Consider the following 72,089-nt stretch of genomic DNA (forward strand, 5'->3'; position numbering starts at 1 on the left):
ATAGAACATTAGCGGAATAGATCTATGCCGGTTTTGAGGCGGAATCGATCTATGCCGGTTTTGAGACAAATAATACAATTTGGCACAGATTGACAACGAACGAGTGAAATTCAGCGTTCAATGTGGTCCCAACGGACGTATAATAGCTCAAAAGTAACAAATATGCAGAATAGAACATTAGCGGAATAGATCTATGCCGGTTTTGAGGCGGAATCGATCTATGCCGGTTTTGAGACGAAATAATACAATTTGGCACAGATTGACCACGAACGAGTGAAATCAAGCGACCAAAGTAGTCCCAACACAGGTATAATAGCTCAAAAGTATCAAATATGCAGACTAGAACATTAGCGGAATATTTCTATGCCGGTTTTAAGACGAAATAATACAATTTGGCACAAATTGACCACAAACGAGCCAAATTCAGCGTCCAATGTGTTCCCAACAGACGTAGAATAGCTCAAAAGTATCAAATATGCAGACTAGAACATTTGCGGAATAGATCTATGCCGGTTTTGAGGCGGAATCGATCTATGCCGGTTTCGAGACGAAATAATACAATTTCGCACAGATTGACCACGAACGAGTGAAGTCCAGCGACCAAAGTAGTCCCAACAGACGTAGAATAGCTCAAAAGTATCAAATATGCAGACTAGAACATTAGCGGAATAGATCTATGCCGGTTTTGAGACGAAAGAATACAATTTGGCACAGATTGACAACGAACTAGTGAAATCCAGCGACCAATGAAGTCCCAACAGACGTATAATAGCTCAAAAGTATCAAATATGCAGACTAGAACATTAGCGGAATAGATCTATGCCGGTTTTGAGACAAATAATACAATTTGGCACAGATTGACAACGAACGAGTGAAATTCGGCGTCCAATGTGTTCCCAACAGACGTAGAATAGCTCAAAAGTATCAAATATGCAGACTAGAACATTTGCGGAATAGATCTATGCCGGTTTTGAGGCGGAATCGATCTATGCCGGTTTTGAGACAAATAATACAATTTGGCACAGATTGACAACGAACGAGTGAAATTCGGCGTTCAATGTGGTCCCAACGGACGTATAATAGCTCAAAAGTAACAAATATGCAGAATAGAACATTAGCGGAATAGATCTATGCCGGTTTTGACGCGGAATCGGTCTATGCCGGTTTTGAGACGAAATAATACAATTTGGCACAAATTGACCACAAAGGAGCCAAATTCAGCGTCCAATGTGTTCCCAACAGACGTATAATAGCTCAAAAGTAACAAATATGCAGACTAGAACGTTAGCGGAATAGATCTATGCCGGTTTTAAGACGAAATAATTCAATTTGGCACAAATTGACCACAAACGAGCCAAATTCAGCGTCCAATGTGTTCCCAACAAACGTATATTAGCTCAAAAGTAACAAATATGCAAACTAGAACATTAGCGGAATAGATCTATGCCAGTTTTGAGACAAAATAATACAATTTGGCACAGATTGAACACGAACGAGTGATATCCAGCGACCAATGTAGTCCCAACAGACGTAGAATAGCTCAAAAGTAACAAATATGCAGACTAGAATATTAGCGGAATAGAACTATGCCGGTTTTGAGGCGGAATCGATCTATGCCGGTTTTGAGACGAAATAATACAATTTGGCACAGATTGACAACGAACGAGTGAAATTAAGCGTTCAATGTGGTCCCAACAGACGTATAATAGCTCAAAAGTAACAAATATGCAGAATAGAACATTAGCGGAACAGATCTATGCCGGTTTTGAGGCGGAATCGATCTATGCCAGTTTTGAGACGAAATAATACAATTTGGCACAGATTGAACACGAACGAGTGATATCCAGCGACCAATGTAGTCCCAACAGACATATAATAGCTCAAAAGTAACAAATATGCAGACTAGAACATTAGCGGAATAGATCTATGCCGGTTTTGAGGCGGAATCGATCTATGCCGGTTTTGAGACGAAATAATACAATTTGGCACAGATTGACAACGAACGAGTGAAATTAAGCGTTCAATGTGGTCCCAACAGACGTATAATAGCTCAAAAGTAACAAATATGCAGAATAGAACATTAGCGGAATAGATCTATGCCGGTTTTGAGGCGGAATCGATCTATGCCAGTTTTGAGACGAAATAATACAATTTGGCACAGATTGAACACGAACGAGTGATATCCAGCGACCAATGTAGTCCCAACAGACGTATAATAGCTCAAAAGTAACAAATATGCAGAATAGAACATTAGCGGAATAGATCTATGCCGGTTTTGAGGCGGAATCGATCAACGCCGGTTTTGAGACAAATAATACAATTTGGCACAGATTGACAACGAACGAGTGAAATTCAGCGTTCAATGTGGTCCCAACGGACGTATAATAGCTCAAAAGTAACAAATATGCAGAATAGAACATTAGCGGAATAGATCTATGCCGGTTTTGAGGCGGAATCGATCTATGCCGGTTTTGAGACGAAATAATACAATTTGGCACAGATTGACCACGAACGAGTGAAATCAAGCGACCAAAGTAGTCCCAACACAGGTATAATAGCTCAAAAGTATCAAATATGCAGACTAGAACATTAGCGGAATATTTCTATGCCGGTTTTAAGACGAAATAATACAATTTGGCACAAATTGACCACAAACGAGCCAAATTCAGCGTCCAATGTGTTCCCAACAGACGTAGAATAGCTCAAAAGTATCAAATATGCAGACTAGAACATTTGCGGAATAGATCTATGCCGGTTTTGAGGCGGAATCGATCTATGCCGGTTTTGAGACAAATAATACAATTTGGCACAGATTGACAACGAACGAGTGAAATTCGGCGTTCAATGTGGTCCCAACGGACGTATAATAGCTCAAAAGTAACAAATATGCAGAATAGAACATTAGCGGAATAGATCTATGCCGGTTTTGACGCGGAATCGGTCTATGCCGGTTTTGAGACGAAATAATACAATTTGGCACAAATTGACCACAAAGGAGCCAAATTCAGCGTCCAATGTGTTCCCAACAGACGTATAATAGCTCAAAAGTAACAAATATGCAGACTAGAACGTTAGCGGAATAGATCTATGCCGGTTTTAAGACGAAATAATTCAATTTGGCACAAATTGACCACAAACGAGCCAAATTCAGCGTCCAATGTGTTCCCAACAAACGTATATTAGCTCAAAAGTAACAAATATGCAAACTAGAACATTAGCGGAATAGATCTATGCCAGTTTTGAGACAAAATAATACAATTTGGCACAGATTGAACACGAACGAGTGATATCCAGCGACCAATGTAGTCCCAACAGACGTAGAATAGCTCAAAAGTAACAAATATGCAGACTAGAATATTAGCGGAATAGAACTATGCCGGTTTTGAGGCGGAATCGATCTATGCCGGTTTTGAGACGAAATAATACAATTTGGCACAGATTGACAACGAACGAGTGAAATTAAGCGTTCAATGTGGTCCCAACAGACGTATAATAGCTCAAAAGTAACAAATATGCAGAATAGAACATTAGCGGAACAGATCTATGCCGGTTTTGAGGCGGAATCGATCTATGCCAGTTTTGAGACGAAATAATACAATTTGGCACAGATTGAACACGAACGAGTGATATCCAGCGACCAATGTAGTCCCAACAGACGTATAATAGCTCAAAAGTAACAAATATGCAGACTAGAACATTAGCGGAATAGATCTATGCCGGTTTTGAGGCGGAATCGATCTATGCCGGTTTTGAGACGAAATAATACAAATTGGAACAGATTGACAACGAACGAGTGAAATTAAGCGTTCAATGTGGTCCCAACAGACGTAGAATAGCTCAAAAGTAACAAATATGCAGACTAGAATATTAGCGGAATAGAACTATGCCGGTTTTGAGGCGGAATCGATCTATGCCAGTTTTGAGACGAAATAATACAATTTGGCACAGATTGAACACGAACGAGTGAAATCCAGCGACCAATGTAGTCCCAACCGACGTAGAATAGCTCAGCAGTATCAAATATGCAGACTAGAACATCAGCGGAATCGATCTATGCCGGTTTTGAGACGAAATAATACAATTTGGCACAGATTGACCACGAACGAGTAAAATCCAGCGACCAATGTAGTCCCAACCGACGTAGAATAGCTTAAAAGTATCAAATATGCAGACTAGAACATTAGCGGAATAGATCTATGCCGGTTTTGAGGCGAAATCGATCTATGCCGGTTTTGAGACGAAATAATACAATTTGGCACAGATTGACAACAAACGAGTGAAACCCAGCTACCAAAGTGGTCCCAACAGACGTAGAATAGCTCAGCAGTATCAAATATGCAGACTAGAACATCAGCGGAATCGATCTATGCCGGTTTTGAGACGAAATAATACAATTTGGCACAGATTGACCACGAACGAGTGAAATCCAGCGACCAATGTAGTCCCAACCGACGTAGAATAGCTCAGCAGTATCAAATATGCAGACTAGAACATCAGCGGAATCGATCTATGCCGGTTTTGAGACGAAATAATACAATTTGGCACAGATTGACCACGAACGAGTGAAATCCAGCGACCAATGTAGTCCCAACCGACGTAGAATAGCTCAGCAGTATCAAATATGCAGACTAGAACATCAGCGGAATCGATCTATGCCGGTTTTGAGACGAAATAATACAATTTGGCACAGATTGACCACGAACGAGTAAAATCCAGCGACCAATGTAGTCCCAACCGACGTAGAATAGCTTAAAAGTATCAAATATGCAGACTAGAACATTAGCGGAATAGATCTATGCCGGTTTTGAGGCGAAATCGATCTATGCCGGTTTTGAGACGAAATAATACAATTTGGCACAGATTGACCACGAACGAGTAAAATCCAGCGACCAATGTAGTCCCAACCGACGTAGAATAGCTTAAAAGTATCAAATATGCAGACTAGAACATCAGCGGAATCGATCTATGCCGGTTTTGAGACGAAATAATACAATTTGGCACAGATTGACAACAAACGAGTGAAACCCAGCTACCAAAGTGGTCCCAACAGACGTAGAATAGCTCAGCAGTATCAAATATGCAGACTAGAACATTAGCGGAATAGATCTATACCGGTATTGAGGCGAAATCGATCTATGCCGGTTTTGAGACGAAATAATACAATTTGGCACAGATTGACAACAAACGAGTGAAACCCAGCTACCAAAGTGGTCCCAACCGACGTAGAATAGCTCAGCAGTATCAAATATGCAGACTAGAACATTAGCGGAATAGATCTATGCCGTTTTTGAGGCGCAATCGATCTATGCCGGTTTTGAGACGAAATCGATCTATGCCGGTTTTGAGACGAAATAATACCATTTGGCACAGATTGACCACGAACGAGTAAAATCCAGCCACCAATGTAGTCCCAACCGACGTAGAATAGCTCAAAAGTATCAAATATGCAGACTAGAACATTAGCGGAATAGATCTATGCCGGTTTTGAGGCGAAATCGATCTATGCCGGTTTTGAGACGAAATAATACCATTTGGCACAGATTGACCACGAACGAGTAAAATCCAGCTACCAATGTATTCCCAACAGACGTAGAATAGCTCAAAAGTATCAAATATGCAGACTAGAACATTAGCGGAATCGATCTATGCTGTTTTTGAGGCGAAATCGATCTATGCCGGTTTTGAGACGAAATCGATCTATGCCGGTTTTGAGACGAAATAATACCATTTGGCACAGATTGACCGCGAACGAGTAATATCCAGCGACCAATGTAGTCCCAACCGACGTAGAATAGCTCAAAAGTATCAAATATGCAGACTAGAACATTAGCGGAATAGATCTATGCCGGTTTTGAGGCGGAATCGATCTATGCCAGTTTTGAGATGAAATAATACAATTTGGCACAGATTGACTACGAACGACTGAAATCCAGCGACCAATGTAGTCGGTACCAAAATAGTCCGAACCGACGTAGAATTGCTCAGCAGTATCAAATATGCAGACTAGAACATCAGCGGAATCGATCTATGCCGGTTTTGAGACGAAATCGATCTATGCCGGTTTTGAGACGAAATAATACCATTTGACACAGATTGACCACGAACGAGTGAAATCCAGCGACCAAAGTGGTCCCAACAGACGTAGAATAGCTCAGCAGTATCAAATATGCAGACTAGAACCTCAGCGGAATCGATCTATACCGGTATTAAGGCGAAATCGATCTATGCCGGTTTTGAGACGAAATAATACAATTTGGCACAGATTGACCACGAACGAGTAAAATCCAGCGACCAATGTAGTCCGAACCGACGTAGAATAGCTCAAAAGTATCAAATATGCAGACTAGAACATTAGCGGAATCGATCTATGCCGGTTTTGAGGCGGAATCGATCTATGCTGGTTTTGAGGCGAAATCGATTTATGCCGGTTTTGAGACGAAATAATACCATTTGGCACAGATTGACCACGAACGAGTGAAATCCAGCGACCAAAGTGGTCCCAACGGACGTAGAATAGCTCAAAAGTATCAAATATGCAGACTAGAACATTAGCGGAATAGATCTATACCGGTATTGAGGCGAAATCGATCTATGCCGGTTTTGAGACGAAATCGATCTATGCCGGTTTTGAGACGAAATAATACCATTTGACACAGATTGACCACGAACGAGTGAAATCCAGCCACCAATGTAGTCCCAACCGACGTAGAATAGCTCAAAAGTATCAAATATGCACACTAGAACATTAGCGGAATAGATCTATGCCGGATTTGAGGCGGAATCGATCTATGCCGGTTCTGAGACGAAATAATACCATTTGGCACAGATTGACCACGAACGAGTAAAATCCAGCTACCAAAGTGGTCCCAACCGACGTAGAATAGCTCAGCAGTATCAAATATGCAGACTAGAACATCAGCGGAATCGATCTATGCCGGTTTTGAGACGAAATAATACAATTTGGCACAGATTGACTACGAACGAGTAAAATCCAGCGACCATTGTAGTCCGAACAGACGTAGAATAGCTCAAAAGTATCAAATATGCAGACTAGAACATCAGCGGAATCGATCTATGCCGGTTTTGAGATGAAATAATACAATTTGGCACAGATTGACTACGAACGACTGAAATCCAGCGACCAATGTAGTCCGTACCAAAATAGTCCCAACCGACGTAGAATAGCTCAAAAGTATCAAATATGCAGACTAGAACATTAGCGGAATCGATCTATGCCGTTTTTGAGGCGCAATCGATCTATGCCGGTTTTGAGACGAAATCGATCTATGCCGGTTTTGAGACGAAATAATACCATTTGGCACAGATTGACCACGAACGAGTAAAATCCAGCCACCAATGTAGTCCCAACCGACGTAGAATAGCTCAAAAGTATCAAATATGCAGACTAGAACATTAGCGGAATAGATCTATGCCGGTTTTGAGGCGGAATCGATCTATGCCAGTTTTGAGATGAAATAATACAATTTGGCACAGATTGACTACGAACGACTGAAATCCAGCTACCAAAGTGGTCCCAACCGACGTAGAATAGCTCAGCAGTATCAAATATGCAGACTAGAACATCAGCTTAATCGATCTATGCCGGTTTTGAGGCGGAATCGATCTATGCCGGTTTTGAGGCGAAATCGATCTATGCCGGTTTTGAGACGAAATAATACCATTTGGCACAGATTGACCACGAACGAGTGAAATCCAGCCACCAATGTAGTCCCAACCGACGTAGAATAGCTCAAAAGTATCAAATATGCAGACTAGAACATTAGCGGAATAGATCTATGCCGGTTTTGAGGCGGAATCGATCTATGCCGGTTTTGAGACGAAATCGATCTATGCCGGTTTTGAGACGAAATAATACCATTTGGCACAGATTGACCACGAACGAGTAAAATCCAGCCACCAATGTAGTCCCAACCGACGTAGAATAGCTCAGCAGTATCAAATATGCAGACTAGAACATCAGCGGAATCGATCTATGCCGGTTTTGCCACGAAATAATACAATTTGGCACAGATTGACCACAAACGAGTAAAATCCAGCGACCAATGTAGTCCCAACGGACGTAGAATAGCTCAAAAGTATCAAATATGCAGACTAGAACATTAGCGGAATAGATCTATACCGGTATTGAGGCGAAATCGATCTATGCCGGTTTTGAGACGAAATAATACAATTTGGCACAGATTGACAACAAACGAGTGAAACCCAGCTACCAAAGTGGTCCCAACCGACGTAGAATAGCTCAGCAGTATCAAATATGCAGACTAGAACATCAGCTTAATCGATCTATGCCGGTTTTGAGGCAAAATCGATCTATGCCGGTTTTGAGACGAAATAATACAATTTGGCACAGATTGACCACGAACGAGTAAAATCCAGCGACCAATGTAGTCCGAACCGACGTAGAATAGCTCAAAAGTATGAAATATGCAGACTAGAACATTAGCGGAATAGATCTATGCCGGTTTTGAGGCGAAATCGATCTATGCCGGTTTTGTGACGAAATAATACAATTTGGCACAGATTGACCACGAACGAGTAAAATCCAGCGACCATTGTAGTCCGAACCGACGTAGAATAGCTCAAAAGTATCAAATATGCAGACTAGAACATTAGCGGAATCGATCTATGCCGGTTTTGAGGCGAAATCGATCTATGCCGGTTTTGAGACGAAATAATACAATTTGGCACAGATTGACCACGAACGAGTAAAATCCAGCGACCATTGTAGTCCGAACCGACGTAGAATAGCTCAAAAGTATCAAATATGCAGACTAGAACATCAGCGGAAACGATCTATGCCAGTTTTGAGACGAAATAATACAATTTGGCACAGATTGACCACGAACGAGTAAAATCCAGCGACCATTGTAGTCCGAACCGACGTAGAATAGCTCAAAAGTATCAAATATGCAGACTAGAACATCAGCGGAATCGATCTATGCCAGTTTTGAGACGAAATAATACAATTTGGCACGGATTGACCACGAACGAGTAAAATCCAGCGACCATTGTAGTCCGAACCGACGTAGAATAGCTCAAAAGTATCAAATATGCAGACTAGAACATTAGCGGAATCGATCTATGCCGGTTTTGAGGCGAAATCGATCTATGCCGGTTTTGAGACGAAATAATACAATTTGGCACAGATTGACCACGAACGAGTAAAATCCAGCGACCATTGTAGTCCGAACCGACGTAGAATAGCTCAAAAGTATCAAATATGCAGACTAGAACATCAGCGGAAACGATCTATGCCGGTTTTGAGGCGGAATCGATCTATACTGGTATTGAGGCGAAATCGATCTATGCCGGTTTTGAGACGAAATAATACAATTTGGCACAGATTGACAACAAACGAGTGAAACCCAGCTACCAAAGTGGTCCCAACAGACGTAGAATAGCTCAGCAGTATCAAATATGCAGACTAGAACATCAGCGGAATCGATCTATGCCGGTTTTGAGACGAAATAATACAATTTGGCACAGATTGACAACAAACGAGTGAAATCCAGCGACCAAAGTGGTCCCAACGTAGAATAGCTCAACAGTATCAAATATGCAGACTAGAACATCAGCGGAATCGATCTATGCCGGTTTTGAGACGAAATAATACAATTTGGCACAGATTGACTACGAACGAGTAAAATCCAGCGACCATTGTAGTCCGAACCGACGTAGAATAGCTCAGCAGTATCAAATATGCAGACTAGAACATCAGCGGAATCGATCTATGCCGGTTTTGAGACGAAATAATACAATTTGGCACAGATTGACCACGAACGAGTGAAATCAAGCGACCAAAGTAGTCCCAACACAGGTATAATAGCTCAAAAGTATCAAATATGCAGAGTAGAACATTAGCGGAATATTTCTATGCCGGTTTTAAGACGAAATAATACAATTTGGCACAAATTGACCACAAACGAGCCAAATTCAGCGTCCAATGTGTTCCCAACAGACGTATAATAGCCCAAAAGTAACAAATATGCAGACTAGAACATTAGCGGAATAGATCTATGCCGGTTTTGAGGCGGAATCGATCTATGCCAGTTTTGAGACGAAATAATACAATTAGGTACAGATTGACCACAAACGAGTGAAACCCAGCGACCAAAGTAGTCCCAACAGGCGTAGGATAGCTCAAAAGTATCAAATATGAAGACTAGAACATCAGCGGAATCGATCTATGCCGGTTTTGAGACGAAAGAATACAATTTGGCACAGATTGACAACGAACTAGTGAAATCCAGCGACCAATGTAGTCCCAACAGACGTATAATAGCTCAAAAGTAACAAATAGATCTATGTCGGTTTTGAGGCGGAATCGATCTATGCCGGTTTTGAGACAAAATAATACAAATTGGCACAGACCACAAACGAGCCAAATTCAGCGTCCAATGTGTTCCCAACAGACGTATAATAGCTCAAAAGTAACAAAAATGCAGACTAGAACATCAGCAGAATCGATCTATGCCGGTTTTGAGACGAAATAATACAATTTGGCACAGATTGACCACGAACGAGTAAAATCCAGCGACCAATGTAGTCCGAACCGACGTAGAATAGCTCAAAAGTATGAAATATGCAGACTAGAACATTAGCGGAATAGATCTATGCCGGTTTTGAGGCGAAATCGATCTATGCCGGTTTTGTGACGAAATAATACAATTTGGCACAGATTGACCACGAACGAGTAAAATCCAGCGACCATTGTAGTCCGAACCGACGTAGAATAGCTCAAAAGTATCAAATATGCAGACTAGAACATTAGCGGAATCGATCTATGCCGGTTTTGAGGCGAAATCGATCTATGCCGGTTTTGAGACGAAATAATACAATTTGGCACAGATTGACCACGAACGAGTAAAATCCAGCGACCATTGTAGTCCGAACCGACGTAGAATAGCTCAAAAGTATCAAATATGCAGACTAGAACATCAGCGGAAACGATCTATGCCAGTTTTGAGACGAAATAATACAATTTGGCACAGATTGACCACGAACGAGTAAAATCCAGCGACCATTGTAGTCCGAACCGACGTAGAATAGCTCAAAAGTATCAAATATGCAGACTAGAACATCAGCGGAATCGATCTATGCCAGTTTTGAGACGAAATAATACAATTTGGCACGGATTGACCACGAACGAGTAAAATCCAGCGACCATTGTAGTCCGAACCGACGTAGAATAGCTCAAAAGTATCAAATATGCAGACTAGAACATTAGCGGAATCGATCTATGCCGGTTTTGAGACGAAATAATACAATTTGGCACAGATTGACTACGAACGAGTAAAATCCAGCGACCATTGTAGTCCGAACCGACGTAGAATAGCTCAGCAGTATCAAATATGCAGACTAGAACATCAGCGGAATCGATCTATGCCGGTTTTGAGACGAAATAATACAATTTGGCACAGATTGACCACGAACGAGTGAAATCAAGCGACCAAAGTAGTCCCAACACAGGTATAATAGCTCAAAAGTATCAAATATGCAGACTAGAACATTAGCGGAATATTTCTATGCCGGTTTTAAGACGAAATAATACAATTTGGCACAAATTGACCACAAACGAGCCAAATTCAGCGTCCAATGTGTTCCCAACAGACGTATAATAGCCCAAAAGTAACAAATATGCAGACTAGAACATTAGCGGAATAGATCTATGCCGGTTTTGAGGCGGAATCGATCTATGCCAGTTTTGAGACGAAATAATACAATTAGGTACAGATTGACCACAAACGAGTGAAACCCAGCGACCAAAGTAGTCCCAACAGGCGTAGGATAGCTCAAAAGTATCAAATATGAAGACTAGAACATCAGCGGAATCGATCTATGCCGGTTTTGAGACGAAAGAATACAATTTGGCACAGATTGACAACGAACTAGTGAAATCCAGCGACCAATGTAGTCCCAACAGACGTATAATAGCTCAAAAGTAACAAATAGATCTATGTCGGTTTTGAGGCGGAATCGATCTATGCCGGTTTTGAGACAAAATAATACAAATTGGCACAGACCACAAACGAGCCAAATTCAGCGTCCAATGTGTTCCCAACAGACGTATAATAGCTCAAAAGTAACAAAAATGCAGACTAGAACATCAGCAGAATCGACCTATGCCGGTTTTGAGACGAAATAATACAATGTGGCACAGATTGACCACGAACGAGTGAAATCCAGCGACCATTGTAGTCCGAACCGACGTAGAATAGCTCAAAAGTATCAAATATGCAGACTAGAACATCAGCGGAATCGATCTATGCCAGTTTTGAGACGAAATAATACAATTTGGCACAGATTGACCACGAACGAGTGAAATCCAGCGACCATTGTAGTCCGAACCGACGTAGAATAGCTCAAAAGTATCAAATATGCAGACTAGAACATCAGCGGAATCGATCTATGCCAGTTTTGAGACGAAATAATACAATTTGGCACAGATTGACCACGAACGAGTAAAATCCAGCGACCATTGTAGTCCGAACCGACGTAGAATAGCTCAAAAGTATCAAATATGCAGACTAGAACATTAGCGGAATCGATCTATGCCGGTTTTGAGGCGAAATCGATCTATGCCGGTTTTGAGACGAAATAATACAATTTGGCACAGATTGACCACGAACGAGTAAAATCCAGCGACCATTGTAGTCCGAACCGACGTAGAATAGCTCAAAAGTATCAAATATGCAGACTAGAACATCAGCGGAATCGATCTATGCCGGTTTTGAGACGAAATAATACAATTTGGCACAGATTGACAACAAACGAGTGAAACCCAGCTACCAAAGTGGTCCCAACAGACGTAGAATAGCTCAGCAGTATCAAATATGCAGACTAGAACATCAGCGGAATCGATCTATGCCGGTTTTGAGACGAAATAATACAATTTGGCACAGATTGACCACGAACGAGTGAAATCCAGCGACCAATGTAGTCCCAACCGACGTAGAATAGCTCAACAGTATCAAATATGCAGACTAGAACATCAGCGGAATCGATCTATGCCGGTTTTGAGACGAAATAATACAATTTGGCACAGATTGACTACGAACGAGTAAAATCCAGCGACCATTGTAGTCCGAACCGACGTAGAATAGCTCAGCAGTATCAAATATGCAGACTAGAACATCAGCGGAATCGATCTATGCCGGTTTTGAGACGAAATAATACAATTTGGCACAGATTGACCACGAACGAGTGAAATCAAGCGACCAAAGTAGTCCCAACACAGGTATAATAGCTCAAAAGTATCAAATATGCAGACTAGAACATTAGCGGAATATTTCTATGCCGGTTTTAAGACGAAATAATACAATTTGGCACAAATTGACCACAAACGAGCCAAATTCAGCGTCCAATGTGTTCCCAACAGACGTATAATAGCCCAAAAGTAACAAATATGCAGACTAGAACATTAGCGGAAAAGATCTATGCCGGTTTTGAGGCGGAATCGATCTATGCCAGTTTTGAGACGAAATAATACAATTAGGTACAGATTGACCACAAACGAGTGAAACCCAGCGACCAAAGTAGTCCCAACAGGCGTAGGATAGCTCAAAAGTATCAAATATGAAGACTAGAACATCAGCGGAATCGATCTATGCCGGTTTTGAGACGAAAGAATACAATTTGGCACAGATTGACAACGAACTAGTGAAATCCAGCGACCAATGTAGTCCCAACAGACGTATAATAGCTCAAAATTAACAAATAGATCTATGTCGGTTTTGAGGCGGAATCGATCTATGCCGGTTTTGAGACAAAATAATACAAATTGGCACAGACCACAAACGAGCCAAATTCAGCGTCCAATGTGTTCCCAACAGACGTATAATAGCTCAAAAGTAACAAATATGCAGACTAGAACATCAGCAGAATCGACCTATGCCGGTTTTGAGACGAAATAATACAATGTGGCACAGATTGACCACGAACGAGTGAAATCCAGCGACCAATGTAGTCCCAACAGACGTATAATAGCTCAAAAGTAATATGCAGACTAGAACATTAGCGGAATAGATCTATGCCGGTTTTGACGCGGATTCGGTCTATGCCGGTTTTGAGACGAAATAATACAATTTGGCACAGATTGACAACGAACTAGTGAAATCCAGCGACCAATGTAGTCCGAACCGACGTAGAATAGCTCAAAAGTATCAAATATGCAGACTAGAACATTAGCGGAATCGATCTATGCCGGTTTTGAGGCGGAATCGATCTATGCTGGTTTTGAGGCGAAATCGATTTATGCCGGTTTTGAGACGAAATAATACCATTTGGCACAGATTGACCACGAACGAGTGAAATCCAGCGACCAAAGTGGTCCCAACGGACGTAGAATAGCTCAAAAGTATCAAATATGCAGACTAGAACATTAGCGGAATAGATCTATACCGGTATTGAGGCGAAATCGATCTATGCCGGTTTTGAGACGAAATCGATCTATGCCGGTTTTGAGACGAAATAATACCATTTGACACAGATTGACCACGAACGAGTGAAATCCAGCCACCAATGTAGTCCCAACCGACGTAGAATAGCTCAAAAGTATCAAATATGCACACTAGAACATTAGCGGAATAGATCTATGCCGGATTTGAGGCGGAATCGATCTATGCCGGTTCTGAGACGAAATAATACCATTTGGCACAGATTGACCACGAACGAGTAAAATCCAGCTACCAAAGTGGTCCCAACCGACGTAGAATAGCTCAGCAGTATCAAATATGCAGACTAGAACATCAGCGGAATCGATCTATGCCGGTTTTGAGACGAAATAATACAATTTGGCACAGATTGACTACGAACGAGTAAAATCCAGCGACCATTGTAGTCCGAACCGACGTAGAATAGCTCAAAAGTATCAAATATGCAGACTAGAACATCAGCGGAATCGATCTATGCCGGTTTTGAGATGAAATAATACAATTTGGCACAGATTGACTACGAACGACTGAAATCCAGCGACCAATGTAGTCCGTACCAAAATAGTCCCAACCGACGTAGAATAGCTCAAAAGTATCAAATATGCAGACTAGAACATTAGCGGAATCGATCTATGCCGTTTTTGAGGCGCAATCGATCTATGCCGGTTTTGAGACGAAATCGATCTATGCCGGTTTTGAGACGAAATAATACCATTTGGCACAGATTGACCACGAACGAGTAAAATCCAGCCACCAATGTAGTCCCAACCGACGTAGAATAGCTCAAAAGTATCAAATATGCAGACTAGAACATTAGCGGAATAGATCTATGCCGGTTTTGAGGCGGAATCGATCTATGCCAGTTTTGAGATGAAATAATACAATTTGGCACAGATTGACTACGAACGACTGAAATCCAGCTACCAAAGTGGTCCCAACCGACGTAGAATAGCTCAGCAGTATCAAATATGCAGACTAGAACATCAGCTTAATCGATCTATGCCGGTTTTGAGGCGGAATCGATCTATGCCGGTTTTGAGGCGAAATCGATCTATGCCGGTTTTGAGACGAAATAATACCATTTGGCACAGATTGACCACGAACGAGTGAAATCCAGCCACCAATGTAGTCCCAACCGACGTAGAATAGCTCAAAAGTATCAAATATGCAGACTAGAACATTAGCGGAATAGATCTATGCCGGTTTTGAGGCGGAATCGATCTATGCCGGTTTTGAGACGAAATCGATCTATGCCGGTTTTGAGACGAAATAATACCATTTGGCACAGATTGACCACGAACGAGTAAAATCCAGCCACCAATGTAGTCCCAACCGACGTAGAATAGCTCAGCAGTATCAAATATGCAGACTAGAACATCAGCGGAATCGATCTATGCCGGTTTTGCCACGAAATAATACAATTTGGCACAGATTGACCACAAACGAGTAAAATCCAGCGACCAATGTAGTCCCAACGGACGTAGAATAGCTCAAAAGTATCAAATATGCAGACTAGAACATTAGCGGAATAGATCTATACCGGTATTGAGGCGAAATCGATCTATGCCGGTTTTGAGACGAAATAATACAATTTGGCACAGATTGACAACAAACGAGTGAAACCCAGCTACCAAAGTGGTCCCAACCGACGTAGAATAGCTCAGCAGTATCAAATATGCAGACTAGAACATCAGCTTAATCGATCTATGCCGGTTTTGAGGCGAAATCGATCTATGCCGGTTTTGAGACGAAATAATACAATTTGGCACAGATTGACCACGAACGAGTAAAATCCAGCGACCAATGTAGTCCGAACCGACGTAGAATAGCTCAAAAGTATGAAATATGCAGACTAGAACATTAGCGGAATAGATCTATGCCGGTTTTGAGGCGAAATCGATCTATGCCGGTTTTGTGACGAAATAATACAATTTGGCACAGATTGACCACGAACGAGTAAAATCCAGCGACCATTGTAGTCCGAACCGACGTAGAATAGCTCAAAAGTATCAAATATGCAGACTAGAACATCAGCGGAATCGATCTATGCCAGTTTTGAGACGAAATAATACAATTTGGCACGGATTGACCACGAACGAGTAAAATCCAGCGACCATTGTAGTCCGAACCGACGTAGAATAGCTCAAAAGTATCAAATATGCAGACTAGAACATTAGCGGAATCGATCTATGCCGGTTTTGAGGCGAAATCGATCTATGCCGGTTTTGAGACGAAATAATACAATTTGGCACAGATTGACAACAAACGAGTGAAACCCAGCTACCAAAGTGGTCCCAACAGACGTAGAATAGCTCAGCAGTATCAAATATGCAGACTAGAACATCAGCGGAATCGATCTATGCCGGTTTTGAGACGAAATAATACAATTTGGCACAGATTGACCACGAACGAGTGAAATCCAGCGACCAATGTAGTCCCAACCGACGTAGAATAGCTCAACAGTATCAAATATGCAGACTAGAACATCAGCGGAATCGATCTATGCCGGTTTTGAGACGAAATAATACAATTTGGCACAGATTGACTACGAACGAGTAAAATCCAGCGACCATTGTAGTCCGAACCGACGTAGAATAGCTCAGCAGTATCAAATATGCAGACTAGAACATCAGCGGAATCGATCTATGCCGGTTTTGAGACGAAATAATACAATTTGGCACAGATTGACCACGAACGAGTGAAATCAAGCGACCAAAGTAGTCCCAACACAGGTATAATAGCTCAAAAGTATCAAATATGCAGACTAGAACATTAGCGGAATATTTCTATGCCGGTTTTAAGACGAAATAATACAATTTGGCACAAATTGACCACAAACGAGCCAAATTCAGCGTCCAATGTGTTCCCAACAGACGTATAATAGCCCAAAAGTAACAAATATGCAGACTAGAACATTAGCGGAAAAGATCTATGCCGGTTTTGAGGCGGAATCGATCTATGCCAGTTTTGAGACGAAATAATACAATTAGGTACAGATTGACCACAAACGAGTGAAACCCAGCGACCAAAGTAGTCCCAACAGGCGTAGGATAGCTCAAAAGTATCAAATATGAAGACTAGAACATCAGCGGAATCGATCTATGCCGGTTTTGAGACGAAAGAATACAATTTGGCACAGATTGACAACGAACTAGTGAAATCCAGCGACCAATGTAGTCCCAACAGACGTATAATAGCTCAAAATTAACAAATAGATCTATGTCGGTTTTGAGGCGGAATCGATCTATGCCGGTTTTGAGACAAAATAATACAAATTGGCACAGACCACAAACGAGCCAAATTCAGCGTCCAATGTGTTCCCAACAGACGTATAATAGCTCAAAAGTAACAAATATGCAGACTAGAACATCAGCAGAATCGACCTATGCCGGTTTTGAGACGAAATAATACAATGTGGCACAGATTGACCACGAACGAGTGAAATCCAGCGACCAATGTAGTCCCAACAGACGTATAATAGCTCAAAAGTAATATGCAGACTAGAACATTAGCGGAATAGATCTATGCCGGTTTTGACGCGGATTCGGTCTATGCCGGTTTTGAGACGAAATAATACAATTTGGCACAGATTGACAACGAACTAGTGAAATCCAGCGACCAATGTAGTCCGAACCGACGTAGAATAGCTCAAAAGTATCAAATATGCAGACTAGAACATTAGCGGAATCGATCTATGCCGGTTTTGAGGCGGAATCGATCTATGCTGGTTTTGAGGCGAAATCGATTTATGCCGGTTTTGAGACGAAATAATACCATTTGGCACAGATTGACCACGAACGAGTGAAATCCAGCGACCAAAGTGGTCCCAACGGACGTAGAATAGCTCAAAAGTATCAAATATGCAGACTAGAACATTAGCGGAATAGATCTATACCGGTATTGAGGCGAAATCGATCTATGCCGGTTTTGAGACGAAATCGATCTATGCCGGTTTTGAGACGAAATAATACCATTTGACACAGATTGACCACGAACGAGTGAAATCCAGCCACCAATGTAGTCCCAACCGACGTAGAATAGCTCAAAAGTATCAAATATGCACACTAGAACATTAGCGGAATAGATCTATGCCGGATTTGAGGCGGAATCGATCTATGCCGGTTCTGAGACGAAATAATACCATTTGGCACAGATTGACCACGAACGAGTAAAATCCAGCTACCAAAGTGGTCCCAACCGACGTAGAATAGCTCAGCAGTATCAAATATGCAGACTAGAACATCAGCGGAATCGATCTATGCCGGTTTTGAGACGAAATAATACAATTTGGCACAGATTGACTACGAACGAGTAAAATCCAGCGACCATTGTAGTCCGAACCGACGTAGAATAGCTCAAAAGTATCAAATATGCAGACTAGAACATCAGCGGAATCGATCTATGCCGGTTTTGAGATGAAATAATACAATTTGGCACAGATTGACTACGAACGACTGAAATCCAGCGACCAATGTAGTCCGTACCAAAATAGTCCCAACCGACGTAGAATAGCTCAAAAGTATCAAATATGCAGACTAGAACATTAGCGGAATCGATCTATGCCGTTTTTGAGGCGCAATCGATCTATGCCGGTTTTGAGACGAAATCGATCTATGCCGGTTTTGAGACGAAATAATACCATTTGGCACAGATTGACCACGAACGAGTAAAATCCAGCCACCAATGTAGTCCCAACCGACGTAGAATAGCTCAAAAGTATCAAATATGCAGACTAGAACATTAGCGGAATAGATCTATGCCGGTTTTGAGGCGGAATCGATCTATGCCAGTTTTGAGATGAAATAATACAATTTGGCACAGATTGACTACGAACGACTGAAATCCAGCTACCAAAGTGGTCCCAACCGACGTAGAATAGCTCAGCAGTATCAAATATGCAGACTAGAACATCAGCTTAATCGATCTATGCCGGTTTTGAGGCGGAATCGATCTATGCCGGTTTTGAGGCGAAATCGATCTATGCCGGTTTTGAGACGAAATAATACCATTTGGCACAGATTGACCACGAACGAGTGAAATCCAGCCACCAATGTAGTCCCAACCGACGTAGAATAGCTCAAAAGTATCAAATATGCAGACTAGAACATTAGCGGAATAGATCTATGCCGGTTTTGAGGCGGAATCGATCTATGCCGGTTTTGAGACGAAATCGATCTATGCCGGTTTTGAGACGAAATAATACCATTTGGCACAGATTGACCACGAACGAGTAAAATCCAGCCACCAATGTAGTCCCAACCGACGTAGAATAGCTCAGCAGTATCAAATATGCAGACTAGAACATCAGCGGAATCGATCTATGCCGGTTTTGCCACGAAATAATACAATTTGGCACAGATTGACCACAAACGAGTAAAATCCAGCGACCAATGTAGTCCCAACGGACGTAGAATAGCTCAAAAGTATCAAATATGCAGACTAGAACATTAGCGGAATAGATCTATACCGGTATTGAGGCGAAATCGATCTATGCCGGTTTTGAGACGAAATAATACAATTTGGCACAGATTGACAACAAACGAGTGAAACCCAGCTACCAAAGTGGTCCCAACCGACGTAGAATAGCTCAGCAGTATCAAATATGCAGACTAGAACATCAGCTTAATCGATCTATGCCGGTTTTGAGGCGAAATCGATCTATGCCGGTTTTGAGACGAAATAATACAATTTGGCACAGATTGACCACGAACGAGTAAAATCCAGCGACCAATGTAGTCCGAACCGACGTAGAATAGCTCAAAAGTATGAAATATGCAGACTAGAACATTAGCGGAATAGATCTATGCCGGTTTTGAGGCGAAATCGATCTATGCCGGTTTTGTGACGAAATAATACAATTTGGCACAGATTGACCACGAACGAGTAAAATCCAGCGACCATTGTAGTCCGAACCGACGTAGAATAGCTCAAAAGTATCAAATATGCAGACTAGAACATCAGCGGAATCGATCTATGCCAGTTTTGAGACGAAATAATACAATTTGGCACGGATTGACCACGAACGAGTAAAATCCAGCGACCATTGTAGTCCGAACCGACGTAGAATAGCTCAAAAGTATCAAATATGCAGACTAGAACATTAGCGGAATCGATCTATGCCGGTTTTGAGGCGAAATCGATCTATGCCGGTTTTGAGACGAAATAATACAATTTGGCACAGATTGACCACGAACGAGTAAAATCCAGCGACCAAAGTGGTCCCAACAGACGTAGAATAGCTCAGCAGTATCAAATATGCAGACTAGAACATCAGCGGAAACGATCTATGCCGGTTTTGAGGCGGAATCGATCTATACTGGTATTGAGGCGAAATCGATCTATGCCGGTTTTGAGACGAAATAATACAATTTGGCACAGATTGACAACAAACGAGTGAAACCCAGCTACCAAAGTGGTCCCAACAGACGTAGAATAGCTCAGCAGTATCAAATATGCAGACTAGAACATCAGCGGAATCGATCTATGCCGGTTTTGAGACGAAATAATACAATTTGGCACAGATTGACCACGAACGAGTGAAATCCAGCGACCAATGTAGTCCCAACCGACGTAGAATAGCTCAGCAGTATCAAATATGCAGACTAGAACATCAGCGGAATCGATCTATGCCGGTTTTGAGACGAAATAATACAATTTGGCACAGATTGACAACAAACGAGTGAAATCCAGCGACCAAAGTGGTCCCAACGTAGAATAGCTCAACAGTATCAAATATGCAGACTAGAACATCAGCGGAATCGATCTATGCCGGTTTTGAGACGAAATAATACAATTTGGCACAGATTGACTACGAACGAGTAAAATCCAGCGACCATTGTAGTCCGAACCGACGTAGAATAGCTCAGCAGTATCAAATATGCAGACTAGAACATCAGCGGAATCGATCTATGCCGGTTTTGAGACGAAATAATACAATTTGGCACAGATTGACCACGAACGAGTGAAATCAAGCGACCAAAGTAGTCCCAACACAGGTATAATAGCTCAAAAGTATCAAATATGCAGACTAGAACATTAGCGGAATATTTCTATGCCGGTTTTAAGACGAAATAATACAATTTGGCACAAATTGACCACAAACGAGCCAAATTCAGCGTCCAATGTGTTCCCAACAGACGTATAATAGCCCAAAAGTAACAAATATGCAGACTAGAACATTAGCGGAATAGATCTATGCCGGTTTTGAGGCGGAATCGATCTATGCCAGTTTTGAGACGAAATAATACAATTAGGTACAGATTGACCACAAACGAGTGAAACCCAGCGACCAAAGTAGTCCCAACAGGCGTAGGATAGCTCAAAAGTATCAAATATGAAGACTAGAACATCAGCGGAATCGATCTATGCCGGTTTTGAGACGAAAGAATACAATTTGGCACAGATTGACAACGAACTAGTGAAATCCAGCGACCAATGTAGTCCCAACAGACGTATAATAGCTCAAAAGTAACAAATAGATCTATGTCGGTTTTGAGGCGGAATCGATCTATGCCGGTTTTGAGACAAAATAATACAAATTGGCACAGACCACAAACGAGCCAAATTCAGCGTCCAATGTGTTCCCAACAGACGTATAATAGCTCAAAAGTAACAAAAATGCAGACTAGAACATCAGCAGAATCGACCTATGCCGGTTTTGAGACGAAATAATACAATGTGGCACAGATTGACCACGAACGAGTGAAATCCAGCGACCATTGTAGTCCGAACCGACGTAGAATAGCTCAAAAGTATCAAATATGCAGACTAGAACATCAGCGGAATCGATCTATGCCAGTTTTGAGACGAAATAATACAATTTGGCACAGATTGACCACGAACGAGTGAAATCCAGCGACCATTGTAGTCCGAACCGACGTAGAATAGCTCAAAAGTATCAAATATGCAGACTAGAACATCAGCGGAATCGATCTATGCCAGTTTTGAGACGAAATAATACAATTTGGCACAGATTGACCACGAACGAGTAAAATCCAGCGACCATTGTAGTCCGAACCGACGTAGAATAGCTCAAAAGTATCAAATATGCAGACTAGAACATTAGCGGAATCGATCTATGCCGGTTTTGAGACGAAATAATACAATTTGGCACAAATTGACCACAAACGAGCCAAATTCAGCGTCCAATGTGTTCCCAACAGACGTATAATAGCCCAAAAGTAACAAATATGCAGACTAGAACATTAGCGGAATAGATCTATGCCGGTTTTGAGGCGGAATCGATCTATGCCAGTTTTGAGACGAAATAATACAATTTGGCACAAATTGACCACAAACGAGCCAAATTCAGCGTCCAATGTGTTCCCAACAGACGTATAATAGCCCAAAAGTAACAAATATGCAGACTAGAACATTAGCGGAATAGATCTATGCCGGTTTTGAGACGAAATCGATCTATGCCGGTTTTAAGACGAAATAATACAATTTGGCACAAATTGACCACAAACGAGCCAAATTCAGCGTCCAATGTGTTCCCAACAGACGTATAATAGCCCAAAAGTAACAAATATGCAGACTAGAACATTAGCGGAATAGATCTATGCCGGTTTTGAGGCGGAATCGATCTATGCCAGTTTTGAGACGAAATAATACAATTAGGTACAGATTGACCACAAACGAGTGAAACCCAGCGACCAAAGTAGTCCCAACAGGCGTAGGATAGCTCAAAAGTATCAAATATGAAGACTAGAACATCAGCGGAATCGATCTATGCCGGTTTTGAGACGAAAGAATACAATTTGGCACAGATTGACAACGAACTAGTGAAATCCAGCGACCAATGTAGTCCCAACAGACGTATAATAGCTCAAAAGTAACAAATAGATCTATGTCGGTTTTGAGGCGGAATCGATCTATGCCGGTTTTGAGACAAAATAATACAAATTGGCACAGACCACAAACGAGCCAAATTCAGCGTCCAATGTGTTCCCAACAGACGTATAATAGCTCAAAAGTAACAAAAATGCAGACTAGAACATCAGCAGAATCGACCTATGCCGGTTTTGAGACGAAATAATACAATGTGGCACAGATTGACCACGAACGAGTGAAATCCAGCGACCATTGTAGTCCGAACCGACGTAGAATAGCTCAAAAGTATCAAATATGCAGACTAGAACATCAGCGGAATCGATCTATGCCAGTTTTGAGACGAAATAATACAATTTGGCACAGATTGACCACGAACGAGTGAAATCCAGCGACCATTGTAGTCCGAACCGACGTAGAATAGCTCAAAAGTATCAAATATGCAGACTAGAACATCAGCGGAATCGATCTATGCCAGTTTTGAGACGAAATAATACAATTTGGCACAGATTGACCACGAACGAGTAAAATCCAGCGACCATTGTAGTCCGAACCGACGTAGAATAGCTCAAAAGTATCAAATATGCAGACTAGAACATTAGCGGAATCGATCTATGCCGGTTTTGAGACGAAATAATACAATTTGGCACAGATTGACAACAAACGAGTGAAACCCAGCTACCAAAGTGGTCCCAACAGACGTAGAATAGCTCAGCAGTATCAAATATGCAGACTAGAACATCAGCGGAATCGATCTATGCCGGTTTTGAGACGAAATAATACAATTTGGCACAGATTGACCACGAACGAGTGAAATCCAGCGACCAATGTAGTCCCAACCGACGTAGAATAGCTCAACAGTATCAAATATGCAGACTAGAACATCAGCGGAATCGATCTATGCCGGTTTTGAGACGAAATAATACAATTTGGCACAGATTGACTACGAACGAGTAAAATCCAGCGACCATTGTAGTCCGAACCGACGTAGAATAGCTCAGCAGTATCAAATATGCAGACTAGAACATCAGCGGAATCGATCTATGCCGGTTTTGAGACGAAATAATACAATTTGGCACAGATTGACCACGAACGAGTGAAATCAAGCGACCAAAGTAGTCCCAACACAGGTATAATAGCTCAAAAGTATCAAATATGCAGACTAGAACATTAGCGGAATATTTCTATGCCGGTTTTAAGACGAAATAATACAATTTGGCACAAATTGACCACAAACGAGCCAAATTCAGCGTCCAATGTGTTCCCAACAGACGTATAATAGCCCAAAAGTAACAAATATGCAGACTAGAACATTAGCGGAAAAGATCTATGCCGGTTTTGAGGCGGAATCGATCTATGCCAGTTTTGAGACGAAATAATACAATTAGGTACAGATTGACCACAAACGAGTGAAACCCAGCGACCAAAGTAGTCCCAACAGGCGTAGGATAGCTCAAAAGTATCAAATATGAAGACTAGAACATCAGCGGAATCGATCTATGCCGGTTTTGAGACGAAAGAATACAATTTGGCACAGATTGACAACGAACTAGTGAAATCCAGCGACCAATGTAGTCCCAACAGACGTATAATAGCTCAAAAGTAACAAATAGATCTATGTCGGTTTTGAGGCGGAATCGATCTATGCCGGTTTTGAGACAAAATAATACAAATTGGCACAGACCACAAACGAGCCAAATTCAGCGTCCAATGTGTTCCCAACAGACGTATAATAGCTCAAAAGTAACAAATATGCAGACTAGAACATCAGCAGAATCGACCTATGCCGGTTTTGAGACGAAATAATACAATGTGGCACAGATTGACCACGAACGAGTGAAATCCAGCGACCAATGTAGTCCCAACAGACGTATAATAGCTCAAAAGTAATATGCAGACTAGAACATTAGCGGAATAGATCTATGCCGGTTTTGACGCGGATTCGGTCTATGCCGGTTTTGAGACGAAATAATACAATTTGGCACAGATTGACAACGAACTAGTGAAATCCAGCGACCAATGTAGTCCCAACAGACGTATAATAGCTCAAAAGTAACAAATAGATCTATGTCGGTTTTGAGGCGGAATCGATCTATGCCGGTTTTGAGACAAAATAATACAAATTGGCACAGACCACAAACGAGCCAAATTCAGCGTCCAATGTGTTCCCAACAGACGTATAATAGCTCAAAAGTAACAAATATGCAGACTAGAACATTAGCGGAATAGATCTATGCCGGTTTTGACGCGGAATCGGTCTATGCCGGTTTTGAGACGAAATAATACAATTTGGCACAGATTGACCACGAACGAGTGAAATCCAGCGACCAATGTAGTCCCAACAGACGTATAATAGCTCAAAAGTAACAAATATGCAGACTAGAACATCAGAGGATTTATGCCGGAGGAGGAGCTATGCCGGTTTTGAGACGAAAAAATACAATTTGGCACAGATTGACAACGAACGAGTGAAATCCAGCGACCAATGTAGTCCCAACAGACGTATAATAGCTCAAAAGTAAGAAATATGCAGACTAGAACATTAGCGGAATAGATCTATGCCGGTTTTGAGGCGGAATCGATGTATGCCGGTTTTGAGACGAAATTATACAATTTGGCACAGATTGACAACGAACGAGTGAAATCCGGCGAGCAATGTAGTCCCAACAGACGTATAATAGCTCAAAAGTAACAAATATGCAGACTAGAACATTAGCGGAATAAATCTATTCCGGTTTTGAGGCGGAATAGATCTATGCCGGTTTTGAGGCGGAATCGATCTATGCCGGTTTTGAGACGAAATAATACAATTAGGTACAGATTGACCACAAACGAGTGAAACCCAGCGACCAAAGTAGTCCCAACAGACGTAGAATAGCTCAAAAGTATCAAATATGAAGACTAGATCATTAGCGGAATAGATCTATGCCGGTTTTGACGCGGAATCGGTCTATGCCGGTTTTGAGACGAAATAATACTATTTGGCACAGATTGACAACGAGTGAAATCCAGCGACCAATGTAGTCCCAACAGACGTAGAATAGCTCAAAAGTATCAAATATGAAGACTAAAACATCAGCGGAATCGATCTATACCGGTTTTGAGACGAAAGAATACAATTTGGCAAAGATTGACAACGAACGAGTGAAATCCAGCGACCAATGTAGTCCCAACAGACGTATAATAGCTCAAAAGTAACAAATATGCAGAATAGAACATCAGCGGAATAGAACTATGCCGGTTTTGAGGCGGAATCGATCTATGCCAGTTTTGAGACGAAATAATACAATTTGGCACAGATTGAACACGAACGAGTGATATCCAGCGACCAATGTAGTCCCAACAGACGTATAATAGCTCAAAAGTAACAAATATGCAGAATAGAACATCAGCGGAATAGAACTATGCCGGTTTTGAGGCGGAATCGATCTATGCCAGTTTTGAGACGAAATAATACAATTTGGCACAGATTGAACACGAACGAGTGATATCCAGCGACCAATGTAGTCCCAACAGACGTATAATAGCTCAAAAGTAACAAATATGCAGACTAGAACATTAGCGGAATAGATCTATGCCGGTTTTGAGGCGGAATCGATCTATGCCGGTTTTGAGACGAAATAATACAAATTGGAACAGATTGACCACGAACGAGTGAAATCAAGCGACCAAAGTAGTCCCAACACAGGTATAATAGCTCAAAAGTATCAAATATGCAGACTAGAACATTAGCGGAATATTTCTATGCCGGTTTTAAGACGAAATAATACAATTTGGCACAAATTGACCACAAACGAGCCAAATTCAGCGTCCAATGTGTTCCCAACAGACGTAGAATAGCTCAAAAGTATCAAATATGCAGACTAGAACATTTGCGGAATAGATCTATGCCGGTTTTGAGGCGGAATCGATCTATGCCGGTTTCGAGACGAAATAATACAATTTCGCACAGATTGACCACGAACGAGTGAAGTCCAGCGACCAAAGTAGTCCCAACAGACGTAGAATAGCTCAAAAGTATCAAATATGCAGACTAGAACATTAGCGGAATAGATCTATGCCGGTTTTGAGACGAAAGAATACAATTTGGCACAGATTGACAACGAACTAGTGAAATCCAGCGACCAATGAAGTCCCAACAGACGTATAATAGCTCAAAAGTATCAAATATGCAGACTAGAACATTAGCGGAATAGATCTATGCCGGTTTTGAGACAAATAATACAATTTGGCACAGATTGACAACGAACGAGTGAAATTCGGCGTCCAATGTGTTCCCAACAGACGTAGAATAGCTCAAAAGTATCAAATATGCAGACTAGAACATTTGCGGAATAGATCTATGCCGGTTTTGAGGCGGAATCGATCTATGCCGGTTTTGAGACAAATAATACAATTTGGCACAGATTGACAACGAACGAGTGAAATTCGGCGTTCAATGTGGTCCCAACGGACGTATAATAGCTCAAAAGTAACAAATATGCAGAATAGAACATTAGCGGAATAGATCTATGCCGGTTTTGACGCGGAATCGGTCTATGCCGGTTTTGAGACGAAATAATACAATTTGGCACAAATTGACCACAAAGGAGCCAAATTCAGCGTCCAATGTGTTCCCAACAGACGTATAATAGCTCAAAAGTAACAAATATGCAGACTAGAACGTTAGCGGAATAGATCTATGCCGGTTTTAAGACGAAATAATTCAATTTGGCACAAATTGACCACAAACGAGCCAAATTCAGAGTCCAATGTGTTCCCAACAAACGTATATTAGCTCAAAAGTAACAAATATGCAAACTAGAACATTAGCGGAATAGATCTATGCCAGTTTTGAGACAAAATAATACAATTTGGCACAGATTGAACACGAACGAGTGATATCCAGCGACCAATGTAGTCCCAACAGACGTAGAATAGCTCAAAAGTAACAAATATGCAGACTAGAATATTAGCGGAATAGAACTATGCCGGTTTTGAGGCGGAATCGATCTATGCCGGTTTTGAGACGAAATAATACAATTTGGCACAGATTGACAACGAACGAGTGAAATTAAGCGTTCAATGTGGTCCCAACAGACGTATAATAGCTCAAAAGTAACAAATATGCAGAATAGAACATTAGCGGAACAGATCTATGCCGGTTTTGAGGCGGAATCGATCTATGCCAGTTTTGAGACGAAATAATACAATTTGGCACAGATTGAACACGAACGAGTGATATCCAGCGACCAATGTAGTCCCAACAGACGTATAATAGCTCAGAAGTAACAAATATGCAGACTAGAACATTAGCGGAATAGATCTATGCCGGTTTTGAGGCGGAATCGATCTATGCCGGTTTTGAGACGAAATAATACAAATTGGAACAGATTGACAACGAACGAGTGAAATTAAGCGTTCAATGTGGTCCCAACAGACGTAGAATAGCTCAAAAGTAACAAATATGCAGACTAGAATATTAGCGGAATAGAACTATGCCGGTTTTGAGGCGGAATCGATCTATGCCAGTTTTGAGACGAAATAATACAATTTGGCACAGATTGAACACGAACGAGTGATATCCAGCGACCAATGTAGTCCCAACAGACATATAATAGCTCAAAAGTAACAAATATGCAGACTAGAACATTAGCGGAATAGATCTATGCCGGTTTTGAGGCGGAATCGATCTATGCCGGTTTTGAGACGAAATAATACAATTTGGCACAGATTGACAACGAACGAGTGAAATTAAGCGTTCAATGTGGTCCCAACAGACGTATAATAGCTCAAAAGTAACAAATATGCAGAATAGAACATTAGCGGAATAGATCTATGCCGGTTTTGAGGCGGAATCGATCTATGCCAGTTTTGAGACGAAATAATACAATTTGGCACAGATTGAACACGAACGAGTGATATCCAGCGACCAATGTAGTCCCAACAGACGTATAATAGCTCAAAAGTAACAAATATGCAGAATAGAACATTAGCGGAATAGATCTATGCCGGTTTTGAGGCGGAATCGATCTATGCCGGTTTTGAGACAAATAATACAATTTGGCACAGATTGACAACGAACGAGTGAAATTCAGCGTTCAATGTGGTCCCAACGGACGTATAATAGCTCAAAAGTAACAAATATGCAGAATAGAACATTAGCGGAATAGATCTATGCCGGTTTTGAGGCGGAATCGATCTATGCCGGTTTTGAGACGAAATAATACAATTTGGCACAGATTGACCACGAACGAGTGAAATCAAGCGACCAAAGTAGTCCCAACACAGGTATAATAGCTCAAAAGTATCAAATATGCAGACTAGAACATTAGCGGAATATTTCTATGCCGGTTTTAAGACGAAATAATACAATTTGGCACAAATTGACCACAAACGAGCCAAATTCAGCGTCCAATGTGTTCCCAACAGACGTAGAATAGCTCAAAAGTATCAAATATGCAGACTAGAACATTTGCGGAATAGATCTATGCCGGTTTTGAGGCGGAATCGATCTATGCCGGTTTCGAGACGAAATAATACAATTTCGCACAGATTGACCACGAACGAGTGAAGTCCAGCGACCAAAGTAGTCCCAACAGACGTAGAATAGCTCAAAAGTATCAAATATGCAGACTAGAACATTAGCGGAATAGATCTATGCCGGTTTTGAGACGAAAGAATACAATTTGGCACAGATTGACAACGAACTAGTGAAATCCAGCGACCAATGAAGTCCCAACAGACGTATAATAGCTCAAAAGTATCAAATATGCAGACTAGAACATTAGCGGAATAGATCTATGCCGGTTTTGAGACAAATAATACAATTTGGCACAGATTGACAACGAACGAGTGAAATTCGGCGTCCAATGTGTTCCCAACAGACGTAGAATAGCTCAAAAGTATCAAATATGCAGACTAGAACATTTGCGGAATAGATCTATGCCGGTTTTGAGGCGGAATCGATCTATGCCGGTTTTGAGACAAATAATACAATTTGGCACAGATTGACAACGAACGAGTGAAATTCGGCGTTCAATGTGGTCCCAACGGACGTATAATAGCTCAAAAGTAACAAATATGCAGAATAGAACATTAGCGGAATAGATCTATGCCGGTTTTGACGCGGAATCGGTCTATGCCGGTTTTGAGACGAAATAATACAATTTGGCACAAATTGACCACAAAGGAGCCAAATTCAGCGTCCAATGTGTTCCCAACAGACGTATAATAGCTCAAAAGTAACAAATATGCAGACTAGAACGTTAGCGGAATAGATCTATGCCGGTTTTAAGACGAAATAATTCAATTTGGCACAAATTGACCACAAACGAGCCAAATTCAGCGTCCAATGTGTTCCCAACAAACGTATATTAGCTCAAAAGTAACAAATATGCAAACTAGAACATTAGCGGAATAGATCTATGCCAGTTTTGAGACAAAATAATACAATTTGGCACAGATTGAACACGAACGAGTGATATCCAGCGACCAATGTAGTCCCAACAGACGTAGAATAGCTCAAAAGTAACAAATATGCAGACTAGAATATTAGCGGAATAGAACTATGCCGGTTTTGAGGCGGAATCGATCTATGCCGGTTTTGAGACGAAATAATACAATTTGGCACAGATTGACAACGAACGAGTGAAATTAAGCGTTCAATGTGGTCCCAACAGACGTATAATAGCTCAAAAGTAACAAATATGCAGAATAGAACATTAGCGGAACAGATCTATGCCGGTTTTGAGGCGGAATCGATCTATGCCAGTTTTGAGACGAAATAATACAATTTGGCACAGATTGAACACGAACGAGTGATATCCAGCGACCAATGTAGTCCCAACAGACGTATAATAGCTCAAAAGTAACAAATATGCAGACTAGAACATTAGCGGAATAGATCTATGCCGGTTTTGAGGCGGAATCGATCTATGCCGGTTTTGAGACGAAATAATACAAATTGGAACAGATTGACAACGAACGAGTGAAATTAAGCGTTCAATGTGGTCCCAACAGACGTAGAATAGCTCAAAAGTAACAAATATGCAGACTAGAATATTAGCGGAATAGAACTATGCCGGTTTTGAGGCGGAATCGATCTATGCCAGTTTTGAGACGAAATAATACAATTTGGCACAGATTGAACACGAACGAGTGATATCCAGCGACCAATGTAGTCCCAACAGACATATAATAGCTCAAAAGTAACAAATATGCAGACTAGAACATTAGCGGAATAGATCTATGCCGGTTTTGAGGCGGAATCGATCTATGCCGGTTTTGAGACGAAATAATACAATTTGGCACAGATTGACAACGAACGAGTGAAATTAAGCGTTCAATGTGGTCCCAACAGACGTATAATAGCTCAAAAGTAACAAATATGCAGAATAGAACATTAGCGGAATAGATCTATGCCGGTTTTGAGGCGGAATCGATCTATGCCAGTTTTGAGACGAAATAATACAATTTGGCACAGATTGAACACGAACGAGTGATATCCAGCGACCAATGTAGTCCCAACAGACGTATAATAGCTCAAAAGTAACAAATATGCAGAATAGAACATTAGCGGAATAGATCTATGCCGGTTTTGAGGCGGAATCGATCTATGCCGGTTTTGAGACAAATAATACAATTTGGCACAGATTGACAACGAACGAGTGAAATTCAGCGTTCAATGTGGTCCCAACGGACGTATAATAGCTCAAAAGTAACAAATATGCAGAATAGAACATTAGCGGAATAGATCTATGCCGGTTTTGAGGCGGAATCGATCTATGCCGGTTTTGAGACGAAATAATACAATTTGGCACAGATTGACCACGAACGAGTGAAATCAAGCGACCAAAGTAGTCCCAACACAGGTATAATAGCTCAAAAGTATCAAATATGCAGACTAGAACATTAGCGGAATATTTCTATGCCGGTTTTAAGACGAAATAATACAATTTGGCACAAATTGACCACAAACGAGCCAAATTCAGCGTCCAATGTGTTCCCAACAGACGTAGAATAGCTCAAAAGTATCAAATATGCAGACTAGAACATTTGCGGAATAGATCTATGCCGGTTTTGAGGCGGAATCGATCTATGCCGGTTTCGAGACGAAATAATACAATTTCGCACAGATTGACCACGAACGAGTGAAGTCCAGCGACCAAAGTAGTCCCAACAGACGTAGAATAGCTCAAAAGTATCAAATATGCAGACTAGAACATTAGCGGAATAGATCTATGCCGGTTTTGAGACGAAAGAATACAATTTGGCACAGATTGACAACGAACTAGTGAAATCCAGCGACCAATGAAGTCCCAACAGACGTATAATAGCTCAAAAGTATCAAATATGCAGACTAGAACATTAGCGGAATAGATCTATGCCGGTTTTGAGACAAATAATACAATTTGGCACAGATTGACAACGAACGAGTGAAATTCGGCGTCCAATGTGTTCCCAACAGACGTAGAATAGCTCAAAAGTATCAAATATGCAGACTAGAACATTTGCGGAATAGATCTATGCCGGTTTTGAGGCGGAATCGATCTATGCCGGTTTTGAGACAAATAATACAATTTGGCACAGATTGACAACGAACGAGTGAAATTCGGCGTTCAATGTGGTCCCAACGGACGTATAATAGCTCAAAAGTAACAAATATGCAGAATAGAACATTAGCGGAATAGATCTATGCCGGTTTTGACGCGGAATCGGTCTATGCCGGTTTTGAGACGAAATAATACAATTTGGCACAAATTGACCACAAAGGAGCCAAATTCAGCGTCCAATGTGTTCCCAACAGACGTATAATAGCTCAAAAGTAACAAATATGCAGACTAGAACGTTAGCGGAATAGATCTATGCCGGTTTTAAGACGAAATAATTCAATTTGGCACAAATTGACCACAAACGAGCCAAATTCAGCGTCCAATGTGTTCCCAACAAACGTATATTAGCTCAAAAGTAACAAATATGCAAACTAGAACATTAGCGGAATAGATCTATGCCAGTTTTGAGACAAAATAATACAATTTGGCACAGATTGAACACGAACGAGTGATATCCAGCGACCAATGTAGTCCCAACAGACGTAGAATAGCTCAAAAGTAACAAATATGCAGACTAGAATATTAGCGGAATAGAACTATGCCGGTTTTGAGGCGGAATCGATCTATGCCGGTTTTGAGACGAAATAATACAATTTGGCACAGATTGACAACGAACGAGTGAAATTAAGCGTTCAATGTGGTCCCAACAGACGTATAATAGCTCAAAAGTAACAAATATGCAGAATAGAACATTAGCGGAACAGATCTATGCCGGTTTTGAGGCGGAATCGATCTATGCCAGTTTTGAGACGAAATAATACAATTTGGCACAGATTGAACACGAACGAGTGATATCCAGCGACCAATGTAGTCCCAACAGACGTATAATAGCTCAAAAGTAACAAATATGCAGACTAGAACATTAGCGGAATAGATCTATGCCGGTTTTGAGGCGGAATCGATCTATGCCGGTTTTGAGACGAAATAATACAAATTGGAACAGATTGACAACGAACGAGTGAAATTAAGCGTTCAATGTGGTCCCAACAGACGTAGAATAGCTCAAAAGTAACAAATATGCAGACTAGAATATTAGCGGAATAGAACTATGCCGGTTTTGAGGCGGAATCGATCTATGCCAGTTTTGAGACGAAATAATACAATTTGGCACAGATTGAACACGAACGAGTGATATCCAGCGACCAATGTAGTCCCAACAGACATATAATAGCTCAAAAGTAACAAATATGCAGACTAGAACATTAGCGGAATAGATCTATGCCGGTTTTGAGGCGGAATCGATCTATGCCGGTTTTGAGACGAAATAATACAATTTGGCACAGATTGACAACGAACGAGTGAAATTAAGCGTTCAATGTGGTCCCAACAGACGTATAATAGCTCAAAAGTAACAAATATGCAGAATAGAACATTAGCGGAATAGATCTATGCCGGTTTTGAGGCGGAATCGATCTATGCCAGTTTTGAGACGAAATAATACAATTTGGCACAGATTGAACACGAACGAGTGATATCCAGCGACCAATGTAGTCCCAACAGACGTATAATAGCTCAAAAGTAACAAATATGCAGAATAGAACATTAGCGGAATAGATCTATGCCGGTTTTGAGGCGGAATCGATCTATGCCGGTTTTGAGACAAATAATACAATTTGGCACAGATTGACAACGAACGAGTGAAATTCAGCGTTCAATGTGGTCCCAACGGACGTATAATAGCTCAAAAGTAACAAATATGCAGAATAGAACATTAGCGGAATAGATCTATGCCGGTTTTGAGGCGGAATCGATCTATGCCGGTTTTGAGACGAAATAATACAATTTGGCACAGATTGACCACGAACGAGTGAAATCAAGCGACCAAAGTAGTCCCAACACAGGTATAATAGCTCAAAAGTATCAAATATGCAGACTAGAACATTAGCGGAATATTTCTATGCCGGTTTTAAGACGAAATAATACAATTTGGCACAAATTGACCACAAACGAGCCAAATTCAGCGTCCAATGTGTTCCCAACAGACGTATAATAGCCCAAAAGTAACAAATATGCAGACTAGAACATTAGCGGAATAGATCTATGCCGGTTTTGAGGCGGAATCGATCTATGCCAGTTTTGAGACGAAATAATACAATTAGGTACAGATTGACCACAAACGAGTGAAACCCAGCGACCAAAGTAGTCCCAACAGGCGTAGGATAGCTCAAAAGTATCAAATATGAAGACTAGAACATCAGCGGAATCGATCTATGCCGGTTTTGAGACGAAAGAATACAATTTGGCACAGATTGACAACGAACTAGTGAAATCCAGCGACCAATGTAGTCCCAACAGACGTATAATAGCTCAAAAGTAACAAATAGATCTGTCGGTTTTGAGGCGGAATCGATCTATGCCGGTTTTGAGACAAAATAATACAAATTGGCACAGACCACAAACGAGCCAAATTCAGCGTCCAATGTGTTCCCAACAGACGTATAATAGCTCAAAAGTAACAAATATGCAGACTAGAACATCAGCAGAATCGACCTATGCCGGTTTTGAGACGAAATAATACAATGTGGCACAGATTGACCACGAACGAGTGAAATCCAGCGACCAATGTAGTCCCAACAGACGTATAATAGCTCAAAAGTAATATGCAGACTAGAACATTAGCGGAATAGATCTATGCCGGTTTTGACGCGGAATCGGTCTATGCCGGTTTTGAGACGAAATAATACAATTTGGCACAGATTGACCACGAACGAGTGAAATCCAGCGACCAATGTAGTCCCAACAGACGTATAATAGCTCAAAAGTAACAAATATGCAGACTAGAACATCAGAGGATTTATGCCGGAGGAGGAGCTATGCCGGTTTTGAGACGAAATAATACAATTTGGCACAGATTGACAACGAACGAGTGAAATCCAGCGACCAATGTAGTCCCAACAGACGTAGAATAGCTCAAAAGTAACAAATATGCAGACTAGAATATTAGCGGAATAGAACTATGCCGGTTTTGAGGCGGAATCGATCTATGCCAGTTTTGAGACGAAATAATACAATTTGGCACAGATTGAACACGAACGAGTGATATCCAGCGACCAATGTAGTCCCAACAGACGTAGAATAGCTCAAAAGTAACAAATATGCAGACTAGAATATTAGCGGAATAGAACTATGCCGGTTTTGAGGCGGAATCGATCTATGCCGGTTTTGAGACGAAATAATACAATTTGGCACAGATTGACAACGAACGAGTGAAATTAAGCGTTCAATGTGGTCCCAACAGACGTATAATAGCTCAAAAGTAACAAATATGCAGAATAGAACATTAGCGGAATAGATCTATGCCGGTTTTGAGGCGGAATCGATCTATGCCAGTTTTGAGACGAAATAATACAATTTGGCACAGATTGAACACGAACGAGTGATATCCAGCGACCAATGTAGTCCCAACAGACGTATAATAGCTCAAAAGTAACAAATATGCAGAATAGAACATCAGCGGAATAGAACTATGCCGGTTTTGAGGCGGAATCGATCTATGCCAGTTTTGAGACGAAATAATACAATTTGGCACAGATTGAACACGAACGAGTGATATCCAGCGACCAATGTAGTCCCAACAGACGTATAATAGCTCAAAAGTAACAAATATGCAGACTAGAACATTAGCGGAATAGATCTATGCCGGTTTTGAGGCGGAATCGATCTATGCCGGTTTTGAGACGAAATAATACAAATTGGAACAGATTGACAACGAACGAGTGAAATTAAGCGTTCAATGTGGTCCCAACAGACGTAGAATAGCTCAAAAGTAACAAATATGCAGACTAGAATATTAGCGGAATAGAACTATGCCGGTTTTGAGGCGGAATCGATCTATGCCAGTTTTGAGACGAAATAATACAATTTGGCACAGATTGAACACGAACGAGTGATATCCAGCGACCAATGTAGTCCCAACAGACATATAATAGCTCAAAAGTAACAAATATGCAGACTAGAACATTAGCGGAATAGATCTATGCCGGTTTTGAGGCGGAATCGATCTATGCCGGTTTTGAGACGAAATAATACAATTTGGCACAGATTGACAACGAACGAGTGAAATTAAGCGTTCAATGTGGTCCCAACAGACGTATAATAGCTCAAAAGTAACAAATATGCAGAATAGAACATTAGCGGAATAGATCTATGCCGGTTTTGAGGCGGAATCGATCTATGCCAGTTTTGAGACGAAATAATACAATTTGGCACAGATTGAACACGAACGAGTGATATCCAGCGACCAATGTAGTCCCAACAGACGTATAATAGCTCAAAAGTAACAAATATGCAGAATAGAACATTAGCGGAATAGATCTATGCCGGTTTTGAGGCGGAATCGATCTATGCCGGTTTTGAGACGAAATAATACAATTTGGCACAGATTGACCACGAACGAGTGAAATCAAGCGACCAAAGTAGTCCCAACACAGGTATAATAGCTCAAAAGTATCAAATATGCACACTAGAACATTAGCGGAATATTTCTATGCCGGTTTTAAGACGAAATAATACAATTAGGTACAGATTGACCACAAACGAGTGAAACCCAGCGACCAAAGTAGTCCCAACAGGCGTAGGATAGCTCAAAAGTATCAAATATGAAGACTAGAACATCAGCGGAATCGATCTATGCCGGTTTTGAGACGAAAGAATACAATTTGGCACAGATTGACAACGAACTAGTGAAATCCAGCGACCAATGTAGTCCCAACAGACGTATAATAGCTCAAAAGTAACAAATAGATCTATGTCGGTTTTGAGGCGGAATCGATCTATGCCGGTTTTGACAAAATAATACAAATTGGCACAGACCACAAACGAGCCAAATTCAGCGTCCAATGTGTTCCCAACAGACGTATAATAGCTCAAAAGTAACAAATATGCAGACTAGAACATCAGCAGAATCGACCTATGCCGGTTTTGAGACGAAATAATACAATGTGGCACAGATTGACCACGAACGAGTGAAATCCAGCGACCAATGTAGTCCCAACAGACGTATAATAGCTCAAAAGTAATATGCAGACTAGAACATTAGCGGAATAGATCTATGCCGGTTTTGACGCGGAATCGGTCTATGCCGGTTTTGAGACGAAATAATACAATTTGGCACAGATTGACCACGAACGAGTGAAATCCAGCGACCAATGTAGTCCCAACAGACGTATAATAGCTCAAAAGTAACAAATATGCAGACTAGAACATCAGAGGATTTATGCCGGAGGAGGAGCTATGCCGGTTTTGAGACGAAATAATACAATTTGGCACAGATTGACAACGAACGAGTGAAATCCAGCGACCAATGTAGTCCCAACAGACGTATAATAGCTCAAAAGTAAGAAATATGCAGACTAGAACATTAGCGGAATAGATCTATGCCGGTTTTGAGGCGGAATCGATGTATGCCGGTTTTGTGACGAAATTATACAATTTGGCACAGATTGACAACGAACGAGTGAAATCCGGCGAGCAATGTAGTCCCAACAGACGTATAATAGCTCAAAAGTAACAAATATGCAGACTAGAACATTAGCGGAATAAATCTATGCCGGTTTTGAGGCGGAATAGATCTATGCCGGTTTTGAGGCGGAATCGATCTATGCCGGTTTTGAGACGAAATAATACAATTAGGTACAGATTGACCACAAACGAGTGAAACCCAGCGACCAAAGTAGTCCCAACAGACGTAGAATAGCTCAAAAGTATCAAATATGAAGACTAGATCATTAGCGGAATAGATGTATGCCGGTTTTGAGACGAAATAATACAATTTGGCACAGATTGACCACGAACGAGTGAAATCCAGCGATCAAAGTAGTCCCAACAGACGTATAATAGCTCAAAAGTATCAAATATACAGACTAGAACATTAGCGGAATAGATCTATGCCGGTTTTGACGCGGAATCGATCTATGCCGGTTTTGAGACGAAATAATACAATTTGGCACAAATTGACCACAAAGGAGCCAAATTCAGCGTCCAATGTGTTCCCAACAGACGTATAATAGCTCAAAAGTAACAAATATGCAGACTAGAACGTTAGCGGAATAGATCTATGCCGGTTTTAAGACGAAATAATTCAATTTGGCACAAATTGACCACAAACGAGCCAAATTCAGCGTCCAATGTGTTCCCAACAAACGTATATTAGCTCAAAAGTAGCAAATATGCAAACTAGAACATTAGCGGAATAGATCTATGCCAGTTTTGAGGCGGAATCGATCTATGCCAGTTTTGAGACGAAATAATACAATTTGGCACAGATTGAACACGAACGAGTGATATCCAGCGACCAATGTAGTCCCAACAGACGTAGAATAGCTCAAAAGTAACAAATATGCAGACTAGAATATTAGCGGAATAGAACTATGCCGGTTTTGAGGCGGAATCGATCTATGCCAGTTTTGAGACGAAATAATACAATTTGGCACAGATTGAACACGAACGAGTGATATCCAGCGACCAATGTAGTCCCAACAGACGTATAATAGCTCAAAAGTAACAAATATGCAGACTAGAACATTAGCGGAATAGATCTATGCCGGTTTTGAGGCTGAATCGATCTATGCCGGTTTTGAGACGAAATAATACAATTTGACACAGATTGACAACGAACGAATGAAATCCAGCGACCAATGTAGTCCCAACAGACGTATAATAGCTCAAAAGTAACAAATATGCAGAATAGAACATCAGCGGAATAGATCTATGCCGGTTTTGAGACGAAATAATACAATGTGGCACAGATTGACAACGAACGAGTGAAATCCAGCGACCAATGTAGTCCCAACAGACGTATAATAGCTCAAAAGTATCAAATATGCAGACTAGAACATTAGCGGAATAGAACTATGCCGGTTTTAAGACGAAATAATACAATTTGGCACAAATTGACCACAAACGAGCCAAATTCAGCGTCCAATGTGTTTCCAACAAACGTATATTAGCTCAAAAGTAACAAATATGCAAACTAGAACATTAGCGGAATAGATCTATGCCAGTTTTGAGGCGGAATCGATCTATGCCAGTTTTGAGACGAAATAATACAATTTGGCACAGATTGAACACGAACGAGTGATATCCAGCGACCAATGTAGTCCCAACAGACGTATAATAGCTCAAAAGTAACAAATATGCAGACTAGAACATTAGCGGAATAGATCTATGCCGGTTTTGAGGCGGAATCGATCTATGCCGGTTTTGAGACGAAATAATACAATTTGGCACAGATTGACAACGAACGAGTGAAATTAAGCGTTCAATGTGGTCCCAACAGACGTATAATAGCTCAAAAGTAACAAATATGCAGAATAGAACATTAGCGGAATAGATCTATGCCGGTTTTGAGGCGGAATCGATCTATGCCGGTTTTGAGACGAAATTATACAATTTGGCACAGATTGACAACGAACGAGTGAAATCCGGCGAGCAATGTAGTCCCAACAGACGTATAATAGCTCAAAAGTATCAAATATGAAGACTAGAACATCAGCGGAATCGATCTATACCGGTTTTGAGACGAAAGAATACAATTTGGCACAGATTGACAACGAACGAGTGAAATCCAGCGACCAATGTAGTCCCAACAGACGTATAATAGCTCAAAAGTAACAAATATGCAGACTAGAACATTAGCGGAATATATCTATGCCGGTTTTGAGACGAAATAATACAATTTGGCACAGATTGACCACGAACGAGTGAAATCCAGCGACCAAAGTAGTCCTAACAGACGTATAATAGCTCAAAAGTATCAAATATACAGACTAGAACATTAGCGGAATAGATCTATGCCGGTTTTGACGCGGAATCGATCTATGCCGGTTTTGAGACGAAATAATACAATTTGGCACAAATTGACCACAAAGGAGCCAAATTCAGCGTCCAATGTGTTCCCAACAAACGTATATTAGCTCAAAAGTAACAAATATGCAAACTAGAACATTAGCGGAATAGATCTATGCCAGTTTTGAGACAAAATAATACAATTTGGCACAGATTGAACACGAACGAGTGATATCCAGCGACCAATGTAGTCCCAACAGACGTAGAATAGCTCAAAAGTAACAAATATGCAGACTAGAATATTAGCGGAATAGAACTATGCCGGTTTTGAGGCGGAATCGATCTATGCCAGTTTTGAGACGAAATAATACAATTTGGCACAGATTGAACACGAACGAGTGATATCCAGCGACCAATGTAGTCCCAACAGACGTAGAATAGCTCAAAAGTAACAAATATGCAGACTAGAACATTAGCGGAATAGATCTATGCCGGTTTTGAGGCTGAATCGATCTATGCCGGTTTTGATACGAAATAATACAATTTGGCACAGATTGACAACGAACGAGTGAAATCCAGCGACCAATGTAGTCCCAACAGACGTATAATAGCTCAAAAGTAACAAATATGCAGAATAGAACATCAGCGGAATAGATTTATGCCGGTTTTGAGACGAAATAATACAATGTGGCACAGATTGACAACGAACGAGTGAAATCCAGCGACCAATGTAGTCCCAACAGACGTATAATAGCTCAAAAGTAACAAATATGCAGAATAGAACATTAGCGGAATAGATCTATGCCGGTTTTGAGGCGGAATCGATCTATGCCGGTTTTAAGACGAAAGAATACAAATTGGCACAGATTGACCACAAACGAGCCAAATTCAGCGTCCAATGTGGTCCCAACAGACGTATAATAGCTCAAAAGTATCAAATATGCAGACTAGAACATTAGCGGAATAGATCTATGTCGGTTTTGAGGCGGAATCGATCTATGCCGGTTTTGAGACAAAATAATACAATTTGGCACAGACGTATAATAGCTCAAAAGTAACAAATATGCAAACTAGAACATTAGCGGAATAGAACTATGCCGGTTTTAAGACGAAATAATACAATTTGGCACAAATTGACCACAAACGAGCCAAATTCAGCGTCCAATGTGTTTCCAACAAACGTATATTAGCTCAAAAGTAACAAATATGCAAACTAGAACATTAGCGGAATAGATCTATGCCAGTTTTGAGACAAAATAATACAATTTGGCACAGATTGAACACGAACGAGTGATATCCAGCGACCAATGTAGTCCCAACAGACGTAGAATAGCTCAAAAGTAACAAATATGCAGACTAGAATATTAGCGGAATAGAACTATGCCGGTTTTGAGGCGGAATCGATCTATGCCAGTTTTGAGACGAAATAATACAATTTGGCACAGATTGAACACGAACGAGTGATATTCAGCGACCAATGTAGTCCCAACAGACGTAGAATAGCTCAAAAGTAACAAATATGCAGACTAGAACATTAGCGGAATAGATCTATGCCGGTTTTGAGGCTGAATCGATCTATGCCGGTTTTGAGACGAAATAATACAAATTGGAACAGATTGACAACGAACGAGTGAAATTAAGCGTTCAATGTGGTACCAACAGACGTATAATAGCTCAAAAGTAACAAATATGCAGAATAGAACATTAGCGGAATAGATCTATGCCGGTTTTGAGGCGGAATCGATCTATGCCGGTTTTGAGACGAAAGAATACAAATTGGAACAGATTGACAACGAACGAGTGAAATCCAGCGACCAATGTAGTCCCAACAGACGTATAATAGCTCAAAAGTAACAAATATGCAGAATAGAACATCAGCGGAATAGATCTATGACGGTTTTGAGACGAAATAATACAATGTGGCACAGATTGACCACGAACGACTGAAATCCAGCGACCAATGTAGTCCCAACAGAAGTAGAATAGCTCAAAAGTATCAAATATGCAGACTAGAACATTTGCGGAATAGATCTATGCCGGTTTTGCGGCGGAATCGATCTATGTCGATTTTGAGACGAAATAATACAATTTGGAACAGATTGACAACGAACGAGTGAAATCCGGCGAGCAATGTAGTCCCAACAGACGTATAATAGCTCAAAAGTATCAAATATGAAGACTAGAACATCAGCGGAATCGATCTATACCGGTTTTAAGACGAAATAATTCAATTTGGCACAAATTGACCACAAACGAGCCAAATTCAGCGTCCAATGTGTTCCCAACAAACGTATATTAGCTCAAAAGTAACAAATATGCAAACTAGAACATTAGCGGAATAGATCTATGCCAGTTTTGAGACAAAATAATACAATTTGGCACAGATTGAACACGAACGAGTGATATCCAGCGACCAATGTAGTCCCAACAGACGTAGAATAGCTCAAAAGTAACAAATATGCAGACTAGAATATTAGCGGAATAGAACTATGCCGGTTTTGAGGCGGAATCGATCTATGCCGGTTTTGAGACGAAATAATACAATTTGGCACAGATTGACAACGAACGAGTGAAATTAAGCGTTCAATGTGGTCCCAACAGACGTATAATAGCTCAAAAGTAACAAATATGCAGAATAGAACATTAGCGGAACAGATCTATGCCGGTTTTGAGGCGGAATCGATCTATGCCAGTTTTGAGACGAAATAATACAATTTGGCACAGATTGAACACGAACGAGTGATATCCAGCGACCAATGTAGTCCCAACAGACGTATAATAGCTCAAAAGTAACAAATATGCAGACTAGAACATTAGCGGAATAGATCTATGCCGGTTTTGAGGCGGAATCGATCTATGCCGGTTTTGAGACGAAATAATACAAATTGGAACAGATTGACAACGAACGAGTGAAATTAAGCGTTCAATGTGGTCCCAACAGACGTATAATAGCTCAAAAGTAACAAATATGCAGAATAGAACATCAGCGGAATAGAACTATGCCGGTTTTGAGGCGGAATCGATCTATGCCAGTTTTGAGACGAAATAATACAATTTGGCACAGTTTGAACACGAACGAGTGAAATTAAGCGTTCAATGTGGTCCCAACAGACGTATAATAGCTCAAAAGTAACAAATATGCAGACTAGAACATTAGCGGAATAGATCTATGCCGGTTTTGAGGCGGAATCGATCTATGCCGGTTTTGAGACGAAATAATACAATTTGGGACAGATTGACAACGAACGAGTGAAATTAAGCGTTCAATGTGGTCCCAACAGACGTATAATAGCTCAAAAGTAACAAATATGCAGAATAGAACATTAGCGGAATAGATCTATGCCGGTTTTGAGGCGGAATCGATCTATGCCAGTTTTGAGACGAAATAATACAATTTGGCACAGATTGAACACGAACGAGTGATATCCAGCGACCAATGTAGTCCCAACAGACGTATAATAGCTCAAAAGTAACAAATATGCAGAATAGAACATTAGCGGAATAGATCTATGCCGGTTTTGAGGCGGAATCGATCTATGCCGGTTTTGAGACAAATAATACAATTTGGCACAGATTGACAACGAACGAGTGAAATTCGGCGTTCAATGTGGTCCCAACGGACGTATAATAGCTCAAAAGTAACAAATATGCAGAATAGAACATTAGCGGAATAGATCTATGCCGGTTTTGAGGCGGAATCGATCTATGCCGGTTTTGAGACGAAATAATACAATTTGGCACAGATTGACCACGAACGAGTGAAATCAAGCGACCAAAGTAGTCCCAACACAGGTATAATAGCTCAAAAGTATCAAATATGCAGACTAGAACATTAGCGGAATATTTCTATGCCGGTTTTAAGACGAAATAATACAATTTGGCACAAATTGACCACAAACGAGCCAAATTCAGCGTACAATGTGTTCCCAACAGACGTATAATAGCCCAAAAGTAACAAATATGCAGACTAGAACATTAGCGGAATAGATCTATGCCGGTTTTGAGGCGGAATCGATCTATGCCAGTTTTGAGACGAAATAATACAATTAGGTACAGATTGACCACAAACGAGTGAAACCCAGCGACCAAAGTAGTCCCAACAGGCGTAGGATAGCTCAAAAGTATCAAATATGAAGACTAGAACATCAGCGGAATCGATCTATGCCGGTTTTGAGACGAAAGAATACAATTTGGCACAGATTGACAACGAACTAGTGAAATCCAGCGACCAATGTAGTCCCAACAGACGTATAATAGCTCAAAAGTAACAAATAGATCTATGTCGGTTTTGAGGCGGAATCGATCTATGCCGGTTTTGAGACAAAATAATACAAATTGGCACAGACCACAAACGAGCCAAATTCAGCGTCCAATGTGTTCCCAACAGACGTATAATAGCTCAAAAGTAACAAATATGCAGACTAGAACATCAGCAGAATCGACCTATGCCGGTTTTGAGACGAAATAATACAATGTGGCACAGATTGACCACGAACGAGTGAAATCCAGCGACCAATGTAGTCCCAACAGACGTATAATAGCTCAAAAGTAATATGCAGACTAGAACATTAGCGGAATAGATCTATGCCGGTTTTGACGCGGAATCGGTCTATGCCGGTTTTGAGACGAAATAATACAATTTGGCACAGATTGACCACGAACGAGTGAAATCCAGCGACCAATGTAGTCCCAACAGACGTATAATAGCTCAAAAGTAACAAATATGCAGACTAGAACATCAGAGGATTTATGCCGGAGGAGGAGCTATGCCGGTTTTGAGACGAAATAATACAATTTGGCACAGATTGACAACGAACGAGTGAAATCCAGCGACCAATGTAGTCCCAACAGACGTAGAATAGCTCAAAAGTAACAAATATGCAGACTAGAATATTAGCGGAATAGAACTATGCCGGTTTTGAGGCGGAATCGATCTATGCCAGTTTTGAGACGAAATAATACAATTTGGCACAGATTGAACACGAACGAGTGATATCCAGCGACCAATGTAGTCCCAACAGACGTATAATAGCTCAAAAGTAACAAATATGCAGACTAGAACATTAGCGGAATAGATCTATGCCGGTTTTGAGGCGGAATCGATCTATGCCGGTTTTGAGACGAAATAATACAAATTGGAACAGATTGACAACGAACGAGTGAAATTAAGCGTTCAATGTGGTCCCAACAGACGTATAATAGCTCAAAAGTAACAAATATGCAGAATAGAACATTAGCGGAATAGATCTATGCCGGTTTTGAGGCGGAATCGATCTATGCCAGTTTTGAGACGAAATAATACAATTTGGCACAGATTGAACACGAACGAGTGATATCCAGCGACCAATGTAGTCCCAACAGACGTATAATAGCTCAAAAGTAACAAATATGCAGAATAGAACATTAGCGGAATAGATCTATGCCGGTTTTGAGGCGGAATCGATCTATGCCGGTTTTGAGACAAATAATACAATTTGGTACAGATTGACAACGAACGAGTGAAATTCGGCGTTCAATGTGGTCCCAACGGACGTATAATAGCTCAAAAGTAACAAATATGCAGAATAGAACATTAGCGGAATAGATCTATGCCGGTTTTGAGGCGGAATCGATCTATGCCGGTTTTGAGACGAAATAATACAATTTGGCACAGATTGACCACGAACGAGTGAAATCAAGCGACCAAAGTAGTCCCAACACAGGTATAATAGCTCAAAAGTATCAAATATGCACACTAGAACATTAGCGGAATATTTCTATGCCGGTTTTAAGACGAAATAATACAATTTGGCACAAATTGACCACAAACGAGCCAAATTCAGCGTCCAATGTGTTCCCAACAGACGTATAATAGCCCAAAAGTAACAAATATGCAGACTAGAACATTAGCGGAATAGATCTATGCCGGTTTTGAGGCGGAATCGATCTATGCCAGTTTTGAGACGAAATAATACAATTAGGTACAGATTGACCACAAACGAGTGAAACCCAGCGACCAAAGTAGTCCCAACAGGCGTAGGATAGCTCAAAAGTATCAAATATGAAGACTAGAACATCAGCGGAATCGATCTATGCCGGTTTTGAGACGAAAGAATACAATTTGGCACAGATTGACAACGAACTAGTGAAATCCAGCGACCAATGTAGTCCCAACAGACGTATAATAGCTCAAAAGTAACAAATAGATCTATGTCGGTTTTGAGGCGGAATCGATCTATGCCGGTTTTGAGACAAAATAATACAAATTGGCACAGACCACAAACGAGCCAAATTCAGCGTCCAATGTGTTCCCAACAGACGTATAATAGCTCAAAAGTAACAAATATGCAGACTAGAACATCAGCAGAATCGACCTATGCCGGTTTTGAGACGAAATAATACAATGTGGCACAGATTGACCACGAACGAGTGAAATCCAGCGACCAATGTAGTCCCAACAGACGTATAATAGCTCAAAAGTAATATGCAGACTAGAACATTAGCGGAATAGATCTATGCCGGTTTTGACGCGGAATCGGTCTATGCCGGTTTTGAGACGAAATAATACAATTTGGCACAGATTGACCACGAACGAGTGAAATCCAGCGACCAATGTAGTCCCAACAGACGTATAATAGCTCAAAAGTAACAAATATGCAGACTAGAACATCAGAGGATTTATGCCGGAGGAGGAGCTATGCCGGTTTTGAGACGAAATAATACAATTTGGCACAGATTGACAACGAACGAGTGAAATCCAGCGACCAATGTAGTCCCAACAGACGTATAATAGCTCAAAAGTAAGAAATATGCAGACTAGAACATTAGCGGAATAGATCTATGACGGTTTTGAGGCGGAATCGATGTATGCCGGTTTTGTGACGAAATTATACAATTTGGCACAGATTGACAACGAACGAGTGAAAGCCGGCGAGCAATGTAGTCCCAACAGACGTATAATAGCTCAAAAGTAACAAATATGCAGACTAGAACATTAGCGGAATAAATCTATGCCGGTTTTGAGGCGGAATAGATCTATGCCGGTTTTGAGGCGGAATCGATCTATGCCGGTTTTGAGACGAAATAATACAATTAGGTACAGATTGACCACAAACGAGTGAAACCCAGCGACCAAAGTAGTCCCAACAGACGTAGAATAGCTCAAAAGTATCAAATATGAAGACTAGATCATTAGCGGAATAGATGTATGCCGGTTTTGAGACGAAATAATACAATTTGGCACAGATTGACCACGAACGAGTGAAATCCAGCGATCAAAGTAGTCCCAACAGACGTATAATAGCTCAAAAGTATCAAATATACAGACTAGAACATTAGCGGAATAGATCTATGCCGGTTTTGACGCGGAATCGATCTATGCCGGTTTTGAGACGAAATAATACAATTTGGCACAAATTGACCACAAAGGAGCCAAATTCAGCGTCCAATGTGTTCCCAACAGACGTATAATAGCTCAAAAGTAACAAATATGCAGACTAGAACGTTAGCGGAATAGATCTATGCCGGTTTTAAGACGAAATAATTCAATTTGGCACAAATTGACCACAAACGAGCCAAATTCAGCGTCCAATGTGTTCCCAACAAACGTATATTAGCTCAAAAGTAGCAAATATGCAAACTAGAACATTAGCGGAATAGATCTATGCCAGTTTTGAGGCGGAATCGATCTATGCCAGTTTTGAGACGAAATAATACAATTTGGCACAGATTGAACACGAACGAGTGATATCCAGCGACCAATGTAGTCCCAACAGACGTAGAATAGCTCAAAAGTAACAAATATGCAGACTAGAATATTAGCGGAATAGAACTATGCCGGTTTTGAGGCGGAATCGATCTATGCCAGTTTTGAGACGAAATAATACAATTTGGCACAGATTGAACACGAACGAGTGATATCCAGCGACCAATGTAGTCCCAACAGACGTATAATAGCTCAAAAGTAACAAATATGCAGACTAGAACATTAGCGGAATAGATCTATGCCGGTTTTGAGGCGGAATCGATCTATGCCGGTTTTGAGACAAATAATACAATTTGGCACAGATTGACAACGAACGAGTGAAATTCGGCGTTCAATGTGGTCCCAACGGACGTATAATAGCTCAAAAGTAACAAATATGCAGAATAGAACATTAGCGGAATAGATCTATGCCGGTTTTGAGGCGGAATCGATCTATGCCGGTTTTGAGACGAAATAATACAATTTGGCACAGATTGACCACGAACGAGTGAAATCAAGCGACCAAAGTAGTCCCAACACAGGTATAATAGCTCAAAAGTATCAAATATGCAGACTAGAACATTAGCGGAATATTTCTATGCCGGTTTTAAGACGAAATAATACAATTTGGCACAAATTGACCACAAACGAGCCAAATTCAGCGTCCAATGTGTTCCCAACAGACGTATAATAGCCCAAAAGTAACAAATATGCAGACTAGAACATTAGCGGAATAGATCTATGCCGGTTTTGAGGCGGAATCGATCTATGCCAGTTTTGAGACGAAATAATACAATTAGGTACAGATTGACCACAAACGAGTGAAACCCAGCGACCAAAGTAGTCCCAACAGGCGTAGGATAGCTCAAAAGTATCAAATATGAAGACTAGAACATCAGCGGAATCGATCTATGCCGGTTTTGAGACGAAAGAATACAATTTGGCACAGATTGACAACGAACTAGTGAAATCCAGCGACCAATGTAGTCCCAACAGACGTATAATAGCTCAAAAGTAACAAATAGATCTATGTCGGTTTTGAGGCGGAATCGATCTATGCCGGTTTTGAGACAAAATAATACAAATTGGCACAGACCACAAACGAGCCAAATTCAGCGTCCAATGTGTTCCCAACAGACGTATAATAGCTCAAAAGTAACAAATATGCAGACTAGAACATCAGCAGAATCGACCTATGCCGGTTTTGAGACGAAATAATACAATGTGGCACAGATTGACCACGAACGAGTGAAATCCAGCGACCAATGTAGTCCCAACAGACGTATAATAGCTCAAAAGTAATATGCAGACTAGAACATTAGCGGAATAGATCTATGCCGGTTTTGACGCGGAATCGGTCTATGCCGGTTTTGAGACGAAATAATACAATTTGGCACAGATTGACCACGAACGAGTGAAATCCAGCGACCAATGTAGTCCCAACAGACGTATAATAGCTCAAAAGTAACAAATATGCAGACTAGAACATCAGAGGATTTATGCCGGAGGAGGAGCTATGCCGGTTTTGAGACGAAATAATACAATTTGGCACAGATTGACAACGAACGAGTGAAATCCAGCGACCAATGTAGTCCCAACAGACGTAGAATAGCTCAAAAGTAACAAATATGCAGACTAGAATATTAGCGGAATAGAACTATGCCGGTTTTGAGGCGGAATCGATCTATGCCAGTTTTGAGACGAAATAATACAATTTGGCACAGATTGAACACGAACGAGTGATATCCAGCGACCAATGTAGTCCCAACAGACGTATAATAGCTCAAAAGTAACAAATATGCAGACTAGAACATTAGCGGAATAGATCTATGCCGGTTTTGAGGCGGAATCGATCTATGCCGGTTTTGAGACGAAATAATACAAATTGGAACAGATTGACAACGAACGAGTGAAATTAAGCGTTCAATGTGGTCCCAACAGACGTATAATAGCTCAAAAGTAACAAATATGCAGAATAGAACATTAGCGGAATAGATCTATGCCGGTTTTGAGGCGGAATCGATCTATGCCAGTTTTGAGACGAAATAATACAATTTGGCACAGATTGAACACGAACGAGTGATATCCAGCGACCAATGTAGTCCCAACAGACGTATAATAGCTCAAAAGTAACAAATATGCAGAATAGAACATTAGCGGAATAGATCTATGCCGGTTTTGAGGCGGAATCGATCTATGCCGGTTTTGAGACAAATAATACAATTTGGTACAGATTGACAACGAACGAGTGAAATTCGGCGTTCAATGTGGTCCCAACGGACGTATAATAGCTCAAAAGTAACAAATATGCAGAATAGAACATTAGCGGAATAGATCTATGCCGGTTTTGAGGCGGAATCGATCTATGCCGGTTTTGAGACGAAATAATACAATTTGGCACAGATTGACCACGAACGAGTGAAATCAAGCGACCAAAGTAGTCCCAACACAGGTATAATAGCTCAAAAGTATCAAATATGCACACTAGAACATTAGCGGAATATTTCTATGCCGGTTTTAAGACGAAATAATACAATTTGGCACAAATTGACCACAAACGAGCCAAATTCAGCGTCCAATGTGTTCCCAACAGACGTATAATAGCCCAAAAGTAACAAATATGCAGACTAGAACATTAGCGGAATAGATCTATGCCGGTTTTGAGGCGGAATCGATCTATGCCAGTTTTGAGACGAAATAATACAATTAGGTACAGATTGACCACAAACGAGTGAAACCCAGCGACCAAAGTAGTCCCAACAGGCGTAGGATAGCTCAAAAGTATCAAATATGAAGACTAGAACATCAGCGGAATCGATCTATGCCAGTTTTGAGACGAAATAATACAATTTGGCACAGATTGAACACGAACGAGTGATATCCAGCGACCAATGTAGTCCCAACAGACGTATAATAGCTCAAAAGTAACAAATATGCAGAATAGAACATTAGCGGAATAGATCTATGCCGGTTTTGAGGCGGAATCGATCTATGCCGGTTTTGAGACAAATAATACAATTTGGTACAGATTGACAACGAACGAGTGAAATTCGGCGTTCAATGTGGTCCCAACGGACGTATAATAGCTCAAAAGTAACAAATATGCAGAATAGAACATTAGCGGAATAGATCTATGCCGGTTTTGAGGCGGAATCGATCTATGCCGGTTTTGAGACGAAATAATACAATTTGGCACAGATTGACCACGAACGAGTGAAATCAAGCGACCAAAGTAGTCCCAACACAGGTATAATAGCTCAAAAGTATCAAATATGCACACTAGAACATTAGCGGAATATTTCTATGCCGGTTTTAAGACGAAATAATACAATTTGGCACAAATTGACCACAAACGAGCCAAATTCAGCGTCCAATGTGTTCCCAACAGACGTATAATAGCTCAAAAGTAACAAATATGCAGACTAGAACATCAGCAGAATCGACCTATGCCGGTTTTGAGACGAAATAATACAATGTGGCACAGATTGACCACGAACGAGTGAAATCCAGCGACCAATGTAGTCCCAACAGACGTATAATAGCTCAAAAGTAATATGCAGACTAGAACATTAGCGGAATAGATCTATGCCGGTTTTGACGCGGAATCGGTCTATGCCGGTTTTGAGACGAAATAATACAATTTGGCACAGATTGACCACGAACGAGTGAAATCCAGCGACCAATGTAGTCCCAACAGACGTATAATAGCTCAAAAGTAACAAATATGCAGACTAGAACATCAGAGGATTTATGCCGGAGGAGGAGCTATGCCGGTTTTGAGACGAAATAATACAATTTGGCACAGATTGACAACGAACGAGTGAAATCCAGCGACCAATGTAGTCCCAACAGACGTATAATAGCTCAAAAGTAAGAAATATGCAGACTAGAACATTAGCGGAATAGATCTATGACGGTTTTGAGGCGGAATCGATGTATGCCGGTTTTGTGACGAAATTATACAATTTGGCACAGATTGACAACGAACGAGTGAAAGCCGGCGAGCAATGTAGTCCCAACAGACGTATAATAGCTCAAAAGTAACAAATATGCAGACTAGAACATTAGCGGAATAAATCTATGCCGGTTTTGAGGCGGAATAGATCTATGCCGGTTTTGAGGCGGAATCGATCTATGCCGGTTTTGAGACGAAATAATACAATTAGGTACAGATTGACCACAAACGAGTGAAACCCAGCGACCAAAGTAGTCCCAACAGACGTAGAATAGCTCAAAAGTATCAAATATGAAGACTAGATCATTAGCGGAATAGATGTATGCCGGTTTTGAGACGAAATAATACAATTTGGCACAGATTGACCACGAACGAGTGAAATCCAGCGATCAAAGTAGTCCCAACAGACGTATAATAGCTCAAAAGTATCAAATATACAGACTAGAACATTAGCGGAATAGATCTATGCCGGTTTTGACGCGGAATCGATCTATGCCGGTTTTGAGACGAAATAATACAATTTGGCACAAATTGACCACAAAGGAGCCAAATTCAGCGTCCAATGTGTTCCCAACAGACGTATAATAGCTCAAAAGTAACAAATATGCAGACTAGAACGTTAGCGGAATAGATCTATGCCGGTTTTAAGACGAAATAATTCAATTTGGCACAAATTGACCACAAACGAGCCAAATTCAGCGTCCAATGTGTTCCCAACAAACGTATATTAGCTCAAAAGTAGCAAATATGCAAACTAGAACATTAGCGGAATAGATCTATGCCAGTTTTGAGGCGGAATCGATCTATGCCAGTTTTGAGACGAAATAATACAATTTGGCACAGATTGAACACGAACGAGTGATATCCAGCGACCAATGTAGTCCCAACAGACGTAGAATAGCTCAAAAGTAACAAATATGCAGACTAGAATATTAGCGGAATAGAACTATGCCGGTTTTGAGGCGGAATCGATCTATGCCAGTTTTGAGACGAAATAATACAATTTGGCACAGATTGAACACGAACGAGTGATATCCAGCGACCAATGTAGTCCCAACAGACGTATAATAGCTCAAAAGTAACAAATATGCAGACTAGAACATTAGCGGAATAGATCTATGCCGGTTTTGAGGCTGAATCGATCTATGCCGGTTTTGAGACGAAATAATACAATTTGACACAGATTGACAACGAACGAGTGAAATCCAGCGACCAATGTAGTCCCAACAGACGTATAATAGCTCAAAAGTAACAAATATGCAGAATAGAACATCAGCGGAATAGATCTATGCCGGTTTTGAGACGAAATAATACAATGTGGCACAGATTGACAACGAACGAGTGAAATCCAGCGACCAATGTAGTCCCAACAGACGTATAATAGCTCAAAAGTATCAAATATGCAGACTAGAACATTAGCGGAATAGAACTATGCCGGTTTTAAGACGAAATAATACAATTTGGCACAAATTGACCACAAACGAGCCAAATTCAGCGTCCAATGTGTTTCCAACAAACGTATATTAGCTCAAAAGTAACAAATATGCAAACTAGAACATTAGCGGAATAGATCTATGCCAGTTTTGAGGCGGAATCGATCTATGCCAGTTTTGAGACGAAATAATACAATTTGGCACAGATTGAACACGAACGAGTGATATCCAGCGACCAATGTAGTCCCAACAGACGTATAATAGCTCAAAAGTAACAAATATGCAGACTAGAACATTAGCGGAATAGATCTATGCCGGTTTTGAGGCGGAATCGATCTATGCCGGTTTTGAGACGAAATAATACAATTTGGCACAGATTGACAACGAACGAGTGAAATTAAGCGTTCAATGTGGTCCCAACAGACGTATAATAGCTCAAAAGTAACAAATATGCAGAATAGAACATTAGCGGAATAGATCTATGCCGGTTTTGAGGCGGAATCGATCTATGCCGGTTTTGAGACGAAATTATACAATTTGGCACAGATTGACAACGAACGAGTGAAATCCGGCGACCAATGTAGTCCCAACAGACGTATAATAGCTCAAAAGTAACAAATATGCAGACTAGAACATTAGCGGAATAGATCTATGCCGGTTTTGAGGCTGAATCGATCTATGCCGGTTTTGAGACGAAATAATACAATTTGACACAGATTGACAACGAACGAGTGAAATCCAGCGACCAATGTAGTCCCAACAGACGTATAATAGCTCAAAAGTAACAAATATGCAGAATAGAACATCAGCGGAATAGATCTATGCCGGTTTTGAGACGAAATAATACAATGTGGCACAGATTGACAACGAACGAGTGAAATCCAGCGACCAATGTAGTCCCAACAGACGTATAATAGCTCAAAAGTATCAAATATGCAGACTAGAACATTAGCGGAATAGAACTATGCCGGTTTTAAGACGAAATAATACAATTTGGCACAAATTGACCACAAACGAGCCAAATTCAGCGTACAATGTGTTTCCAACAAACGTATATTAGCTCAAAAGTAACAAATATGCAAACTAGAACATTAGCGGAATAGATCTATGCCAGTTTTGAGGCGGAATCGATCTATGCCAGTTTTGAGACGAAATAATACAATTTGGCACAGATTGAACACGAACGAGTGATATCCAGCGACCAATGTAGTCCCAACAGACGTATAATAGCTCAAAAGTAACAAATATGCAGACTAGAACATTAGCGGAATAGATCTATGCCGGTTTTGAGGCGGAATCGATCTATGCCGGTTTTGAGGCGGAATCGATCTATGCCGGTTTTGAGACGAAATTATACAATTTGGCACAGATTGACAACGAACGAGTGAAATCCGGCGAGCAATGTAGTCCCAACAGACGTATAATAGCTCAAAAGTATCAAATATGAAGACTAGAACATCAGCGGAATCGATCTATACCGGTTTTGAGACGAAAGAATACAATTTGGCACAGATTGACAACGAACGAGTGAAATCCAGCGACCAATGTAGTCCCAACAGACGTATAATAGCTCAAAAGTATCAAATATGAAGACTAGAACATCAGCGGAATCGATCTATACCGGTTTTGAGACGAAAGAATACAATTTGGCACAGATTGACAACGAACGAGTGAAATCCAGCGACCAATGTAGTCCCAACAGACGTATAATAGCTCAAAAGTAACAAATATGCAGACTAGAACATTAGCGGAATATATCTATGCCGGTTTTGAGACGAAATAATACAATTTGGCACAGATTGACCACGAACGAGTGAAATCCAGCGACCAAAGTAGTCCCAACAGACGTATAATAGCTCAAAAGTATCAAATATACAGACTAGAACATTAGCGGAATAGATCTATGCCGGTTTTGACGCGGAATCGATCTATGCCGGTTTTGAGACGAAATAATACAATTTGGCACAAATTGACCACAAAGGAGCCAAATTCAGCGTCCAATGTGTTCCCAACAAACGTATATTAGCTCAAAAGTAACAAATATGCAAACTAGAACATTAGCGGAATAGATCTATGCCAGTTTTGAGACAAAATAATACAATTTGGCACAGATTGAACACGAACGAGTGATATCCAGCGACCAATGTAGTCCCAACAGACGTAGAATAGCTCAAAAGTAACAAATATGCAGACTAGAATATTAGCGGAATAGAACTATGCCGGTTTTGAGGCGGAATCGATCTATGCCGGTTTTGATACGAAATAATACAATTTGGCACAGATTGACAACGAACGAGTGAAATCCAGCGACCAATGTAGTCCCAACAGACGTATAATAGCTCAAAAGTAACAAATATGCAGAATAGAACATCAGCGGAATAGATCTATGCCGGTTTTGAGACGAAATAATACAATGTGGCACAGATTGACAACGAACGAGTGAAATCCAGCGACCAATGTAGTCCCAACAGACGTATAATAGCTCAAAAGTAACAAATATGCAGAATAGAACATTAGCGGAATAGATCTATGCCGGTTTTGAGGCGGAATCGATCTATGCCGGTTTTAAGACGAAAGAATACAAATTGGCACAGATTGACCACAAACGAGCCAAATTCAGCGTCCAATGTGGTCCCAACAGACGTATAATAGCTCAAAAGTATCAAATATGCAGACTAGAACATTAGCGGAATAGATCTATGTCGGTTTTGAGGCGGAATCGATCTATGCCGGTTTTGAGACAAAATAATACAATTTGGCACAGACGTATAATAGCTCAAAAGTAACAAATATGCAGACTAGAACATTAGCGGAATAGAACTATGCCGGTTTTAAGACGAAATAATACAATTTGGCACAAATTGACCACAAACGAGCCAAATTCAGCGTCCAATGTGTTTCCAACAAACGTATATTAGCTCAAAAGTAACAAATATGCAAACTAGAACATTAGCGGAATAGATCTATGCCAGTTTTGAGACAAAATAATACAATTTGGCACAGATTGAACACGAACGAGTGATATCCAGCGACCAATGTAGTCCCAACAGACGTAGAATAGCTCAAAAGTAACAAATATGCAGACTAGAATATTAGCGGAATAGAACTATGCCGGTTTTGAGGCGGAATCGATCTATGCCAGTTTTGAGACGAAATAATACAATTTGGCACAGATTGAACACGAACGAGTGATATTCAGCGACCAATGTAGTCCCAACAGACGTAGAATAGCTCAAAAGTAACAAATATGCAGACTAGAACATTAGCGGAATAGATCTATGCCGGTTTTGAGGCTGAATCGATCTATGCCGGTTTTGAGACGAAATAATACAAATTGGAACAGATTGACAACGAACGAGTGAAATTAAGCGTTCAATGTGGTACCAACAGACGTATAATAGCTCAAAAGTAACAAATATGCAGAATAGAACATTAGCGGAATAGATCTATGCCGGTTTTGAGGCGGAATCGATCTATGCCGGTTTTGAGACGAAAGAATACAAATTGGAACAGATTGACAACGAACGAGTGAAATCCAGCGACCAATGTAGTCCCAACAGACGTATAATAGCTCAAAAGTAACAAATATGCAGAATAGAACATCAGCGGAATAGATCTATGACGGTTTTGAGACGAAATAATACAATGTGGCACAGATTGACCACGAACGACTGAAATCCAGCGACCAATGTAGTCCCAACAGAAGTAGAATAGCTCAAAAGTATCAAATATGCAGACTAGAACATTTGCGGAATAGATCTATGCCGGTTTTGCGGCGGAATCGATCTATGTCGATTTTGAGACGAAATAATACAATTTGGAACAGATTGACAACGATCGAGTGAAATCCAGCGACCAATGTAGTCCCAACAGACGTATAATAGCTCAAAAGTAACAAATATGCAGAATAGAACATTAGCGGAATAGATCTATGCCGGTTTTGAGGCGGAATCGATCTATGCCGGTTTTAAGACGAAAGAATACAAATTGGCACAGATTGACAACGAACGAGTGAAATTCAGCGTTCAATGTGGTCCCAACAGACGTATAATAGCTCAAAAGTAACAAATATGCAGACTAGAACATTAGCGGAATATTTCTATGCCGGTTTTAAGACGAAATAATACAATTTGGCACAAATTGACCACAAACGAGCCAAATTCAGCGTCCAATGTGTTCCCAACAAACGTATATTAGCTCAAAAGTAACAAATATGCAAACTAGAACATTAGCGGAATAGATCTATGCCAGTTTTGAGGCGGAATCGATCTATGCCGGTTTTGAGACGAAATAATACAATTTGGCACAGATTGAACACGAACGAGTGATATCCAGCGACCAATGTAGTCCCAACAGACGTAGAATAGCTCAAAAGTAACAAATATGCAGACTAGAACATTAGCGGAATAGAACTATGCCGGTTTTAAGACGAAATAATACAATTTGGCACAAATTGACCACGAACGAGCCAAATTCAGCGTCCAATGTGGTCCCATCAGACGTAGAATGGCTCAAAAGTAACAATTATGCAGACTAGAACATCAGCAGAATCGACCTATGCCGGTTTTGAGACGAAATAATACAATGTAGCACAGATTGACCACGAACGAGTGAAATCCAGCGACCAATGTAGTCCCAACAGACGTAGAATAGCTCAAAAGTAACAAATATGCAGACTAGAATATTAGCGGAATAGAACTATGCCGGTTTTGAGGCGGAATCGATCTATGCCAGTTTTGAGACGAAATAATACAATTTGGCACAGATTGAACACGAACGAGTGATATTCAGCGACCAATGTAGTCCCAACAGACGTAGAATAGCTCAAAAGTAACAAATATGCAGACTAGAACATTAGCGGAATAGATCTATGCCGGTTTTGAGGCTGAATCGATCTATGCCGGTTTTGAGACGAAATAATACAAATTGGAACAGATTGACAACGAACGAGTGAAATTAAGCGTTCAATGTGGTACCAACAGACGTATAATAGCTCAAAAGTAACAAATATGCAGAATAGAACATTAGCGGAATAGATCTATGCCGGTTTTGAGGCGGAATCGATCTATGCCGGTTTTGAGACGAAAGAATACAAATTGGAACAGATTGACAACGAACGAGTGAAATCCAGCGACCAATGTAGTCCCAACAGACGTATAATAGCTCAAAAGTAACAAATACGCAGAATAGAACATCAGCGGAATAGATCTATGACGGTTTTGAGACGAAATAATACAATGCGGCACAGATTGACCACGAACGACTGAAATCCAGCGACCAATGTAGTCCCAACAGAAGTAGAATAGCTCAAAAGTATCAAATATGCAGACTAGAACATTTGCGGAATAGATCTATGCCGGTTTTGCGGCGGAATCGATCTATGTCGATTTTGAGACGAAATAATACAATTTGGAACAGATTGACAACGATCGAGTGAAATCCAGCGACCAATGTAGTCCCAACAGACGTATAATAGCTCAAAAGTAACAAATATGCAGAATAGAACTTTAGCGGAATAGATCTATGCCGGTTTTGAGGCGGAATCGATCTATGCCGGTTTTAAGACGAAAGAATACAAATTGGCACAGATTGACAACGAACGAGTGAAATTCAGCGTTCAATGTGGTCCCAACAGACGTATAATAGCTCAAAAGTAACAAATATGCAGACTAGAACATTAGCGGAATATTTCTATGCCGGTTTTAAGACGAAATAATACAATTTGGCACAAATTGACCACAAACGAGCCAAATTCAGCGTCCAATGTGTTCCCAACAAACGTATATTAGCTCAAAAGTAGCAAATATGCAAACTAGAACATTAGCGGAATAGATCTATGCCAGTTTTGAGGCGGAATCGATCTATGCCGGTTTTGAGACGAAATAATACAATTTGGCACAGATTGAACACGAACGAGTGATATCCAGCGACCAATGTAGTCCCAACAGACGTAGAATAGCTCAAAAGTAACAAATATGCAGACTAGAACATTAGCGGAATAGAACTATGCCGGTTTTAAGACGAAATAATACAATTTGGCACAAATTGACCACGAACGAGCCAAATTCAGCGTCCAATGTGGTCCCATCAGACGTAGAATGGCTCAAAAGTACCAATTATGCAGACTAGAACATCAGCAGAATCGACCTATGCCGGTTTTGAGACGAAATAATACAATGTAGCACAGATTGACCACGAACGAGTGAAATCCAGCGACCAATGTAGTCCCAACAGACGTATAATAGCTCAAAAGTATCAAATATGCAGACTAGAACATTAGCGGAATAGATCTATGCCGGTTTTGAGACGAAATAATACAATGTGGCACAGATTGACCACGAACGACTGAAATCCAGCGACCAATGTAGTCCCAACAGAAGTAGAATAGCTCAAAAGTATCAAATATGCAGACTAGAACATTTGCGGAATAGATCTATGCCGGTTTTGCGGCGGAATCGATCTATGTCGATTTTGAGACGAAATAATACAATTTGGAACAGATTGACAACGATCGAGTGAAATCCAGCGACCAATGTAGTCCCAACAGACGTATAATAGCTCAAAAGTAACAAATATGCAGAATAGATCTATGCCGGTTTTGAGGCGGAATCGATCTATGCCGGTTTTGAGACGAAATAATACAATTTGGCACAGATTGAACACGAACGAGTGATATCCAGCGACCAATGTAGTCCCAACAGACGTAGAATAGCTCAAAAGTAACAAATATGCAGACTAGAACATTAGCGGAATAGAACTATGCCGGTTTTAAGACGAAATAATACAATTTGGCACAAATTGACCACGAACGAGCCAAATTCAGCGTCCAATGTGGTCCCATCAGACGTAGAATGGCTCAAAAGTAACAATTATGCAGACTAGAACATCAGCAGAATCGACCTATGCCGGTTTTGAGACGAAATAATACAATGTAGCACAGATTGACCACGAACGAGTGAAATCCAGCGACCAATGTAGTCCCAACAGACGTATAATAGCTCAAAAGTATCAAATATGCAGACTAGAACATTAGCGGAATAGATCTATGCCGGTTTTGACGCGGAATCGGTCTATGCCGGTTTTGAGACGAAATAATACTATTTGGCACAGATTGACAACGAGTGAAATCCAGCGACCAATGTAGTCCCAACAGACGTATAATAGCTCAAAAGTAACAAATATGCAGACTAGAACATCAGAGGATTTATGCCGGAGGAGGAGCTATGCCGGTTTTGAGACGAAATAATACAATTTGGCACAGATTGACAACGAACGAGTGAAATCCAGCGACCAATGTAGTCCCAACAGACGTATAATAGCTCAAAAGTAAGAAATATGCAGACTAGAACATTAGCGGAATAGATCTATGCCGGTTTTGAGACGAAATAATACAATTTGGCACAGATTGACCACGAACGAGTGAAATCCAGCGACCAAAGTAGTCCCAACAGACGTAGAATAGCTCAAAACTATCAAATATGCAGACTAGAAAATCAGCGGAATTGATCTATGCCGGTTTTGAGACGAAAGAATACAAATTGGCACAGATTGACCACAAACGAGCCAAATTCAGAGTCCAATGTGTTCCCAACAGACGTAGAATAGCTCAAAAGTATCAAATATGCAGACTAGAACATAAGCGGAATAGATCTATGCCGGTTTTGAGGCGGAATCGATCTATGCCGGTTTTGAGACGAAATAATACAATTTGGCACAGATTGACCACGAACGAGTGAAATCCAGTGACCAAAGTAGTCCCAACAGACGTAGAATAGCTCAAAAGTATCAAATATGCAGACTAGAACATTATCGGAATAGATCTATGCCGGTTTTGAGACGAAAGAATACAATTTGGCACAGATTGACAACGAACTAGTGAAATCCAGCGACCAATGTAGTCCCAACAGACGTATAATAGCTCAAAAGTAACAAATATGCAGAATAGAACATTAGCGGAATAGATCTATGCCGGTTTTGAGGCGGAATCGATCTATGCCGGTTTTGAGACAAAATAATACAATTTGGCACAGATTGACAACGAACGAGTGAAATTCGGCGTTCAATGTGGTCCCAACGGACGTATAATAGCTCAAAAGTAACAAATATGCAGACTAGAACATTAGCGGAATATTTCTATGCCGGTTTTAAGACGAAATAATACAATTTGGCACAAATTGACCACAAACGAGCCAAATTCAGCGTCCAATGTGTTCCCAACAGACGTAGAATAGCTCAAAAGTATCAAATATGCAGACTAGAACATTTGCGGAATAGATCTATGCCGGTTTTGAGGCGGAATTGATCTATGCCGGTTTTGAGACGAAATAATACAATTTGGCATAGATTGACGACGAACGAGTGAAATCAAGCGACCAAAGTAGTCCCAACACAGGTATAATAGCTCAAAAGTATCAAATATGCAGACTAGAACATAAGCGGAATAGATCTATGCCGGTTTTGAGGCGGAATCGATCTATGCCGGTTTTGAGACGAAATAATACAATTTCGCACAGATTGACCACGAACGAGTGAAGTCCAGCGACCAAAGTAGTCCCAACAGGCGTAGGATAGCTCAAAAGTATCAAATATGAAGACTAGAACATCAGCGGAATCGATCTATGCCGGTTTTGAGACGAAAGAATACAATTTGGCACAGATTGACAACGAACTAGTGAAATCCAGCGACCAATGTAGTCCCAACAGACGTATAATAGCTCAAAAGTAACAAATAGATCTATGTCGGTTTTGACGCGGAATCGATCTATGCCGGTTTTAAGACGAAATAATACAATTTGGCACAAATTGACCACAAACGAGCCAAATTCAGCGTCTAATGTGTTCCCAACAGACGTATAATAGCTCAAAAGTATCAAATATGCAGACTAGAACATTAGCGGAATAGATCTATGTCGGTTTTGAGGCGGAATCGATCTATGCCGGTTTTGAGACAAAATAATACAATTTGGCACAGACGTATAATAGCTCAAAAGTAACAAATATGCAGACTAGAACATTAGCGGAATAGAACTATGCCGGTTTTAAGACGAAATAATACAATTTGGCACAAATTGACCACAAACGAGCCAAATTCAGCGTCCAATGTGTTTCCAACAAACGTATATTAGCTCAAAAGTAACAAATATGCAAACTAGAACATTAGCGGAATAGATCTATGCCAGTTTTGAGACAAAATAATACAATTTGGCACAGATTGAACACGAACGAGTGATATCCAGCGACCAATGTAGTCCCAACAGACGTAGAATAGCTCAAAAGTAACAAATATGCAGACTAGAATATTAGCGGAATAGAACTATGCCGGTTTTGAGGCGGAATCGATCTATGCCAGTTTTGAGACGAAATAATACAATTTGGCACAGATTGAACACGAACGAGTGATATTCAGCGACCAATGTAGTCCCAACAGACGTAGAATAGCTCAAAAGTAACAAATATGCAGACTAGAACATTAGCGGAATAGATCTATGCCGGTTTTGAGGCTGAATCGATCTATGCCGGTTTTGAGACGAAATAATACAAATTGGAACAGATTGACAACGAACGAGTGAAATTAAGCGTTCAATGTGGTACCAACAGACGTATAATAGCTCAAAAGTAACAAATATGCAGAATAGAACATTAGCGGAATAGATCTATGCCGGTTTTGAGGCGGAATCGATCTATGCCGGTTTTGAGACGAAAGAATACAAATTGGAACAGATTGACAACGAACGAGTGAAATCCAGCGACCAATGTAGTCCCAAAAGACGTATAATAGCTCAAAAGTAACAAATATGCAGAATAGAACATCAGCGGAATAGATCTATGACGGTTTTGAGACGAAATAATACAATGTGGCACAGATTGACCACGAACGACTGAAATCCAGCGACCAATGTAGTCCCAACAGAAGTAGAATAGCTCAAAAGTATCAAATATGCAGACTAGAACATTTGCGGAATAGATCTATGCCGGTTTTGCGGCGGAATCGATCTATGTCGATTTTGAGACGAAATAATACAATTTGGAACAGATTGACAACGATCGAGTGAAATCCAGCGACCAATGTAGTCCCAACAGACGTATAATAGCTCAAAAGTAACAAATATGCAGAATAGAACATTAGCGGAATAGATCTATGCCGGTTTTGAGGCGGAATCGATCTATGCCGGTTTTAAGACGAAAGAATACAAATTGGCACAGATTGACAACGAACGAGTGAAATTCAGCGTTCAATGTGGTCCCAACAGACGTATAATAGCTCAAAAGTAACAAATATGCAGACTAGAACATTAGCGGAATATTTCTATGCCGGTTTTAAGACGAAATAATACAATTTGGCACAAATTGACCACAAACGAGCCAAATTCAGCGTCCAATGTGTTCCCAACAAACGTATATTAGCTCAAAAGTAACAAATATGCAAACTAGAACATTAGCGGAATAGATCTATGCCAGTTTTGAGGCGGAATCGATCTATGCCGGTTTTGAGACGAAATAATACAATTTGGCACAGATTGAACACGAACGAGTGATATCCAGCGACCAATGTAGTCCCAACAGACGTAGAATAGCTCAAAAGTAACAAATATGCAGACTAGAACATTAGCGGAATAGAACTATGCCGGTTTTAAGACGAAATAATACAATTTGGCACAAATTGACCACGAACGAGCCAAATTCAGCGTCCAATGTGGTCCCATCAGACGTAGAATGGCTCAAAAGTAACAATTATGCAGACTAGAACATCAGCAGAATCGACCTATGCCGGTTTTGAGACGAAATAATACAATGTAGCACAGATTGACCACGAACGAGTGAAATCCAGCGACCAATGTAGTCCCAACAGACGTAGAATAGCTCAAAAGTAACAAATATGCAGACTAGAATATTAGCGGAATAGAACTATGCCGGTTTTGAGGCGGAATCGATCTATGCCAGTTTTGAGACGAAATAATACAATTTGGCACAGATTGAACACGAACGAGTGATATTCAGCGACCAATGTAGTCCCAACAGACGTAGAATAGCTCAAAAGTAACAAATATGCAGACTAGAACATTAGCGGAATAGATCTATGCCGGTTTTGAGGCTGAATCGATCTATGCCGGTTTTGAGACGAAATAATACAAATTGGAACAGATTGACAACGAACGAGTGAAATTAAGCGTTCAATGTGGTACCAACAGACGTATAATAGCTCAAAAGTAACAAATATGCAGAATAGAACATTAGCGGAATAGATCTATGCCGGTTTTGAGGCGGAATCGATCTATGCCGGTTTTAAGACGAAAGAATACAAATTGGCACAGATTGACAACGAACGAGTGAAATTCAGCGTTCAATGTGGTCCCAACAGACGTATAATAGCTCAAAAGTAACAAATATGCAGACTAGAACATTAGCGGAATATTTCTATGCCGGTTTTAAGACGAAATAATACAATTTGGCACAAATTGACCACAAACGAGCCAAATTCAGCGTCCAATGTGTTCCCAACAAACGTATATTAGCTCAAAAGTAGCAAATATGCAAACTAGAACATTAGCGGAATAGATCTATGCCAGTTTTGAGGCGGAATCGATCTATGCCGGTTTTGAGACGAAATAATACAATTTGGCACAGATTGAACACGAACGAGTGATATCCAGCGACCAATGTAGTCCCAACAGACGTAGAATAGCTCAAAAGTAACAAATATGCAGACTAGAACATTAGCGGAATAGAACTATGCCGGTTTTAAGACGAAATAATACAATTTGGCACAAATTGACCACGAACGAGCCAAATTCAGCGTCCAATGTGGTCCCATCAGACGTAGAATGGCTCAAAAGTAACAATTATGCAGACTAGAACATCAGCAGAATCGACCTATGCCGGTTTTGAGACGAAATAATACAATGTAGCACAGATTGACCACGAACGAGTGAAATCCAGCGACCAATGTAGTCCCAACAGACGTATAATAGCTCAAAAGTATCAAATATGCAGACTAGAACATTAGCGGAATAGATCTATGCCGGTTTTGAGACGAAATAATACAATGTGGCACAGATTGACCACGAACGACTGAAATCCAGCGACCAATGTAGTCCCAACAGAAGTAGAATAGCTCAAAAGTATCAAATATGCAGACTAGAACATTTGCGGAATAGATCTATGCCGGTTTTGCGGCGGAATCGATCTATGTCGATTTTGAGACGAAATAATACAATTTGGAACAGATTGACAACGATCGAGTGAAATCCAGCGACCAATGTAGTCCCAACAGACGTATAATAGCTCAAAAGTAACAAATATGCAGAATAGATCTATGCCGGTTTTGAGGCGGAATCGATCTATGCCGGTTTTGAGACGAAATAATACAATTTGGCACAGATTGAACACGAACGAGTGATATCCAGCGACCAATGTAGTCCCAACAGACGTAGAATAGCTCAAAAGTAACAAATATGCAGACTAGAACATTAGCGGAATAGAACTATGCCGGTTTTAAGACGAAATAATACAATTTGGCACAAATTGACCACGAACGAGCCAAATTCAGCGTCCAATGTGGTCCCATCAGACGTAGAATGGCTCAAAAGTAACAATTATGCAGACTAGAACATCAGCAGAATCGACCTATGCCGGTTTTGAGACGAAATAATACAATGTAGCACAGATTGACCACGAACGAGTGAAATCCAGCGACCAATGTAGTCCCAACAGACGTATAATAGCTCAAAAGTATCAAATATGCAGACTAGAACATTAGCGGAATAGATCTATGCCGGTTTTGACGCGGAATCGGTCTATGCCGGTTTTGAGACGAAATAATACTATTTGGCACAGATTGACAACGAGTGAAATCCAGCGACCAATGTAGTCCCAACAGACGTATAATAGCTCAAAAGTAACAAATATGCAGACTAGAACATCAGAGGATTTATGCCGGAGGAGGAGCTATGCCGGTTTTGAGACGAAATAATACAATTTGGCACAGATTGACAACGAACGAGTGAAATCCAGCGACCAATGTAGTCCCAACAGACGTATAATAGCTCAAAAGTAAGAAATATGCAGACTAGAACATTAGCGGAATAGATCTATGCCGGTTTTGAGACGAAATAATACAATTTGGCACAGATTGACCACGAACGAGTGAAATCCAGCGACCAAAGTAGTCCCAACAGACGTAGAATAGCTCAAAACTATCAAATATGCAGACTAGAAAATCAGCGGAATTGATCTATGCCGGTTTTGAGACGAAAGAATACAAATTGGCACAGATTGACCACAAACGAGCCAAATTCAGAGTCCAATGTGTTCCCAACAGACGTAGAATAGCTCAAAAGTATCAAATATGCAGACTAGAACATAAGCGGAATAGATCTATGCCGGTTTTGAGGCGGAATCGATCTATGCCGGTTTTGAGACGAAATAATACAATTTGGCACAGATTGACCACGAACGAGTGAAATCCAGTGACCAAAGTAGTCCCAACAGACGTAGAATAGCTCAAAAGTATCAAATATGCAGACTAGAACATTATCGGAATAGATCTATGCCGGTTTTGAGACGAAAGAATACAATTTGGCACAGATTGACAACGAACTAGTGAAATCCAGCGACCAATGTAGTCCCAACAGACGTATAATAGCTCAAAAGTAACAAATATGCAGAATAGAACATTAGCGGAATAGATCTATGCCGGTTTTGAGGCGGAATCGATCTATGCCGGTTTTGAGACAAAATAATACAATTTGGCACAGATTGACAACGAACGAGTGAAATTCGGCGTTCAATGTGGTCCCAACGGACGTATAATAGCTCAAAAGTAACAAATATGCAGACTAGAACATTAGCGGAATATTTCTATGCCGGTTTTAAGACGAAATAATACAATTTGGCACAAATTGACCACAAACGAGCCAAATTCAGCGTCCAATGTGTTCCCAACAGACGTAGAATAGCTCAAAAGTATCAAATATGCAGACTAGAACATTTGCGGAATAGATCTATGCCGGTTTTGAGGCGGAATTGATCTATGCCGGTTTTGAGACGAAATAATACAATTTGGCATAGATTGACGACGAACGAGTGAAATCAAGCGACCAAAGTAGTCCCAACACAGGTATAATAGCTCAAAAGTATCAAATATGCAGACTAGAACATAAGCGGAATAGATCTATGCCGGTTTTGAGGCGGAATCGATCTATGCCGGTTTTGAGACGAAATAATACAATTTCGCACAGATTGACCACGAACGAGTGAAGTCCAGCGACCAAAGTAGTCCCAACAGGCGTAGGATAGCTCAAAAGTATCAAATATGAAGACTAGAACATCAGCGGAATCGATCTATGCCGGTTTTGAGACGAAAGAATACAATTTGGCACAGATTGACAACGAACTAGTGAAATCCAGCGACCAATGTAGTCCCAACAGACGTATAATAGCTCAAAAGTAACAAATAGATCTATGTCGGTTTTGACGCGGAATCGATCTATGCCGGTTTTAAGACGAAATAATACAATTTGGCACAAATTGACCACAAACGAGCCAAATTCAGCGTCTAATGTGTTCCCAACAGACGTATAATAGCTCAAAAGTAACAAATATGCAGACTAGAACATTAGCGGAATAGATCTATGCCGGTTCTAAGGCGGAATCGATCTATGCCAGTTTTGAGACAAAATAATACAATTTGGCACAGATTGAACACGAACGAGTCATATCCAGCGACCAATGTAGTCCCAACAGACGTATAATAGCTCAAAAGTAACAAATATGCAGACTAGAACATTAGCGGAATAGATCTATGCCGGTTTTGAGACGAAATAATACAATTTGGCACAGATTGACAACGAACGAGTGAAATTCAGCGACCAAAGTAGTCCCAACAGAAGTAGAATAGGTCAAAAGTAACAAATATGCAGACTAGGACATTAGCGGAATAGATCAATGCCGGTTTTGAGGCGGAATTGAGACGAAAGAATAAAATTTGGCACAGATTGACAACGAACGAGTGAAATCCAGCGACCAATGTAGTCCCAACAGACGTATAATAGCTCAATAGTAATAAATATGCAGACTAGAACATTAGCGAAATAGATCTATGCCGGTGTTGAGGCGGAATAGATCTATGCCGGTGTTGAGACGAAATAATACAATTTGGCACAGATTGACCACGAACGAGCCAAATTCAGCGTCCAATGTGGTCCCATCAGTCGTAGAATGGCTCAAAAGTAAGAATTATGCTGACTAGAACATCAGCGGAATCGATCTATGCCGGTTTTGAGACGAAATAATACAATTTGGCACAGATTGAGAACGAACGAGTGAAATCCAGCGACCGAAGTAGTCCCAACCGACGTATAATAGCTCAAAAGTATCAAATATGCAAACTAGAACATTAGCGGAATAGATCTATGCCGGTATCGATCTATGCCGGTTTTGAGGCGAAATAATACAATTTGGCACAGATTGACCACGAACGAGTGAAATCCAGCGACCAATGTAGTCCCAACAGACGTATAATAGCTCAAAAGTAACAAATATGCAGACTAGAACATTAGCGGCATAGATTTATGCCGGTTTTGAGGCGGAATCGATCTATGCCGGTTTTGAGACGAAAGAATAAAATTTGGCACAGGTTGACCACGAACGAGTGAAATCTACCGACCAATGTAGTCCCAACAGTCGTAGAATAGCTCAAAAGTATCAAATATGCAGACTAGTACATTAGCGGAATAGATCTATGCCGGTTTTGCGGCGGAATCGATCTGTTGGGTATTCGATTTTGTCCACTCTTTTGTTAAGAGAAGAAGAGATGAGTTGTCTACCTAACCTAATTTTGTATTGTATGTTCGAGTTCAAGAGAAAAAAGGTGCATGCGGTATGCGGTACAGAAAGATTTTATATACTTTTCTTGGTGGTCTTTAATGTAAAAAGCCGTTTTCGTTGTTAATAAACTTGTTAAAGTGAATTGCCCTGACTCCTTATTTAGAAACATCGACAGTCAGTATCCATCGTGTTTAATAAGACGGGTAGTTTTATTCAGAAACGCGATATTTGTGGCGACCGTGACAGGACTGTTGATGGTTAATGTTCATAAGGGGCTTTACTGATGTTCTTGGAAAAAAAAACAGCTCAACCAGTGACTAGAGACAGTGTAGGCCTATCAAACTTTTACCGGGTTCCTTTTGTGTTGTTATTTGAACTGCTGGAGATATTGTATCGGGTTTGAGATGGCACCTAATGTTGAAAGTAAGAAGAAAAGTCGTACCGTTTTACGCAGTAACTTTACGCGTACCGCCAATAAACTTGAGGCTCGTCTATGTGAAGTGTGTCCAGATGATAATGGCATTCGTATTTCCTGGGACATGCTGCAAGCCAAGTTTGAAACCCTATCAGTAGTAGAGGGTGAGTTTTTTGAGCTTTTGTTGGAGGAAGCTTATGAGAGGGAGTTGGAAGCTGAAGTACAGGGCCGGGATGAATATCTCAGGAAGTTTACCGCACTTAAAGTAAAAGTGAATGGTTTTTTGGAGAATATCTCCCAATTAAGTAATCCAACTGCAATTACTAGTCAGCCTTTAAACGTAAGTAAACGTAGATTTGAATTGCCAAGAATTGAATTCAAACATTATGATGGGAGTATTAGAGATTGGTTAGCATTTTGGGGTCAGTTTTCCAAGATTCATGATGATCCTTCGATTGATAATAGTGACAAGATAGAGTACCTGTTTCAAGCCACATTGCCTGGAAGTAGGGCAAGACAACTGGTGGAGAGTTATCCAGCTATGGGGGACAATTACTATAAAATCATTGAGAGCATGAAAAATAGGTTTGGACGAGAAGATCTTCAAATTGAGGTATATATAAGAGAGTTGCTAAAACTAATAGTGTCCAACACATCTTCACCAGGTAAGATGGATATTTGTGTACTCTATGACAGGTTAGAAACCCAGTTAAGAGCTCTAGAAACATTGGGAGTCACTTCAGATAAATGTTCAGCCATGTTATTCCCTTTAATTGAATCATGTTTATCTCCAGAATTGTTACGTGCTTGGCAGCGTTCAGCAAGTTTTGACACATGTAGAGAAGATGATCCAACACTGACACCCCTAGAACAGCGACTAAAAGGACTAATGGCTTTCCTAAGGCGAGAAGTCGAGAATGAAGAGCGAATCAACAGGGCAACTGAGGCTTTTGGCCTAGCAGGAAGTTCAGGACAGTCCAAAGGGGAAAAAAATGTCCAGAAGCGTACCAAGGATAGGAGTGGAGGCGAACCAACAGCTTTGGACCTTTTAAACACTAATACAACTGGGTGTATATTTTGTTCTGGAGAACATGCGTCAGAATTCTGTTTTAAGGCCCAACAAATCAGTCTGGAGAAAAGAAGGGAGACAGTGAGTAAGAAAAGAGGTTGTTTTCGCTGTTTGAAGATAGGTCACCAGGCAAAGCAGTGCAGAAAACATTTAAAATGTCTAGTATGTAGTAGGTCTCATGTAGTTTTGATGTGTCCAGCTATTCCGGCTGAAAAGAGTCATGGACCTAAGGTGCTTTCTGATGCTGCAGAGAGGGTTTTGAAGAATGATGAGGTTGTAAAAGAGCCTGCCCTGGCCAACTACACTCAATGCCCAGATCAAGTATTTTTGCAGACCTTAAGTTTAACATTGAAGGGTCCCCAAGGACAGAAAACGGTAAGAGCTTTAATTGATTCCGGTTCTCAACGTTCCTATATTCTTAGAGACACCGCAGCACAGCTTCAATACCGGCCTAAGCGAACTGAACAAATTGCCCACTGCTTGTTTGGTGGCTCTGAAATGGTGGTGGGACACAGTTGTTATAATGTTACAGTTTTTGGAAAGAACCGTTCCCTGGAGTTTGAAGTTTTGGATCAAGCAGTAATCTGTGGAAGTTTGAGTTCAACGCTGCATGAACCATTAAAAAGTGAATTACACTCATTAGGGATCGAAATTTCAGATAAATTTCAGTCAGGGCCCATAGAACTGTTACTAGGTGCAGACATACTAGGGAGTTTCTTTACAGGAAAGCAAAAAGTGTTGCGATGTGGATTGGTTGCTCGAGAAACTTATTTTGGCTGGACCCTAGTAGGAAAAACGCAAAGTGCAGAGACACGTTCTAGTACAGTTACAACTACTCTAAACCTTTTAGTAAAGAACTGTTCGCTTCCAGAGTTATGGGAACTGGAGACTATTGGTATAAAAGAGCCCTCGGATAAGAAAACCAAGGAAGAAGCTGCGTTAGCAGCGAGGGATCTCTTTTTACAAACAGTTAAAGTCAACGACGAGGGACGCTATGAGGTGAGGTTGC

The 72,089-nt window shown here is 40.7% G+C and overlaps 1 protein-coding gene across 1 annotated transcript in view; it reads left to right on the top strand.

Annotated features, from left to right (window-relative positions):
- Positions 1–70,000: 70,000 nt before the first annotated feature.
- LOC145740019 (uncharacterized) overlaps positions 70,001–72,089 on the top strand; it is a gene marked incomplete at its 3' end in the record, with an annotated part of 3,733 nt that continues 1,644 nt past the window's right edge. The window contains exons 1-2 of the mRNA XM_081995330.1: positions 70,001–71,900; positions 71,952–72,089. The exon at positions 71,952–72,089 is cut by the window's right edge and continues 1,644 nt beyond it. Coding sequence (XP_081851456.1) covers positions 70,001–71,900; positions 71,952–72,089 — 2,038 coding nt within the window. The remainder of the gene's footprint in view (positions 71,901–71,951) is intronic.

The sequence above is a fragment of the Ips typographus genome, unplaced genomic scaffold (genome assembly GCF_016097725.1).
Source record: "Ips typographus isolate SLU unplaced genomic scaffold, UJ_Ityp_2.0 IpsContig99, whole genome shotgun sequence".
NCBI lineage: Eukaryota > Metazoa > Arthropoda > Insecta > Coleoptera > Curculionidae > Ips > Ips typographus.